Below are 72,089 nucleotides of genomic sequence, written 5' to 3' on the forward strand. Positions count from 1 at the left end.
TATACAGTAACGCAAACACATACAACATACATTAAGATCGAAATTGATTTGTACAAAGATAATTTTTAATACTTTTCAAAGCTATTTCTGAATCTTTGTATAGCAAACTATAGAACTTCAGCACTCTAGAAAGGTGCACATAAGAAGAATGAAGTCTGTTTTAAATAATAAAAAAACAAATCCTCAAAGGCATTTTATTACTGTGCATCACAGCATGAAATAATCAGTCATACAATCATTACTGAGAAGGAGTCACATCCCCTGTCAAATCATTTTTGTTTTAAACAAGGATAAAATGACTGTTAAAAATCGCTCACCATTTCTCCAAAGCCATTAACCTACACATATTATGTAGGCTTTAGTGTAGTTATGTAGTGTATCCTGAAACGTGTTGAGGGGCCAATCAGTACACATAAACACTTACTGACTCACAATGGCTGAGTGAGTGAATCCATACTGTTAGAAGACACAGGGGTCACAGCACACCATGCAGCAGTAGGCACAAGCTAGGTCTGCAAGTTACAGAAGTAAACAGCCATAAATAACTTGTTCTACTGTAAATATACTGACTCCGATGCTGTGAGCATGGGAGCACAAAAAGATGTGAGAACTGTGTGCACAAAAAAAACAGTTTATCGAACACAGACGACAACACAAACAAGTAATACGAATAGAATCAGGACAAAGTGAGACAGCAAACCGACAAACAAAGGAGCCATAATGGAGCGTTTATATACACACTATCACTGTTAATATGAAGCAGGTGAAACAAGCAATAAGGTAACAAGGAGCATAGTTACAAACAAGGGAAACAAGATCACATGGGTAAGTGTCACAAGGCAACAACAACAACAACAACACAGCCATGTGGCGGGCCATACCACCTGGTCAACAACAACAACACAGCCACGTAACGGGCCATGCCACCCAGTCAACAACAACAACAACAATAACAACAACAACACAGCATGTGGCGGGCCATACCACCTGGTCCAACAACAACAACAACACAGCCATGTGGCAGGCCCATACCACCTGGTCAACAACAACACAGCCACGTGACGGGCCATACCACCCGTCAACAAACAACAACAACAACAACAATAACAACAACAACACAGCCTGTGGCGAGCCATACCACCTGGTCAACAACAACAACAAACAACAAACAACAACACAGACAACATGACGGGCCATAACCACCTGGTCAACAACAACAACAAACACAGCCACGTGGCAGGCCATATCACCTGGTCAACAACAACAACAACAACACAGCCATGTGACAGGCCATATCACCTGGTCGTCAACAACAACAACACAACACAGCCACCTGGCAGGCCATACCGCCTGGTTTAGGGGGTGGGGAAGCATGCAGTTACAGATGCTATATGTCTCTTAGAGTAGCTAACTAGTTGTTAGTAGTTGATTGTTGTGATATCATCCAAATGCTGGCTGTTGCCAATCTCTTCAAAGAAATTATTTAAATACTTGCTCAACTAATCTGCAGGATAGAAAACAAATTAGGAATTACATCTAGCTAGTTAAATATATAAACTTACCTATAGTATAAGATCTTAATGGTTAATATCTGTGAGGTGAATGTTAATGACAATTGTTTAAACTCTAGCAATCAGCTCTTTAAAACTGATCTAAAATAGTCAACCACTCTCTGCACACAATTTCTCAAACAAAACAAACTTCTCTCTGGCAAATTTCATGTAGATTTGGCTGTTTTTTTTTTTTGCGTGTTTCTACACTTCGGTTGATAGGCTTCTGGCACCAATTCAAAAGCTTTCAAAATGGTAGATTTTCCAAGTCATAATCTGCTCCACATTCAAATAGGAGAATATTTACTGTGCTTTACCTGTAAGTTTGCACTGTAAAAGCAAATACCAAATGCTAGGTGGCCAGTTGAGTGTGGTAGCGATCAAAGATAAGGAAATACTTCATACTCCCTAAACACTGGCACAAACCTGATATGCCCACTTGCATCAAACACTGTATTTTCTAGAACAGGACTAGCTGGGTGGGTCACTGCACTGGAGGAGCGAGGCTTAGGAACAGGAGCTCTGGCATGAGTGGCAGTGACTGACACTGAAGAGACACTGGACAGACTTCTTGAGGAAGAGACACAGGCTTTTCCAAGCCAATGCTCATACTCATTAAAGCAACCTCTTTATCGGCCTCCACCTGAAACCCTCACACTCAGAGCAGTTCTTCCTCATGCTCCTTCCTGTCTTTTGATTTCCAGCTTAAGTACTTTTAATCTTATTGCGAACATAGGACCCCTCCCAGGAGTCCAATATCTATCAGGATCCATGCCTGACCTTCCTGCAGAGCCAGTCACAGCCTCTACTGTTTCCGTGCTTCGGGCCGAGTCAACAGTGAGACAAACAGTAATCTCTGCAAAGTCAAAAATAGACATGGTCTACAATCACAGAACCACAAGGTGCACCCCCCCCCCCCCCCAAAAAAAAAAAACCCAACCAGGAATTGGCAAATGCTAAGTAATTTCCCTGCAGAAAATCTCCAAAGAAATCATCACCTAGAACAGTAGGGGCAATTTGGAAATCATTAAGAGAAATGGCTGGTTTTTTTTTTAGCAAGCCCAGTCCCTTGGATGAGAAGCAACTCCAAATATGAATGGTCTCAAGATGCCTCACTTTTGGCATGACACAGGACTCATGATAGCGCTCACTTTTTCTTCTATGTCTGACGGCGGTTTCATCAGAGAAAATCCCTATTTTTCCTGCAGAATATCAGTTTGTCCTTGTTTTTCTGGGAGAAAAGTGGCCCTTCTCGACACCAAGCCATCCTACAAAAGCATTCACCTCACTGTGCGTACATATGCACTCACACCTGCCTTCTGCCATTCCTGAGCAATCTCTCATCCAAAGGAGGTTTGCTCAAAAGTTTGCCTAAGGACACTGCTATGAATAAGGAATAGTATCAAAACATCCTCCAAGAACAAATTCTCCCAACAATCCAGGAGCAAGTTGGAGATAAAAAATGCATTTTCCAGCATGACGGAGAACCATGCCATTTTTGGTGCATAGCCAGGAGACCCCCCAGATCTCAATCCCATTTGGCAATCACTAAAACAAGGAAATACCTGTTTTTAAAATATGTGCTCCTAAATTCTACAGGTATTCAAGAGATGTATTGAGGAAACTGAGGAAATGTTTGGCTGATGGTGTAAGAAGGAAAATTTGGTAAATGTATTTTGATTCACTGTTATTGTTATGTCACATGACCAACACAGATGCGTGATTGAGTAGAAAGGCGTTCCTGCTACAGGACAGTGGTACTATAAATGAGAGCAGCTCTCTGATCTGTGCTGAACTGTCCTGGTGTGCAGACAGAGGTAAGGATGGACATGAATTCAAGCTATGTTTTTTTAGCTGTTGTTAATGAAAAGTTAGGAACAGTATTTAATAATTTTGAAATTTGAGTTTGATAATATATTATTACATAATGATCTTAACAGTAAATTCTTGATGTTATGTTTACCCACAGATGAAAGAAAATGCATAATGGACATCAGCCTACGGACAAACACTGGATGAGAGGAAACTTTCTCTTTGTTATGAACATCATTCTAACTCTTGCCAGAAGAAGATAAATCTATCCCCTGGTTATGAGAGTTGGGATGTATTTTCTCATGGTTTCATTACATTTTTTACATTATTTGGAAACCTGCTGGTTATCATAGCAGTTTGTTCATTTCAAAGCAGCTCCACACTCCAACCAACTACTTCACTCTCTCTCTAGCTGTAGCTGATCTGCTTGTAGGAGGGGTTGTGATGCCTCCCAGGATGATAGACACTGTGGAGACCTGCTGGTATTTTGGAAACTGTGTTCTGTAAAATATTAACAGTCTTATTGTTATGTTATGTACTGTCTCTGTTTTAAATCTTGCTTTCATCTCTATTGAACGATATGTTGCAGTATGTCACCCTCTGCTGTACCACAGAACTATGACACCTCATGTTACATTAATCATGATTGCTGTTTGTTGGAGCTATTCTGCTGCACTGGGAATCATATTCCTGAAGCGTAATATGCTCCGTGTTGAACACAATAGTGAGGTTTTATGTAAGGGGGTATGTGTTGCAATAATAGAGCCAATGGCAGCTTTAATAGTTTCTCTGTTCTCTTTGTACATCCCCTCTGTTATCATGGTGAGCGTATATGTGAAAATATATGTTGTTGCCCAGAGACAGTCACGTTCTGTCCACAACAATCTCTCTCAACTAAACACACCCAGAGGGCAGCCCACTGTTAATAAGGCAGAGAGAAAAGCCACTAAAACACTGGCTGTTGTTATGGGAGTGTTTTTAACATTTTGGACACCACCTTCTATCTACACCACATATGTAGCATTTTCTGGTTATAATGGTCCACCACAAGTGTTACATGTGATTTCTTGGACTGTTTTTTCCAATTCAGCATGTAATCCTATTGTGTATGCCTTCTTCTACCGCTGGTTTAGAAAGACCATCAAAACTATTTTATTAGGCAAAATATTTAGGAAAAATTCCTCGAGAATTAATCTGTTCTGAGTAGAATAGTGCATCATCTGCTAAAATCAACTGCACTGACTTTTAATTCACATTTCTAATATAGTATGACATGTATTAAATAGTGGCTTGAAATTGTTTCTTTTACTGATGTGGAATATATACAGGACATGGAAAATTAGGACATTCAAAAAGTCACTTTATTAGAAGCACCTATTTTCAAATGGTTCCATATTAGATGCACTCATGTTATAATTATAATTGTACAATTAGACTACAGATACACATCAGTGCTGATCCTGTGTTAAAAGTGGTCTACCAAGCAACAGCAGGTCTTTGGTTAGATACTAACTAAAGCACTACACGATGGCTTATTATAATTGTTGTCCATGGTAACAGATGGGAAGTAGCCTGTAATCCACCTGTCGAACTATTTCTGAACCATGTCTGTATGTGGACCACTTTCTATCTATTCTTGTTATTGATTAGCTGCACCATGTGGAGAGTCCTGTAGGACATCACAAACTACAGAAGACCATCTCCCTCTGCTCAAGACAATAAAGATCTGGCTGATGACTCAGTATGTAACAGATTTAAAGATGTTTTAAAAAGTGTTAGTTGTAAGAGACAGCAGTCTAGCTTATCACTGGAAATATAATATATATATATATATATATATATATATATATATATATATATATATCATATATATATATATATATATATATATATATATATCACTTCTAGGTTATTATATTATTGTTTTTAAAGAGAAATGACTGATATGTAATAAGGTCATAAAAGATATGATCAAACAGCCCCTGAGATTTTAAAGAAGAAACACATAGGTTTTCTTGCATAGACCAACATATTATAAAGTAAGATTCCGAAACTGCTCAGAGTGACGCCCAAGCCACTGGTTGTTTCACCTCACTAAATCTGTGCAGCAGCTAATGACAGGTGCCCTTGTCAAAAGACAAAACAGTGCTCATGCTACAGGAAGCTCTATTTTAACCTGGTGATAGTGTTTGGGTTCTGTTATGCCCCTGGCCCCAAAAAAGTGCTGTGGAGGGCATGGCTAGGATTCTCTTGGTGCAGTGGCCTCTCTGTGGCTGTAATAATTCAGAAAATCTAACTTAGGTGTGCGTATTTAGCTATTGATTTGTGTGAACAGTATCCATTAGAATCGTGTCTTGGGGATGGATATAAAGGGATGAGGTGTTGCACACATCTCTTTTGTCATGTGGACTAATCAAGCTTCACTGACATGACATGTGCATTTCAAATAGCCTGAGGGCCAGGTTTTGAGGTTGCTCATGGAACTACAGGAATACCCATTTCACCATCAACACCATTTCAACACTGCACTGTACACCTGTACAGTAATTCCCATGAGTAATGATTGTGAGCTTGAGGGCAAACACACATGCGGAGTACAGTCATCTCGTATGACAGAGTATAGAAAGTCAAATTCCGATACATGACTAACATTTTAGCAGGGATGAGGCGAGAGGCAGAACACAAATGCAGAAGGCTATTAAACAGAGACAAGGGGAAAACACTGAGGCAAAGTAACACGAACTAAGTATACAAATAAAACAAGGACGATAACAGCAATAGTGACAACGACTTCACACATGACCTTAGCAAAATAACCGACATGGGAAACCAAACACAAGGCTTAAGTAACCAAGACAATTAAAGACAATTAAAGGTGAACATAAGAACAACGAAAACCAAAACAAGGAATAGAATTAAGGAACAGATTTAGGGGCGGAGAAAACGAAACATACACGACAGGGAAACTATGAAAACAGGGATGCCTGGAGGTAGGCTACTCGTGACAGAACCCCCCACTAAAGTGTGCAACACTGGGGCACGCAAAACAGAACACAGGACTTGGATGAGACACCGACAAGCAGAATGGGCAAGGTGCGGAGCAGAGACAGGACCCAGACAAGACACAACAGACAGAAACAGGAGATTCAACAGGAGCAGACAAGGGAAAATATACAAAAACCCAGGGAACAGGATAAGGACCAGGAACAGATGTAGGAACAGAGGCAGGAGGTCAGGCAAGACAGGGAGTAGGAACAGGAGTACCACATGGAGCAGAGACAGAACCAAAAGGGGGAACTAGTGGACATTGAGGAAGCCAGTCTAGACACAGGAACATGAAGGACACAAGCAGGTACAGAAACAGGACCTGGCTGAGGAGCAGAAACAGATGAGAGGACACATGGAGTAAACAAAGTAGGAACAGGACCAGGGGCAGGACTACAAAGAGGGATTGTGGGAAGACCAGGGGCATGCATGGGACTCAGGGCTAAACCCTGGACAGGTAGCAGAGTTGGGACAGATTGAGGGACAGAAGCCAGATGGGGAAAGAAGTGGTCCTGGAGACATGGTTGGAACAGGAGGTGGGCACAGAGACAAGAGAGGAGAAACATTGGGATTGGGCACAGCTGTGGGAATGGGGACAGGAACAGAAGCAAAAGACAGAGGTACGTATTTTCAGCACAACAGAGACAGGCACAGAAACAAAATACACCACAGGCGTGGGTATGGGTACTGGAACAGGTAATGGAACACTGATGCCACAAAACAAGATAACAGATCTCACTATGGTAACAAAAACAGGCATGGATGTATGGACAGAAACATGAACAAAACCAGGAACAGGAGCAAGCAAAACAGGAACTGAGGAAACAGAAATAGACACGGGGGCAGTAATGAGGGATGGCGCAGCAGCTTCAGGGGGCAGAGGCGTTACAGGAATTGCACAAGGTTTACACATAGGAGCTACATGGGACTGAGGGCTCAACAGGGAGGCCGAAGGAGAGACTGAAAGAGTCCTAAGCCTCTCAGTGGCCTCACCTGCAGCAACTATCGGGCCACAGGGGAGTCTTGAGGAGCAACCATGAGAACAGGCCTGGCATGATGTGCGTGGACATTCAGAGTGGCTTCATCCACTCCTGGAACAAGAACTGACAGCGCAACAATCTGCGTGCCAGTAACAGGGACAGGCTGAGCAGCGTCCGCTACTCCAGGAACAGGATCTGGCTGGGGGTCCAGCAGTGTAAACAGCCGCAGTTGGCAGGTCCTGACCTGCAGCTGTTTGCAAACAATGGGCCAGGAAGGACCAGAGGAGCACATACACAACAGGGAAACTATGAAAAACAGGGATGCCTGGAGGTTGGCCAATCAGACAGAACTGCCCACTAAAGTGTGCAACAATGGGGCATGCAAAACAGAACACAGGACTTGGACGAGACACCGACAAGCAGAATGGGCAAGTTGTAGATCAGGGACAGGACCCAGACAAGACACAAGAACAGACAGATAATATTATCTGTGTAATTTCTATCTATTCTTGTTATTGATAAGCTGCACCATGTGGAGAGTCATGTAAGACATCACAAACTACAGAATACCATCTCTCTCTGCTCAGGACAATAAAGATCTGGCTGACGACCTCAATGTGCATCAGGACATCTATGTGTTTGCATTACTCTGTATTGTTTTCAGTGTTTGCTGTGTCACTTTAAATGCTCTGTCACTTAGATGTAAACACAATCCTTTATAAATGGCTCCAGTTACAAAGCCCTTGTTCCTCCTTATGAATGTGTGTTGCATTGATGCATCTACTAGTGTTGTATGGACACTCACCCTTATATTTCATTTAGACAGTTTGCTGTTTATTCAACTGTGAACAGGTGATACAGCAAATCAGCAAACATTCATGAATGTGTAACAGTCAGTATGTAACAGATTTAAATATGTGTTTTAAAATGTTTTATTGGTAAGGTACAGCAGTTTTGCTTATCAAAGTAAATATAGGAAATAAATATATATAACTTTATCACTTTATGTTTTAAAAGAGATATGACTGATATATAACAAGGTCATAAAATGTGATACTTTCTATTTGCTTTTTTAAAAACATTTTTTAAGAAAGTGGTCCACATACAGACATGGTTTACAACTGGTTTGGCAGGTGGATTACATGCTACTGCCCATCTCTTGCCATAGACAACAATTATAATAAGCCATCGTGTAGTGCTTCAGTTAGTGTCTAACCACAGACCTGCTGTTGCTTGGTAGACCACTTTTAACACAGGATCAGCACTGATGTGTAGAAGCCCCAGCAATCCTGCTATTATTTATACATTCATTACAGGGCAACATCCTCTATCATGCCACTACTAAAATGTTCATGCCAACAATCAGTATTATATTTGTACAATAATAATTATAACATGGGTGCGTCTAATATGGCACCATTTGAATATATGTGCTCCTAATAAAGTCACTGTTGAATGCACTCATTTTCAATCTCCTGCATATATCCCATATTAGTAAAAGAAACAATTTCACGCCATTATTTAAGGTAAGTGCAGTACTATATTGGAAATGTTAATTAAAAAGTAGCTCAGTTTACTCAGAATAGTTTCATTCTTGATGAATGTCTCCTAAATATTTTTCCTAATAAAATAATTTTGATGGCCTTTCTAAACCAGTGGTAGAAGAAGGCATACACAATAGGGTTACATGCTGAATTGGAAAAAGTAGCCCAGGAAATCGCCTGCATCACTTGTGGTGGACCATTATAACCAGAAAATGCTACATATGTGGTGTAGATAGAAGGTGGTGTCCAACATGATAGAAACACTCCCATAATAACAGCCAGTGTTTTAGTGGCTTTTGTCTCTGCCTTACTAACAGTGGGCTGCCCTCTGGATGTTTTTAAGTGAGAGAGAGTGTTGTGGACTGAACGTGATTGTCTCTGGGCAACAACATATATTTTCACATATATGCTCACCATGATAACAGAGGGGATGTACAAAGAGAACAGAGAAACTATCAAAGCTGACACTGGTCCCTATTACTGTAACACATGCACCCTTACATAAAACATTACTATTGTGTTCAAGCTGGAAGAGCATTTAGCTCCATGACTATAATTCCTACTACAGCAGAATAGCTCCAACAAAAAAAAATCATGATTAATGTAACATGAGATGTCATAGTCCTGTGGTACAGCATGGGGTGGCATACTGCAACATATCGTTCAATAGAGATGAAAGCAAGATTTAAAACAGAGACAGTACATAACATAACAATAAGGCTCGATAATGTATTACAGAACACAGCTCCAAAATACCAGCAGGTCTCTACAGTGCGTATCATCCTGGGAGGCATCACAACCCCTCCTACAAGCAGATCAGCTACAGCCAGAGAGAGAGTGAAGTAGTTGGTTGGAGTGTGGAGCTGCTTGAAATGAACGACTGCTATGATAACCAGGAGGTTTCCAATTATTGTAAAAAATATAATAAAACCAATTAGAAAATACATCACAACTTTCATAACCAGGGGAAAGATGATCTTCTGACAAGAGTATGGATGATGTTCATAACAAAGAGAAATGTTTCCTCTCATCCAGTGTTGTCGTAGGCTGATGTCCATTATGCCTTTTCTTTGATCTGTTTATAAATATGACATCAATAATTTGATACCATTAAGACATGAAATAATTTATTATGAATCATTATATGACAGAGCAATTACCAAATCATCAAATACTTCAAATACATCAAATCCTTTTCATTAACAACAGATAAAAACCCCTGGTTTGAAATAGCGTCACTTTTACAGTTTCATGATTGATCATTTTTAAAACATTCTCTTTTATGTCATATCCACGATTTTTTGGAATGAATGATACATAAAGCACACTCTCTGAACCTGCTCCAATTAAGAGAAGTTTTAAAAAAGCATATTATCAATGCCAGTTATTATGCCAGTATGGTGTCAGTCATAATGCCTTTCATATCATATATATAACACAGTCACATACTCAGTATATACAGATGTAAAACAACCAGATTCATAATTCTCTATTGTTCATGTTAGCAAGGTTTCCCCCATAATGCCTTTCATGTCCATTCTTACCTCTGTCTGCACAAGAGGACAGTTCGACACTGAGCAGAGATCTGCTTTTCATTTATAGTACCACAGTCCTGCAGCTGGAACTGCCTTTCTACTAAATCACTCCTCTGTGTTGATCATGTGATAGTCTAACCTACCATAACAGAAGATAAAAATACATTTACTACCATTTACTACTTCATCTTTATTTTCAATTTCCTAAACAATTTCTCACTTTCTTAAGCACAGTACATGTGTACAGTGTGGTTCAAAGCATGGGCATTACTGTATAGTTGCAAAGTGCAGTGTTGAAGAATGGACATTACTGTTTAGGTGTACAGTGCAGTGTTAAAGCATTGGCATAACTGTACAGCAGACCAGTGCAATGTTGAAGCATGGGCATAGCTGTACAGGTGAACAGTGTAGCGTTGGTCATTACTGTGCAGATGTACAATGCGATCTTGAAACATGCACATTACTGTATAGGTGAGCAATGCATTGCTGAAACATGGGCATTACTGAACAGGTCTAGAATGAGGTGTGGAAGCATGGGCATTACTGAACAGGTGTACAGTGTTGTGTTGAAGCCATTACCGCTTCACTAACAAATATCTCAAAAACCTCCTAACCAGTGTTGTAGGTTTAATTTCATCTTGGGGGACACCAGCCACCTAACACTATATGAAAAGGAATTATTTGTTTGAAATATGTCCCCTTATGTCCCTAGGAATTATTCAACACAAGACAGGTATGTGAGGATTCTTGATACAACCTGGATTTAAACAGCATAAAAACTACAGGTGCACTGTGCACTGAACACTCTGTCCTCTGTATACATTTAGAGAATGTGGAGAAGGTAGAGATATTTAATTTCATTGGTGTGCACATTTTACCTGACTTACCTGGACTATACATATCTCTAATAAGGAAGGGAAATCCCAAAAAGGCTTGACTTCCTCAAGAAACTAATGCAGGCTCAGCTCATCTCCTCCTGAATATCTATATCTGTCAGCAAAAGAGAGTCTCCAGACCTACTCTTCCACAGTGTGGTTTGCCTGCTGCACAGGAGGAAAACAGGAACATTATCCCACCTCATAGACATTAATCCTACCTCAGAGACATCCATGTTACATCACAGATACTAACCTTCCACACCGGAGGCAGGGACTAGATCAGGACAGGCGGCATTTCTCACGTTGGGAACAGGAACTTGAACCGATTGGATGGCATCTTCCACACTGGTCACAGGAACAGTGTTGCTTCCCTCATGCTGGGAGCGGGAACTAGCTGGGTGGTTTCCTCCACACCAGAGACAGGAACTGACAAGGTATCTATGATGGTGGTAGGTACCACAGGCTGTTTGGGTGAAGTTGCAGCAAATCATTCAGTTAGCAACTGGAGATAATCCAAATCTTCTTCTAGGAGCATACCATTGCACGAAGGCGGCTGGGCTGACACAGACAGAACAAGTAGCGATTCAGTGAGGCCCTCCTGCTATATTCTCATGTTCTCTATGTTCTCCACAAATGAAGGAGGCTATTTAATGAGTGAGGGTAACAAAAACACAGGAGGCTAATAAACAGGGACAAGTGGAAAACACTGAGGCAAAGTAACACACAACCCAAGTATACAAATAAAACAAAGATGCTATAACAATATAGCATCGGCAATAACAATAACAACTTCACACATGATCAAACTTAAATTGACAAAATAGTTGACAACATGTGAAACCAAACACAGGTCTTAAATAACCAAGACAATTAAAGACTAACCAGACACAGGTGAAAATAAGAACAGCGAAAACCAGAACAAGGAACAGACGAGGGGTGGACAAAACGAAACCAAGAAACGGAACAAGGAAGTAAAGGAAAACAGACACGACAGGGAAACTATGAAAACAGGGATGCCAGGAGGTTGGCCAATTGAGACAATGACCTCTTATTAGTAACTGTTTCCCGCCTTTGGGTCGGTCATTATATCTTGCTGTTCTACTGCTGCTGTTGTCACTAAACTGCCTTTGAGCATTTGACAAGTCCTTTGGCATCTCGTGTTTTCTCCTCTTCGCTGACACAACTAATGTGTAATATGCTGTATATGACATACCAGTGTCAAAAAATTGTCCAGAGTCTAAAGGCCTAAATGCAATTTTCTGAGTTAATACTGCATTAATATCCCTGCAAATCCCCCAAGATCACTAACAGCATGCAAAGATGAACTGGCTGCAAAATAAATAAAATAAATGCAGAGCCAATAATATTGTTAGCAGAGGAGGTATGGCATTGGCAAACGCTAAAAAAAAATGAATTTCCCTGCAGAAAACAATTATCTCCAAAAGAAACGGGGAGGGCACTAAGGAAATCATTAAAAACAGGGAAATACCTAAAAATATGTGCTCATAAATCCCCAGGGTTTTCAAGAACTGTATTGAGGAAACTGAGGAAATGTGTTTGGGTAATGGTATAAGAAGAAAGAAGTGATAAATGTAATTTGATTCGCTGTTATTCTTGAATAGAATATCACATGATCAGCACAGAGGTGTGATTTAGTAGAAAGGCGTTCCTGCTGCAGGCTTGTGGTACTATAAATGAAAGCAGCTCTCTGATCAGTGATGAACTGTCCTGGTGTGCAGATAGAGGTAAGAAGGTATATGACAGACATTATGACTGATTCCATACTGGCATAAAAATAGATTATATGTTTGTTTTAAAAGTGACACTATTTCAAACCAGGGTTTTTTATCTGCTGTTAATGAAAAGTTAGGAATATAATTTAGTTTATTTTTTTGCAATTGCAGTTGTTTCTTTGAGTTTCATAATATATTATTGCATGTCTTAATGGTAACATAAATCCCTGTCATATTTACTAACACAAAAAAGAAAATGCATAATGGACATCAGCCTACGACAACACTGGATGAGAGGAAACATTTCTCTATGTTATGAACATCATTTGTACTCTTGCCAGAAGATCATCTATCCCCTGGTTATGAGAGTTGGGATGTATTTTCTCATTGGTTTCATTATATTTTTTACATTATTTGGAAACCTCCTGGTTATCATAGCAGTCGTTCATTTCAAGCAGCTCCACACTCCAACCAACTACTTCACTCTCTCTCTGGCTGTAGCTGATCTGCTTGTAGGAGGGGTTGTGATGCCTCCCAGGATGATACGCACTGTAGAGACCTGCTGGTATTTTGGAGCTGTATTATGTAAAATACACAGCAGTGTTAATATTGTATTGTGCTCTGTCTCTGTTTTAAATCTTGCTTTCATCTCTATTGAACGATATATTGCAGTATGTCACCCTCTGCTGTACCACAGGACTATGCCACCTCATGTTACATTAATCATGATTGTTTTTTGTTGGAGCTATTCTGCTGTAGTAGGAATCATAGTCATGGAGCGAAATGCTTTCCAGGTTGAACACAATAGTAATGTTTTATGTAAGGGGGCATGTGTTGCACTAATAGGGCCAGTGTCAGCTTTGATAGTTTCTCTGTTCTCTTTGTACATCCCCTCTGTTATCATGGTCTGCATATATGTGAAAATATATGTTGTTGCACAGAGACAGTCACGTACAGTCCAGAACATTCTCTCTCAACTAAACACACTCAGAGGGCAGCCCACTATTAGTAAGGCAGAGAGAAAAGCCACTAAAACACTGGCTGTTGTTATGGGAGTGTTTTTAGCATGTTGGACACCACCTTCTATCTACACCACATACATTGCATTTTATGGTTATAATGGTCCACCACAAGTGATTGAGATGATTGCTTGGACTGTTTATTCCAATTCAATGTGTAATCCTATTGTGTATGCATTTTTCTACAGCTGGTTTAGAAAGGCTATCAAAGCAATTTTATTAGGCAAAATATTTAGGAAAGATTCATCAAGAATGAAATTAACTGAAACATGGCAACAGATAAGCAGTAGTCTGTAATCCACTTGTCAAACCGATTCTGTACCATGTCTGTATGTGGACCACTTACTTTAAAAAAAAAGGAAATAAAAAATATCACATTTTATAAGCTTATTATGTATCAACAATTTCTCTTTTAAATCAATGATATAATAAAATACAAAGAGATAAACTTGTATATATATTTCTTATTTCCTATATTTACTTTGATAAGCAAAACCTCCGTGACTTATATAACCTTATATAACTCATATAAGCATTCTCTTCTCTAAACGACATAGAACGGTGAGTGTCATACAACACTAGTAGATGCATCAATGCAACACACATTCATAAGGAGGAACAAGGGCTTTGTAACTGGAGCCATTTATAAAGGATTGTGTTTACATCTAAGTGACAGAGCATTTAAAGTGACACAGCAAACACTGAAACAATACAGAGTAATGCAAACACATAGATGTCCTGATGCACATTGAGGTCGTCAGCCAGATCTTTATTGTCCTGCGCAGAGGGAGATGGTCTTCTGTAGTTTGTGATGTCTACAGAACTCTAAACATGCTGCAGCTATCAATAACAAGAATAGATGGAAATCACACAGAGAATATTACCAAACAGTCCTTGAGATTTTAAAGAAGTTTGACTTGTTTATGTAACAAATTGACTTGTTTATGTAACTTCATCTTTAACAGTTTTTGGGAGACGGGAGTCAGCGGAGAGAGAAATGAGAAGATGACTGAGTTTTCCTAGTCGGTAAACTGAATTGAGTTGAAATGAATTGATCGTTGTCATTAAATAAAAGATTACACGAAAAACCATTTAGCAGCACGATTGACTGCAAGGACACAATTAGAGAAGAAAGGTAACTGTCACGATTGGCCGGTCCACCAACCAGAGGGAGACGCTCGAATCAAACGAGGACCGTATTGTTCATCTTTCTCATTCCCAATTGCCTGAGTATTGATTGGAGACACCTGCTCCTCATCAATGATTCTCCCTATTTGTACACCCGCAGGTTCCCAGGAACAATGCTGTGCATTAATGATCAAGAGGACTCCATGACGCTTGCTACCGTGAATCACCTAGTCTCTTAGTGGAATAATATAGCTCGTGTATTGATAAGTAATGGAAAATAAAGAGCATGTTAGCTCAACTTTGCCTCTCGCTTCCTCTGTGCCGTCAATGACACAGTAACCAATATACAAGAGGTTGAATATACAAACATAATAATCCAAAATGATATCTATAATGTAAAATGCAAAGTAAAAACATCTCTGTCTTAGGAAAGTGCGAGAGGGGAGGAGAGACTTATGCATATGACTGCCTGTGGAAAGAAACTGTTTTTAGTCTGTTGGTCAAAGTCAAAGTCAACTTATTGTCATTCAGACTATACAAGTAGTGCACAGCTGAACAAGATTGTGTTTGTCCAAACTCCGCAGTGCAAATATACAATATACATAAAGGTAAAAATGCATGAGACAAGACATATTAGTCAAAATAGACAAGGCATAGTATAAATACAACAAGGAGTATATATATATATATATATATATATATATATATATATATATATATATATATATATATATATATATATATATATATATATATATATATATATATATATATTTCACATTCTATAAGAATAGAATACTGCACATTGTATATAGAAACTATTGAAATTGTTCCAGTGATAATTGCAGAATGTAACCAGTATTATAAACTTAGCACTGGAAAATGTTGATAAGGTGCTCACAGAGAGAACATTGAAATTATTGCATAAAAGTAGCTACATATGAAGATGGGGGTGTGAGTTATAAATAGTGATTATAAATAGTTCTATGTTTCTAAGTATAAAATAAAATAAAATACTAAGTTTGGGTATATATGCTTAGACATTGTGTGTGTGTGTGTGTTTGAGTACACAGTCCTGGTGTGCCAAAAAAATGTGGTGTGTATTGTTAAAGGGAGTTGAGTACTCTAATGGCCTGGGGGAAGAAGCTCTTGTTGAGTCTGGCAGTTTTGCACCGCATGCAGCGGTAACGTTTACCAGAGGCAGAAGGCTGAACAGTCTATGCTCAGGACGGGTGGGATCCCTGACCATCTAGGAGGCTCTGCTGAGGCAGCATGACAGGTATAGACCGTGCATGGATGGAAGTGAGGTTCTGATGATTTTCTTTGCTGTCCTCTGGTCTGAGGCAGTGCAGGTGCCATACCAGACTGGGAGGCTGCTGGTCAGAGGAAGTCCAATAACCAGTTGCACAATGGGTGTCAATGCCTAATGGGTGGAGTTTCTTTACCAAGTGTTGGTCTATGACTGTGATGAAGACAGAGCTGAAGTCAGTGAAACGCATCCGCACATAACTGTTCTTATTCTCCAGATGGGTCAGGCTTCGGTGAAGCGCTGCTGATGTGGCATCATCAGTGGAGCGGTTAGGGCGGTATGCGAACTGGAGCGGGTCAAATGTTGCAGGAAGTCTTGACATTATGTGGTCTTTCACCAGTTTTACGAAGCACTTCATCATGATGGGAGTGAGTGCTACGGGGTGGTAGTCGTTGAGCGTTAATGCTGGCGACTTCTTTGGCAGTGGCACAATAGTAGTTGCCTTGAAGCACTGAAGAACAATGGCTTGGCTCAGGGAGGTGTTATAGATGTCTGTGAGGATGTGCACCAGTTGGTCAGCACAATCCCTGAACACATACCCTGGTATGTTGTCAGGACCTGCAGCTTTCCTAGGGTTGACCCTGCATAGGGTCCTCTGGATGTCAACTGAGTCAAGACAGAGTTCTTCATCATTCTTGCTAAGGGGTTCTTTTGTTATTGTCGTAGTGTTTACCTCCTCAAACCAGCTTAAGTAGATGTTGAGTATGTTGTGGAAGTCAGTGTCGTCATCGATGGGTACTGGACATGGTTTATAGTCTGTGATCAATTGGATGCCTTGCCACAAGTACCTGGGGTTTTGTGAGTCAGTGAAGTGACTCTGGATTTTCTGTCCATACACACACTTTGCTGCTCTCACGCTCCGGTTCAAGTTGGATCTAACAGATCTTAGACCATCTTTGTCCCCAGACTTGAAAGCAGCATTATGCACTCCTAGACGTGTATGTACCTCTCTGGTGAGCCAGGGTTTTTGGTTGGCAGGTGTGGTGATATTTTTGATAACGGTCACATCTTCCACACACTTGTATATGAATCCCATCACAGACTCAGCATACTCCCCTAAAAGGATGTGCTGCCATTGGCATTGGCAGCCTCCTTGAACACATTCCAGTCAGTGCATTCAAAACAGTCCTGTAGTGCTGAGACTACAGTCCTGTAGTGCTGAGACTACAGTCCTGTAGTGCTGAGATGGAAGCGTGTCCAAACTCACACTAAGATAACCCTAGCTTTGTGTGATTTGTGTGGTTTTTCACCCTTGGTTTTTTTTTTAGCTTTGTGTGGTTTTTCACCCTAGCTTTGTGCAGTTCTAGTGTTGATTAGAACTGATCTGCATCTCTTTCTTGAGAACAGGAGTAAGAACATATTATGTCCAGGGTGAGTGCAGCCCTTTCAAATACAACTGGTTATCTTTGGACTCAGCCAGTATACATGTCTTTGAGGTGGGGTACATGTCTCTGAGGTGGAGTAGATGTCTTTGAGGTAGTGTAAATGTCAGTGAGGTAGGGTAGGGTCTCTGATGTAGGATAGGTGTCTCTGAGGTGGGGTAGAGATCTCTGAGGTAACGTGCTGTCTCTGACAGACATTGGGGTAATAACACCAAATGAGGGGCCATGCAAGCTGAGATGGCACCTAGAGAAGGTGATTTTCTCAGTTCAGGTGGACCATCAGATTGTTATGGTCCACAGGGACCCACAAACCCATGTATCTCTCCCATGTCCATGAAGGAGACACTTCAGCTACCCAGGGGACTGCGAAAATTTTTAGGGGGCCTGCTGATGAGGGATGTGTACCCCACGGCACGAGAGCTGACCAGGACCTTGGGCAGTGCAATGATTCAGCTGTGTAGAGGCCACAGTGAGGGCACTTAGGGTACTGCATTTGGGTTGCTTGGGTTGGCTGACCTTTGAGGGTGTGGGCTGACCTTTGAGCAGGTGGGGTTATGTGGTATCTTGATATGTGATCTAACGCAGATGAAAAGAGAGTCTGCAGCTGTAATAACTTAAGAACACTCGTATATTCAGCTTTTAGTTTTGTGTATTTGGCTGTTGATTGGTTTGTTGATGTGCCTGACTTATTTGTGTTGTCGTCTTTCTTTTAGTCATTGATTGTATTGAAAGTTAGTTTCAATTGTTACGCCTAATAGAATACCTCTAAAGCGACTTGACTTTCTGGATAATATGCACTTGATAACTTATGTTGAATTTTCAACTCTGACATGACCTGAGAAAAATGTTTTGATGTACACTACCTCTAGATAGTGCCCCAACGTCCAAATTCAAGTATAATATGTTTCATCTGGCAGGCACTGCGCGCAGCCCACCCCAGATTTTTCCCAAACCGGGGGACACATCGGAGGTGCTCTGTGGGTCACCCCGACTCAGTCAGACCTAGCGTGGCACTTCTAGCCCGTCTGTGGGGGGCGCTATAAATCATCAAAAATTTGTTATTTTGTTGCAATTTGACATTTCGACACAGAGTGGCAGATGTCCGACTATACTTGAAATGATATTTTCATCCCATTTGAAGTATATTTGATACACTCACTGAAATATATTTGCATTGGGATTTTCATCCCAAGTGCAGTATATTTGACACACTAAATGACATATATTTGAATTGGGATGTTTACAATAATAACAATCCAACATGCAGTATATCTGACACAACTAAAATATACTTCGATTGGGATCCCTCTTGCAATATATTTGACATTGTTAAAATATACTTGAATCTGACAATTCAGTATTTGAACTGGGATTTTCATCCCATTGGCAATCTATTTGACATTACTGAAATGTATATATTTTTGTCATAATTCAAATATACTTGAATCGGACACCTTCCCAAATATGGTATATTTTTGTCATAATTCAAATATACTTCAATCGGAGATCATCCCACATATGGTATATTTTTTTTTGTCATAATTCAAATATACTTGAATCGGACATCGATTGGTATATATTTGACATAATTCAAATATACTTGAAGTGGGACTGTCAGAAAGTAGAAGTGCACATGTTCGGGGTCGGCCTATGCCCATCTTTTAACCTAGACACTTCAAACTTTAATACTTCATCTCACTTATGTCTAGTATCTAGCTAGTGAGTTTTGGACACCTACATTGTGTTTAGGGCCCTGAAACATTAGTCAATCCTCTCCTATTCAAATGCATTGCCTTTAAGTGCATATGTTACAGGTTGGTGTACATAGACCTTTTAACCTAGACACTTCAAACCTGGGAAAGTTCATCTCACTTAGGTCTAGTATCTAGATAGTGAGTTCCGGACACCTACATTGTACGGCTTGTGTTTAGGGCCCTGAAATGTAGGTTAGGCCTCTCCTATTCATATGCATTGACTATGAGAGCTTATGTTACGATTTGGCGTACGTAAACCTTTCAACCTAGAGACTTCAAACGTGTGATACTTCAACTCACTCAGGTCTAGTATCTAGCTAGCTAGTTTGGGGCTCCTATGTTACACCGCTGGTGTTTAGAGCCCTAAAACACACACATCAAGGTATAGGGTTATCATTTCAGGAACAGGACTACATAGGGTCACGAAATTTCATGGGTGGGATGTAGGAGGTTTCTTGGATGACATATTGGGGCATTGCCCCTCTAGGTGATCAGAAACAACAAAAATCAACTGGTATCCAAAACAAGTATATGACATATGAATGAAAATATGCTTGGAGTGGGATGTTTACAAACAGTGTTTAGGGAGGGGCGCAGACTTTGCTGCATTGAATGTTGGCTCAGCTGGGTGCCCCGAATAACATATCAGACAGCCGGGTTGCTATGCCCTTCCCCAGCCAAGAAAAAAACTAATTTATTTTTGAAAAATGTTTTCAGCCTGCTCCTGTGTGTCTGTGCCCTTTCAAATCTGCACACAATGCACAGAGAAATGTTCTCTGCTGTTGTAATAGAAAACAAAACACTAGGGTGTCCTCCTTTTACACACTTTCTCATGGGTTGTTCCTGGCAAACATAATGAATTTTTGTGTCAATCTGACCTTTCTAAAGGGTGTCCAAAACAAGTATATAACATTTGAATGGAAATATACTTGGGGTGGGATGTTTACAAACAGTGTTACAAACAGGGGCCCAGACTTTGTCGTGTCGACCGATGGCTCCTCTGGGTGCTACTTCCTGTTCCTTAACATCTAGGAGTCAGGCACTTCCATTTTTGTCCTCAGGGGCTGCCACTGAGTGAATGGACATGCTTTGGGGCCAATCGGGCATTCCTTGCCCTTTCCGGACCTTTTTTGACTGGTGTCCATTTGATGCTTATTCATATATACTCAGAGTGGGATCCATTAGACAGACAGAAATACTTGGACAGGACAGCTGGACGAACCTCTCCTTACAGGTGGGATGGGATGTAGTGGACCAATGAATGGACCATCCCACTCCAAGTATATATGACACCATTCAATATGCTTGATTTAGGATTATAGCTTTCTCTGTGCTCAGACTGCTTTCAGGGTGTTCAATCTGTATGTGGAAGTAGGGTCTAGGGTGGGCTGAGGGGCAGGAAAGTGCAAGAGCGCCCATAGTGAGTCCCAAAAACTGTATATTCACTGTGGTAATCGGGTCAGGAAAGGGCAGTAAACACTGTCCGGACGATCACTTAACCTAGTGCATATTGGGATCCAAAATGAGCTCGCAATAACCTTTGCGCATATATGTGTCTAATGGCAGTATATAAGAATGGAGCCCAATCCCAAAAGGTTTACACCGGTACTAACTCCCTGACAATAAACAGACAATAACTCCTATCCCAAACAGGCACCACTACCTATAATCAGTAACTATGTACACACTAGAACATGTATTTCTAACACAGGGATCACAATTATAGACAGAACACAGGAGTACAACATGAGTGAAACCCAGTGTAGGCTTACATACAGATGTACATAATACACAAAATTGCTAACTATGGATATCAAGAAGGAAGGTACACACAGGCAAGACCACAAAACAAAACAAATTGCATGCTAAGGCAAAACTAAACAAAGCTAGGATGATCTTAGTGTGAGTTTGGACAAGATTCCATCTTCTCCCAGCAGGGTCCTTATATAGGCCACAGAAATAACTTAAGGCAAGGCTGAGTCAGTAACGAAGTAGATAGCAAGACTCAAATCCTGAACTGGGCCAGGAGCGCACTGCTGCACTTTGGAAGAGTAACACAATACAGTTACAGCCCTTATGTGTTATGTGCCTTTATTAGTCACTGTTCACCTCCTTTGTGACAGTTTTATTCTCTTGCTTTTAAGTTGTTGTTCTTCTCATTAACTGCCTTTGATAATTAAACTGTCACCGTTGGCCAGTCCACCACCGAGAGGGACATGCCCAAATCAGAAAGGGGCCATACCGATTGTCTACTCCATTCTCAATCACCTGATTACTGATTGGAGACACCTACTCCTCATCATTGTGTACCCTATTTATGCACCCGCGGGTCCTGAAGAACAACGCTGCACATTAGTGGTCAAGGACACTACGGAGTTACCATGGTACATTGCAACTCGGCATTCGTAGCATCCCTATGCATTACTTTACCATTTACATTGTTTGTCATGGATAATAAAGCGCATGTTAGCTCAACTTCACCTCTCGCTTCTTCTGTGCAGCAAGCGTCAAATTGACAAGTAAGTTTTGCTTATTCACTGATGCCACACTATTTCTTCTACTGTGTGATGTGTTGCCTATGACATATCAGTATCAAAATATTTACCAGAGTTTAACGGCCTACATACACCATTCTATATGATTGCATTAATATCCCTGCATATAATTCATGTAGAGATGAGAAGACAAATGAAAGACATGTCAATATCTGAAAACTGAGGCTGTGCATAAGGACTAACGTGTGGATAGCTCACAAGATGATTTACTTTGCAGATTTTCATACAACAGCATTCAAATAAGAAGTGGTTGTAAAAAAAAGTAAAATAACATCAGTGCAGAGATTTTAATTAATTAATTGTTACCAGATGAGTAATAACATTGGAAAATGCCATGTAATGCATTTACCTGCAGAAAATCTCCAAAAGAAATCATCACCTAGAACAATGAGGAAAATTTGGCAATCACTATATACAGTGCTATATATGTGCTCCTAAATCTACAGGGTTTTCAAGAGATGTATTGAGGAAACTGAGGAAATGTATTTGGCTGATGGTGTAAGAAGGAAAACGCGGTAAATGTATTTTGGTTCACTGTTGTTATGTCACATGACCAACACAGAGGAGTGATTTAGTAGAAAGGCGTTCTCGCTGCAGAACTGTGGTACTATAAATGAAAGCAGCTCTCTGATCAGTGCTGAACTGTCTTAGTGTGCAGATAGAGGTAAGGATGGACATGAATTCAAGTTACGTTTTTTAGCTGTTGTTAATGAAAAGTTAGGAACTGTATTTAATAATTTTGAATAATTTTGAGTTTCATAATATGTTTATGGTAAATTCTGGATGTCATATTTATAAACAGATAAATGAAAAAGCCTAATGGACATCAGCCTACGACAACACTGGACAAGAGGAAACATTTCTCTTTGTTATGAGCATCATCCATACTCTTGCCAGAAGATCATCTTTCCCCTGGTTATGAGAGTTGGAATGTATTTTCTCATTGGAATTATTATATTTGCTACAATAGTTGGAAATCTCCTGGTTATCATAGCAGTCATTCACTTTAAGCAGCTCCACACTCCAACTAATTACTTCACTCTCTCTCTGGCTGTAGTTGATCTGCTTCTAGGAGGGGTTGTGATGCCTCCCAAGATGATACACACTATAGAGACCTGCTGGTATTTTGGAACTGTATTCTGTAAAATATTAACCAGTCTTATTGTTATGTTATGCTCAGTCTCTGTTTTAAATCTTGCTTTTATCTCTGTTGAACGATATATTGCAGTATGTAACCCCCTGCTGTACCACAGAACTATGAAACCTCATGTTACCTTAATCATGATTGCTGTTTGTTGGAGCTATTCTGCTGCCCTGGGAATCATATTTCTGAAGCAAAATACTCTTCGTGTTGAACACAATAGTGAGGTTTTATGTAAGGGGGCATGTGTTCTAGAAATAGGGCCAATGGCAGCTTTAATAGTTTCTCTGTTCTCTTTGTACATCCCCTCTGTAATCATTGTGTGCATGTATGTGAAAATATATATTGTTGCCCAGAGACATTCGCGTTCAATCCACAACACTCTCTCTCACCTGAAGACATCCAGAGGGCAGCCCACTGTTAGTAAGGCAGAGAGAAAAGCCACTAAAACACTGGCTGTTGTTATGGGAGTGTTTTTATCATTTTGGACACCACCTTCTATCTACACCACATATGTAGCATTTTATGGTTATAATGGTCCACCACAAGTGATGCAGGCGATTTCTTGGACTGTTTTTTCCAATTCAGCCTGTAACCCTATTGTGTATGCTTTCTTCTACTGCTGGTTTAGAAAGGCTATCAAAGCTATTTTATTAGGAAAAGTATTTAGGACAAATTCCTCTAGAATGAAATTGTTCTGATTAGAATAGGGGATCATCTACATAAATGAACTTACTAATGTAAGGTAGTGTCTCTGAGGTGGGGGTAGATGTGTCTGAGCTAGGTAGTGCCTCTGTTTTTTTGTGTGTTAGTTTTTCCTCTGAGTGATCTGTATCTCTTTCTGGAGGGCAGGGGTGAAAATAGATTAAGTTCAGGGTGAGTGGGGCCCTTTCTAAAAAAATATTTTCTCTTGTGCTTAGCTGGAGTTTATGTCTCTGAGGTGGGTAGATGTCTTTGAGGTGGAGTAGATGTGTCTGAGGTGGGGTAGCTGTCTTTGACATGAGGTATATGTCTTTGAGGTGGGGTAGATTTCTTTAAGGTGGGGTAGTGTCATACTGATGTATTCTCTCCACCTTCTGCAGGGCCTTCCTGTTTTCTTCTATGCAGTGGACAAAACACACCATGCCACAGTAGGTCTGCTAAGTGATAAAAGTCAGTCGATGAGTGTACCTTAGCTTGCTGAGGAAGTTCAGTCTTTGTTAAGTCATCTGATGGAAAATATGTGTCCAGGGTCAGTCTGATGAAATATCCACGCCAAGGGGATTAAAACTACCCTCTTCACCCTGCCCAAAAAGGAACCTTTTTTTTTTTGTAAACAAGATTGAAGCGGCCATTGTGCTTTCATTCTAATGCGTTCATGAACAACAAATCAGGCCTGCCACATATTTTCTTTTATGGTTCTGTTTTTATTCGTATGTTTATGTAAGATTATCTCGAGTGTAATTTTGCTACATTCATTATCTCTGTTCTTTATTCAGTTGGTATATAGTATTGTGTGTGTAAAAAGGTAACATTTAATAAATTTTAACCTATTTATGTGCAAATGTTATGTAATTCAAGTAGTCTTTAATTTCATCTATAGTGGCTTTAAGTCATTTTAATGAAACCTGGTCACAAACTACTATACAGGTCACCTAGAAAGGCTCATGTGTAACAACAGGGGGTAGTTAGAGAAGAAATGATTATTTATTAGTTGACTGAAGTCCAAACCTGGTCCCCCTCCCTTTTAGAATTGTATCTTGGAGCTGGATATTAAGTAATTGTGAGCTAAACATCTGTAATGTCTGTATTTTTTCCATGTGAACTCATCAAGCTGCACTCACATGACACTTGCAGTTCAAATAGCCTGAGGGCCAGGTTGTGAGGTTGAACATGGCAATACAGGAATACCCCTTCACTATCAATACCACTTCTACACTGCACTGTACACCTGTACAGTAATGCCCATGATTCAACACTGCACTGAACACCAGTACAGTATTACAGATGCTTCAGATCGCATTGTGCACTTGCATAGTAATGCCCATGTTTTCGCACTGCACTTCTCACCTGTACAGTAATGCCTATGCTTCAGCACCACACTGTACACTTGTACGGTAATGCCCATTGTTCAAAACCACACTGTACACCTGCACAGTAACCCATCCAGCTTGGTTTTTGTCCTGTCTGTAGCCAAAGGCTGTCAAGAGGCTTTGTGTATTTGACTGTTAATTGGTATGTGCCCGACTTATTCGTATTGTGGCATTTCTTTTAGTCACAGGTTGTATTGAGATCTAGTTACCACCCTCATATTATGTGTTGTTATCAGTCACTGTTTCCTTTGAGTCAGTCCTTTTCTTTTGCTGTTCCTCTGTTGCTGTTGTCATTAAACTAACTTGAGCATTTGTAGTGAAGAGTGCACATTATTCCCCCGATGAAACTTTAACCTGGTCAAAGGGAGGCTCTCTCCCAGCCCCAGCCATGGACCAGACCCAGGACCTGCTGGTGCAACAAAGCTATAATCGGCCTAGCTATCAAGATGGCCTGGCTTCTGACCCTCACCCCCCTATCCGTAGTGGATAATGATAATCAACCTGTAATGTAATTCTCCAAATTGTGATGTTTGCTCTTTATTTATTTATAAATATCTGTAGTTGCATTATTCAGTCAGATTACTTCATTTGTATGTTGCTTACCTTCATGCATATTTTTAACAAATTTTATACACTACTAACTGTGTTTACCAGAAATCCTATTTGAACCAGTTTGACAATATATTAAAGTTAGTAGTTTGTAACTTCTAGAAATTAGGAAAGTAATTAAATTCATTATCCAATTGCTCTACCTCTCTCAGGGTCTGATAGCAAATTTCATTCTAAGACCAGGATGTAGAAATGGGTAATAATGTATGATTTTCTTTATTTTTCTTTATTCCTTTATTTCTTTATGATGGATTTTATGCATTCCTATGTACTAGAGAAATTCCTGTCCTCTAATACAGGAACAAATGCTATTGGATATGCATGAACTAGGCATGCCCTGTTCCCCAACAAATACTTGAAATGGCCAGTTAGCTCTCCTCCTCGGCCCTGGTCCCACCTTGCTATAGACTTTGTTACTGGCCTACCTGTTTCAGAAGGCAACACCGTAGTCTTGGTGATTGTGGACAGGTTCTCAAAAATGGTGAGATTCTTGCCACTGAAAGACCTACCATCTGTCTGGGAACTGGCAGAACTGCTCTTCCACCAGGTCTTCCGAGTGTTTGGACTGCTGGAAGACATCGTATCAGACAGGGGACCACAATTCACGTCAAAGGTGTGGAAGGAACTGCTGAGGAAACTGTACATCATAGTCAGCCTGACATCTAGCTACCACCCTCAGGCCAATGGGCAGATAGAAAGGGCAAACCAGGAACTGGGTAAATTTCTGAGGCCTTTTTGTCAAGACCGACCCGAAACCTGGAGTAATTACCTCCCCTGAGCTGAGTATGCCCAGAATTCCCTACGTCATGAAGCGACGGGTTTAATACCTTTTGAGTGTGTCCTAGGTTTCCAGCCTCTACTCTATTCGTAGAATCCGCCCACATCAGATCAGCCAGCGGTGGAAGCGTGGTGTCGACGCAGTGAGCGGGTGTGGGAAGGGGTGCATCAAAAGCTGCACAAGGCCATCGCCGCCTATAAGAGGAAGGCGGATAGGAGGCATGGGGAAACGCCCCTGAATGAACCTGGGCAGAAAGTGTGGGTCTTGATGGCAGATGGCCATGCGGGATCCTGCAGTAAGCTGGCCGCGAGATACGAGAGTCTGTACACTGTCACACGACGCATTAACGAGGTCACCTACCATGTGGGCCTCCCTGGAACCAGCCATGTGTCGGCACTGAAGCCGGTGGTAGAAGGTCCTCTTTCGGAGGAGTCCAATCCTTTGGGTGCCATTTGGTATCAGTAGTAACTTGATAGAATTACTGTCTTTCTCTCCTGATCCTCCTATTATACTGTAGACACACTTTCAAAAGGAGTTTACTGATTAATAAGTTTCCTTTGTTGATCATGTTGATTGAAAAGTAGATGACCTGCATGGTTACCCTGATGGGTTGCTTAAAACAATCTATATCCTTTTGTTTCTTCTCTCTTTTCTTTATTATCTTAAGTAGCTACCTGCATCCACCACAAATTGCTTGGGTTAAATTTAGCTTGCATTGTTAGGATTGTTATTCTACTGAACTAGACGCTCTTGATCATTAGTAGAATCTTAGTCAATGATTGTTGTGCATGTTGTTCTTATCTTTGCATATTGTTCTTATCTTTGTTTATTCCATGGACATACCTTAGTTATTACATCTGTGAGCCAAGACATTTACCTTTACGATATTTGGTAGATGCTCTTATGCAGAGAAAATTGCAAAAGTGCTTTGTCATTTATTCAAATTGCCAATTTTCATGAGTTGAGAAAATTATTAGTCATTAATAAATTAATTAAAATGAATAGAATTAATCAGGGTGGTGTAATATGTTGCCTATGACATATCAATGTCAAAATATTTTCCAGATATTTTCTGCCTACATGCATATAATGTACAGAGTAGACAAATCAGAGGCCATAATAATATCTGAACACTGAGACTATAAGGACTACCCTGTGAGTAGCTCACCAGACTGTTTACTCTGTAGATACTCAAAATCACCAATAGCATGTAAATAAGAACTGATTGCAAAATAAAAGAAATAAATGCAGACCTATTGTTATTAATATTGTTAGCAGAGGAGTTATGGTGTTGATAATGCTAAGTAAGTTAATGCTAAGAAAGGGATTTACTCCTAAATCTACAGGGTTTTCAAGAAACATATTGCAAAAACTGAGGAAAATTGTTTAGGTAACTGTGTAAGAAAGAAGTTGTAGTAAATGTTTTCACTGATTCAATGTTATTGTTGGATAGAGTATCACATGATCAGCACAGATGAATGATTTTATAGAAAGGTGTTCCTCCTGCAGGACTGTGGTACTATAAATGAAAGCAGCTCTCTGATCAGTCATGGACTGTCCTGGTGTGCAGACAGAGGTAAGGATGGACATGAGATGGACATGGACAAGCCACGTTTTTTAGCTGTGGTGAAAAATTGAAAAAGGAGCAGTCTTTAATAATTCTTTAACTTTGTTCCCTTAAATACTGAGTTTCATGGTATATTATTACATGTCTTACTGGTAACATATATTCCTAATCTACTATTTACAAACATATAAAAGAATAATGGACATCAGCCTACGACAACAATCGATGAGAGGAAACATTTCTCTGTGTTATGAACATGATGCTAACTCCTGCCAGAAGATCATCTTTCCCCAGGTTATGAGAGTTGGGATGTATTTTCTCATTGGATTCATTATATTTTTTACATTAGTTGGAAACCTGCTGGTTATCATAGCAGTCGTTCATTTCAAGCAGCTCCACACTCCAACCAACTACTTCACTCTCTCTCTGGCTGTAGCTGATCTGCTTGTAGGAGGGGTTGTGATGCCTCCCAGGATGATACACTCTGTGGAGACCTGCTGGTATTTTGGAACTGTATTCTGTAAAACATTATCCAGCCTTATTGTTATGTTGTGTACTGTCTCTGTTTTAAATCTTGCTTTCATCTCTATTGAACGATATGTTGCAGTATGTCACCCTCTGCTGTACCACAGAATTATGACACCTCATGTTACATTAATCATGATTGCTTTTTGTTGGAGCTATTCTGCTGCAATGGGTATCATATTCCTGAAGCGTAGTACTCTTCGTTTTGAATACAATAGTGAGTTTTTATGTAAAGGGGCATGTGTTCCAGTAATAGGCCCAGTGTCAGCTTTGATAAATTCTCTGTTCTCGTTGTACATCCCCTCTGTTATCATGGTAAGCGTGTATGTGAAAATATATGTTGTTGCCCAGAGACAGTCACGTTCTGTCCACAACACTCACTGTCAGCTAAACACATCCAGAGGGCAGCCCACTATTAGTAAGACAGAGAGAAAAGCCACTAAAACACTGGCTGTTGTTATGGGAGTGTTTTTATCATTTTGGACACCACCTACAATGTACACCACATACATTGCATTTTCTGGTCTTAATGGTCCACCACAAGTGATGCAGGTGATTTCTTGGGCTGTTTATTCCAGTTCAACATGTAATCCTATTGTGTATGCCTTCTTCTACCACTGGTTTAGAAAGGCCATCAAAATTATTTTATTAGGAAAAATAATTAGGAAAAATTCCTCAAGAATTAATCTGTTCTGAGTAGAATAGTGTATCATCTGCTAAAATCAACTGAACTGACTTTTGATTTCCATTTTCAATACAGTTCTACATGGCTTAAATTGTGGCTTGAAATTGTTTTTTTTACTAATGTGGAATATATACAGGACATGGAAAATTGGAACATTCTACACTCATTTATTCAAAACACATATTCTCAAATGGTGTGATATTAGGTGCACCCATGTTATAATTATAACTGTACAAATTGAAGCCCATCTGTTAGCTTGGACATTTTAGTCAACCTCATTCCCATTCATCATTGGTCAGTTTACATCCACAAGATCACTGCTGACCAGATACTGGGGGACAAAATTAACACTGACAGTAGTGGCATGATAGAGGATGTTGCCCAGTAATGAATGTATCAATAACTGCAGGATTGCTGGGATTTCTACACATCAGTGCTGATTCTGTGTTAAAAATGGTCTACCAAGCAGGTCTGTGGTTAGACACTAACTGAAGCACTACACGATGGCTTACTATAATTGTTGTCCATGGCCACAGATGGGCAGTAGCCTGTAATCCACCTGTCAAACCAGATCTGAACCTTGTGGGTATGTAGACAAGTTTATTTAAAAAAAAGAAAATCAAATAGAAAGTATCATGTTTTATGCACTTATTATATGGCAATAATTTCTCTTTAAAAATAATACTATAATAACCTAGAAAGCGATAAAACTGTATATATATTTCTTATATCTTATATATCCTTTGATAAGCAAAACTGCTGTCCCTTACAACTAAGACTTTTTATAATACATCTTTAAATCTGTTACCTTCTCACTGTTACACATTCATTAAAGTTTTGCTGATTTGCTGTATCACCTGTCACAGCTGAATAAACAGCAGACTGTCTAAATGAAATATAAGGGTGAGTGTCATACAACACTAGTAGATGCATCAATGCAACACACATTCATAAGGAGGAACAAGGGCTTTGTAACTGGAGCCATTTATAAAGGATTGTGTTTACATCTAAGTGACAGAGCATTTAAATTGAGACAGCAAACACTGAAACAATACAGAGTAATGCAAACACATAGATGTCCTGATGTGCATTGAGGTAATCAGCCAGATCTTTATTTGCCTGAGATGGTCTTCTGTTGTTTGGGATGTCTACAGGACTCTCCACATGGTGCAGCTAATCAATAACAAGAATAGATACAAATCACACAGAGAATATTATCAAACCGCTCCTGAGATTTTAAAGAAGAACGACATAGATTGGTGGTTTTCTTGCATATGAATTCAATATATTATAAAATAAGATTCTGCTCTGTTCAGAGTGACACCAAGCCACTGGTGGGTCACTTCACTAGATACACATCGAGTGTATCGGGGAATAACTCACTGCAGTGTTGCCTTTCTTTTGTTCCCCGGGACGATGCCATACTCCTGCCACTACCAGCTGCATAGGCTCCTCTGGCGGGTCGGTCTGTCCGGCTGTTCGCTCCCTTTGTGGGGAGCCCCGACTGAGGTACCGATGCCGCTCTTGCAGGAGGCGGTCATAGGTGATTGTGAGATGCATCGTTCAACGAGGCAGCTTCCTGCTTTCAGGCCAGCTCTGTCTGCAACTCTGCCCTTAGCCTTCCAAGGAATGCATCGATCAGCACGGGTTCATTCCATCTCGTTCCGGGAGCCAGGGTCTGGAACTCCATGTCGTAGTCTGCAGCTGGTCTGAGACCCTGCCTTAGGCGCAACAGGGCTTGTCCACAGAGCCTCCCCTGATGGGGGTGGTTAAACACTGCCCTTAGTTCCTGAACGAACTCGGAGTAGTCACTTATCAGGGGCTACGCGTTAGTGACCAGCACCGCACCCCAAGTGCGAGCTTTACCCATGAGCCTGGAGATCACAAAGGATACTTTCGCGTTCAAGTTCAAAGTTCAAAGTTCAAAAGGCTTTTATTGTCATTTCAGCTATATAAAAGTACAGAGCAAAATGAAACAATGTTCCTCCAGGACCATGGTGCAAAACAAAACAAGTGCAACAGACAACACACTACACGAGTGCAAACAGTACAATACAGTGCAATAATACCATACAATAAATACAATAAATACAAGAAAGGACCAATCCACAATGAACAGGCAGTGCATTCTTTTGACCAGTGCAGTACTGAGAATATGTAAAGTAGGTTTGTGCATAGGAGTCAGTGACATTCTATATTGAACATAGCAGCCACTGGTTGCAGCCAGAAACAGTTCAGAATACAGTATTGATATAGTACAGTATTCTAGCAGCAAGTAGAAAGAATGTGCAAGAGAGCAAAAGGAGTGTGTATTATGTGTGTGTGAAGTTTGACTTCAGCAATTTGTCTGATATAAAAACAATGTATGTGTGTGTGTGTATGTATGTATGTATGTATGTACATATGTATGTGTGTGTATGATTGTATATACTTGTGTGTTTGTGTGTGTGTGTGTGTGTGTGTGTGTGTCTGCATGAATGTGTATAAGCATGTGTCTATGTATAGATGTGTCCATTTTTTTGTAATCAGAATTAGCCAGAGCTCAGGAGTCTGATGGCTTCTGGGAAGAAGCTGTTGCACAGTCTAGAGGTGAGGGACTGAATGCTGTGGTACCTTTTTCCAGATGGCAAGAGGGTGAATAGTTTGTGTGAGGTGTGTGTGGGGTCTTCCACAATGCTGGTGGCTTTGCAGATGCAAAGTGTTCTGTTAACTGATCCTGGTACCCAAGGAACAGATCACACTGGACAATGAACCCCTCACAAGTTGGTCTCCTTCATAAGCCTCAGTCACTGGTGGACTGACGGGGGGGTCACCCGTTGCTCTGGACTCGTGGCCAGGCGGTGCATGTACTGCCCCTAGTACCTGCACCATCGAGCAAACCTCCCCGATCTCCTGCTTCTGCTGGTCCAGAGCTGCCATCTGGACCATTCGCAGGAGAGCCCAGTCAGGGATGCTTGCTTGGCTTCCAGGTGGCTGCGCATTCTGTGACGCTGGGTGCACAGAAGAAGGGAGAAGCGAAGTTGAGCTAACGTGCTCTTTATTATCTGTGACAAACAATGTAAATGGTAAAGCAATCCGCATGGTTGCTACGAATGCCGAGTTGCAATGCACCGAGGGAACTCTGTAGTATCCTTGACCACTAATGTGCAGCGTTGTTCTTTGGGACTTGAGGGTGCATAAATAGTGAGACACAATGATGAGGAGTAGGTGTCTCCAGTCAGTAATCAGGTGATTGAGAGTGGGGTAGACAAACATTAAGGCCCCCTTCTGACGTGGGCATGTCCCTCTCAGTGGTGGAACGGCCGCCCATGACAGAACCCTCCCCAAAGGCCACGCTAGCTGCCTGGAGCATGGCCTGCCACAGGTGGTGGGGCCTCCATGGGTACAGCCTGTGGAAGGAGGCGTTGAGGCTGGGGTCTAAAACCTGGGAGGCCGGGACTCATCTACGTTCCTCAGGGCTGTACCCTACCCAGTCCTTGAGGTATTGCAACCCCTTGCCTCTCCTCCACCTGCCAATCAGGTGATTGAGAATGGGGTAGACAAACGGTATGGACCCTGTCTGACATGGGCGTGTCTCTCTCAGTGGTGGACCGGCCAACGGTGACAGTCAAATTATCAAAGGCAGTTAATGTGAAGAACAACAAATTAAAAGCAAGAAAAAAAGACTGACACAAAGAAGGTGTTCAGTGACTAATAAAGGCACATAATACATAAGGGCAGTAACTGTATTGTGTTATTCTCCTGGAGTGCAGCAGTGCGCTCCTGCTCCAGTTCAGGATTTGAGTCTTGCTATCTACTTCGTTACTGACTCAGCCTTGCCTTAAATTATTTCTGTGGCCTATATAAGGACCCTGCTGGGAGAAGATGGAATCTTGTCCAAACTCACACTAAGATCACCCTAGATTTGTTTGGTTTTGCCTTAGCATGCAATTTGTTTTGTTTTGTGGTCTTGCCTGTGTGTACCTTGCTTCTTGATATCCATAGTTAGCAATTTTGTGTATTATGTACATCTGTATGTAAGCCTACACTGGGTTTCACTCATGTTGTATTCCTGTGTTCTGTCTATAATTGTGATCCCTGTGTTAGAAATACATGTTCTAGTGTGTACATAGATACTGATTATAGGCAGTGGTGCCTGTTTGGGATAGGAGTTATTGTCTGTTTATTGATGGGGAGGTAGTGTTTTCAAGTTCTCAAGTTTGGTTTATTTGTCACATACATAGTCATACACAGTATAGCTCGCAGTGAAATGGTGGAGAGTGCTCTGTCCAAACTGAGGAAAAAGAAAAACAGGGGTGCATAGAGAAATATATATCTATATATATACAAAATATATTAACAATGTATGTACAATATATGTATATTATGTTTATATACACAATGTACAATGTATATATGGATATGTATATATGTATGTACACAATGTACAGTTCCATCTTGTAATTGAACATATTTACAGTTAGTGTTAGTGTACATAAAAACATTTTTCTCAGGTCATTTTAGAGTTGAAAATTCAACATAAGTTATCAAGTGCATATTATCCAGAAAGTCAAGGAGCTTTAGAGCAATTCTATGACGTGTAACAATTGAAACTAACTTTCAATACAATAAATGACTAAAAGAAACATGACAACACAAATAAGTCAGGCACACACCAATCAACAGCCAAATACACAAAACTAAAAGTTGAACATCTGCGTGTTCTTAAGTAATTACAGCTGCAGAGTCTCTTTTCATCTGAGCTAGGTCAAATATGAAGATACCACCTAACCCCACCCGCTCAAAGGTCAGCCCACACCCTCAAAGGTCAGGACTTCCTCTCAGACAGACCACAGACAGTACAAGTTGGAGTAAACACCTCTGAAACCATTATCATGAACATGGGAGTTCCCCAGGGCTGTGTGCTAAACCCTCTGTTGTTCACCATAATGACTTAAGATTGTTGTGCCAAGTACAACTCGAATCATATCATCAAGTTTGCAGATGATACCACGGTAGTGGGCCTCATCAGAAATGATGATAACTTGGCATACAGAGAGGAAGCGAACCAAATCGTCATCTGGTGCAACAATAACAACCTGTCACTGAATGTGAACAAGACAAAGGAAATCATTGTTGACTTCAAGAGGAAGCACACGGTACATACTCCACTCACAATCCATAGTACTGCCGTAGAGTTAGTGAGAAGCATCAAGTTTCTAGGGGTGCACATTTCAGATGATCTGACATGGATTACACACATCACCTCCCTCATCAAAAATGCACAGCAGTGCCTTCACTTCCTGCGAAGGATGAGGAGAGCAAATCTTCCCTCTCCTATCCTCACTATGTTCTATAGAGGCACAATAGAGAGCTTTCTGACCAGCAGCCTCCCAGTCTGGTATGGCTTTGCACCACCTCAGACCAGAAATCTCTCCAGAGAGTGGTGAGGACAGCAGAGAAAATCATCAGAACCTCACTTCCATCCATACATGGTCTATACCGGTCAAGCTACCTCAGCAGAGCCTTCAACATGGTCAGGGAGCCCACCTATTCTGACCATGGACTTTTCAGCCTTCTGCCCTCTGGTAAATGCTACTGCTGCATATGGTGCAACACTGCCAGACTCAACAAGAGCTTCTTCCCACAGGCCATTAGATTACTCAACTACCTTTAACAATACACACCATATTTTTTGGCACACCAGAACTTTGAACTTGAACATACACACAGAATGTCTAAGCATATATACCCAAACTCAGTATTTTATTTTATTTTACTTTATATTTAGAAATATAGAACTATTTTTGATCACTATTTATAACTCACACCCCTATTTTTATATGTGTCACAATCAGTCCCTTCCAGGTTCCATGTTCCGTGTTTCCCTGTCTTGTGCATTTTTGTTCCATGCCTTAGTTTCATTTTCTCCTCCCCTCATTTGATTGCTTGCACCTGTCCCTTGTTTCTACCTTTGGTTCTTGTATTTAAAACCTATCTTGATGCCTGTGTTTTTGCTGTTCACTGTTAGGCTTCATTGTGTTTATGTTTGGTTGTTTTGATGTTTTTGCAAAGCCTGTAATTTTGTACTCTGTGCCTTTGTGTTATCTTAGCCTCCGTGTTCCCTAGTCTTTGTAATAACCTGCTTCCTGTTTGCCTTCATGTACTTTTGCTTTGTGTTTCCTAGCTTTTCTGAATCCTAGCCCTCGTCTTGTTATTCCTGTATCCGCTAGCTCTCTGTATTGGTTCTATGACCCTGGACGACTCTGATTCTGGATTTGCCCCTATTAAGTCTCACTCTTTTTAGCACATGCATCTGTCTCCTTACCGCTCACTGTTACTATATGTAGCTACTTTTGTGCAATCATTTCAATGTTCTCTCTGTGAACACCTTACATTTTCAAGTGTGAAGTTTACCGGTTACACTGTGCAATAATTACTGGAACAATGTCAAAAGTTTCTATATGCAATGTGCAGTATTCAATTCTTAGAAAATGTGCAATATAAATAAATATATATACATATATATTCCTTGTTGTATTTATACTATGTCTTATCTATTTTGACTAGTATGTCTTGTCTCATGCATTTTTACCTTTATGTATATTGTATATTTGCACTGCGGAGTTTGGACAAACACAATCTTGTTCAGCTGTGCACTACTTGTATAGTCTGAATGACAATAAAGTTGACTTTGACTTTGACCAACAGACTAAAAACAGTTTCTTTCCACAGGCAGTCATATGCATAAGTCTCTCCTCCCCTCTCGCACTTTCCTAAGACAGAGATGTTTTTACTTTGCATTTTACATTATAGATATCATTTTGGATTATTATGTTTGTATATTCAACCTCTTGTATATTGGTTACTGTGTCATTGACGGCACAGAGGAAGCGAGAGGCAAAGTTGAGCTAACATGCTCTTTATTTTCCATTACTTATCAATACACGAGCTATATTATTCCACTAAGAGACTAGGTGATTCACGGTAGCAAGCGTCATGGAGTCCTCTTGGTCATTAATGCACAGCATTGTTCCTGGGAACCTGCGGGTGTACAAATAGGGAGAATCATTGATGAGGAGCAGGTGTCTCCAATCAATACTCAGGCAATTGGGAACGAGAAAGATGAACAATGCGATCCTCGTTTGATTCGAGTGTCTCCCTCTGGTTGGTGGACCGGCCAATCGTGACAGTTACCTTTCTTCTCTAATTGTGTCCTTGCAGTCAATCGTGCTGCTAAATGATTTTTCATGTAATCTTTTATTTAATGACAATGATCAATTCATTTCAACTCAATTCAGTTTACCGACTAGGAAAACTCAGTCATCTTCTCATTTCTCTCTCTGCTGACTCCCTCTCCCAAAAAACTGTTAAAGATGAAGTTACATAAACAAGTCAATTTGTTCTTCTTTAAAATCTCAAGGACTGTTTGGTAATATTCTCTGTGTGATTTCCATCTATTCTTGTTATTGATAAGCTGCACCATGTGGAGAGTCATGTAAGACATCACAAACTACAGAAGACCATCTCCCTCTGCTCAGCAAAATAAAGATCTGGCTGATGACCTCAATGCGCATCAGGACATCTATGTGTTTGCATTACTCTGTATTGTTTCAGTGTTTGCTGTGTCACTTTAAATGCTCTGTCACTTAGATGTAAACACAATCCTTTATAAATGGCTCCAGTTACAAGGTTCTTGTTCCTCCTTATGAATGTGTGTTGCATTGATGCATCTACTAGTGTTGTATGACACTCACCCTTATATTTCATTTAGACAGTCTGCTGTTTATTCAACTGTGACAGGTGATACAGCAAATCAGCAAACATTCATGAATGTGTAACAGTCAGTATGTAACAGATTTAAATATGTGTTTTAAAAAGTTTTATTGGTAAGGGACAGCAGTTTTGCTTATCAAAGTAAATATATATAATTTTTTCACTTTATGTTTTAAAAGAGATATGACTGATATATAGCAAGGTCATAAAATGTGATACTTTCTATTTGCTTTTTTAAAAACATTTTTTAAAGAAACTTGTCTACATATCCACAAGGTTCAGATCTGGTTTGACAGGTGGATTACAGGCTACTGCCCATCTGTTGCCATGGACAACAATTATAAGCCATCGTGTAGTGCTTCAGTTAGTGTCTAACCACAGACCTGCTGTTGCTTGGTAGACCACTTTTAACACAGGATCAGCACTGATGTGTAGAAGCCCCAGCAATCCTGCTGTTATTGATCCATTCATTATAGGGCAACATCCTCTATCATGCCACTACTGTCGGTGTTTTAGTTTGTCCCACAAATAGTATCTGGTCAGCAGTGATCCTGTGGTTGTAAACTGACCAATGATGAATGGGAAGGCCATTGACTAAAATGTTCGTGCCAACAATCAGTATTATATTTGTACAGTAATAATTATAACATGGGTGCATCTAATAAGGCACCATTTGAATATATGTGCTCCTAATAAAGTCATTGTTGAATGTACTCATTTTCAATCTCCTGTATAGATCCCATATTAGTAAAAGAAACAATTTCACGCCATTATTTAAGGTAAGTGCAGTACTATATTGGAAATGTTAATTAAAAGTTAGCTCAGTTTACTCAGAACAGTTTCATACTTGAGGAATGTGTCCTAAATATTTTTCCTAATAAAATAGCTGAATTGGAAAAAGCAGCCCAGGAAATCACCTGCATCACTTGTGGTGGACCATTAAGACCAGAAAATACTACATATGTGGTGTAGATAGAAGGTGGTGTCCAACATGATAAAAACACTCCGATAACAACAGCCAGTGTTTTAGCAGCTTTTCTCTCTGTCTTACTAATAGTGGGCTGCCCTCTGGATGTCTTTAGCTGAGAGTGAGTGTTGTGGACTGAATGTGACTGTCTCTGGGCAACAACATATATTTTCACATACATGCTCACCATGATAACAGAGGGGATGTACAAAGAGAACAGAGAAATTATCAAAGCTGACACCGGGCCTATTACTGGAAAACATCCCCTTTACTATATATAAAACCTTACTATTTTGTTCAACATGGAGAGTATTGTGCTCCATGAATATGATTCCCAGTCTCGCCATCTCCTATGACTGCCTCTTGCAAGAGCGGCATTGGTACATCAGCTGGGGCTCACCACAAAGGGAGCAAACCTTAACAGCCGGACAGACCGACCCGCCAGAGGAGCCTATGCAGCTGGGCATGGCAGGAGTATGGCACCATCCCAGGGAACAAAAGAAAGGCAACACTGCAGTGAGTTATTCCTTGATACACTCAATGTGTGGAATACCGATCAAGGTGTCATAGAAAAACCACCTGCTCTCTGCTCTAGCCTTAGTACACTCGGGGGCAGCCGGTAACATTATGGACTGGGGTCTTGCAAAAAGGTTGGGGAAAAGAGCCAATGCCCTCTCTTCCCCGTTGAGCATGCAGGCCCTGGACAGAGGCCCTGTAGGTCCAGGGTACATTACCCACATCACCCACTGTGTTCTCCTTGTGACCAACGTCGAGCATACAGAACACATCGCCTTTTACCTCCTGTCCTCCCTCTCTCATCCTATCACGCTAAGTCTGCCATGGTTACGAGCACACAACCCACACGTGACATGGTCCAACAACTGCATTCTACAGTGGGCACCCACTTGCTATAAAAGATGCCTCTCCATCTAGGTAAAGCCCCTCCTTGCGACCTCCATAGAGAACCCCGGAGCAGACAAGCAGGTCACCTTTCCACAGGAGTACAAGGACCTGGCACAGGTATTTAGCCCCACGAAGGTGACACTGCTCCCCCCTCATTTGGAGGGGGATTGTTCCATTACCCTCAAGGAGGGCACAGTGCCCCCCAGGCACCGGATTTATCCCCTCTCCCAAGAGGAAGAACAAGCAATGGAACAAAACAACTTGGAGGTGCTGGAGCAAGGGTATATCTGCCCCTCTACCTCTCCGGTGTTGGCTGGGGTCTTTTTCGTTAATAAGAAGGACTGGGGCCTAAGACTGTGCGTAGATTACTGAGGGGTACACCATCTGTTGGTTCAGTACCCTTATCCCCTCCCGCTGGTTCCAGCAGCACTTGAACAGCTGAGGGGGGCTAAATATTTCACCAAACTGGACTTACATAGCGCGTATAGCTTAATACGGGTCAAGGAGGGGGACGAGTGGAAAACTGCTTTCAGCATGTCCACTGGCCACTATGAATACCTGGTCTTGTCATATGACCTGGCCATGGCTCCATCCATCTTTCAGGCCTACATCAATGAGGTTATAAGGGAGTACTTGGGAAGATCTGTGGTCGCTTACATCGATGACATCCCGATCTATTCCTTCATTCCTGGAACCAACATATGCTGGACATGCAGGCTGTGCTCCAGACCCTATTAAGGAACCACCTATACTGCAAGGTGGAGAAGTGTGAGTTCCACAGTAGGGAGGTAGACTTCCTGGGGTATGTGATCCAGGAGGGCTGGCAAACTTCTACAGAAGGTTCATCGTGAAAAATAGTTTAATTGCAAAACCCCTCACAGACCAAATCCAGGGACCGGCTTAGTGGGTCAGGTGCACCTCCAAGGTGGAGAGGTCTCTTGAAGGGCTCAAGGTCGCTTGCACCACCGCACCAGTACTACAGCAACCTGACCCGGAGAGGCCCTTCATGGTGGAGGCGGACACAGGAGTGGGCAGCGTGTTGTCCCAACACACGGGTGAGAGAGGGGGATTTAAACCCATTACCTACTTTTCCAGGAGGCTAAGGCCTGTAGAACAGAAATATGGTGTTTATGGGACTGAGTTGTTAGCCATGAAATTGGCCTTAGAGGAGTGGAGGCACTGGCTTGTGGGAGCACGACACCCCTTACAGACCACAAAAATACTGAATGCTGGGCAAGACTGGTGGTCTATTTCCTTCTGCAGGTTCAAGTTCCACGTAAACTAAGAAAAACAAAGGGCAGATGCGCTGTCCTGGCAACACCATGCAGAAGCCCTACCGATGAGTGCGGAGCCTGTTCTTCCCCTCCTGTGCTTCTTGGCGTCCCTGCAGTAGGACCTTGCCAACAAAAAAAGGCCACGAATTCACATCCGGAATGCCCATCCAACCACCTCTACGTACCGCCGAAACATTGGGGGTGCTGTGATCATGGACACATACCTCCATGGGAACAAGGCACCCTGGTGCCACACATACGACACAATTAATAGGCACTCAGTACTGGTGGCCCACTATACACAAGGACCTGGTGAAATATGTGTTTTCTTGCACGGACTGTGCCCGCAGCAAGACCCCACACGGTCCCCCCATTGGTAAGTTGCTCCACCTGCCTACTCCTCTGAGACCCTGGTCGCACCTTGCTATGGACTTCATCACTGACCTACCTGCCCGTGAAGGCAATACGGTAGTTCTAACAGTTATTGACAGGTTCTCAAAGATGGTCCGGTTTATCCCTTTGGCTGTCCTGCCCACTGTGCTGGAAATGGCCGACCTGCTGTTCCGCCAAGTATTCCACCAATTCGGTCTGCCAGAGGACATCGTGTCTGACTCAGCCCTCAGTTCATGTCTCGAGTGTGGAGAGAACTGCTGGGCAAGCTCAACATCATGGTCAGCCTGATGTCCGGCTATCACCCACAATCGAACGGAAAAGCAGAGAGGGCTAACCAAGAACTGGGTAAGTTCTTCTGGCTATATTGTCAACACCATCCTGAGACGTGGAGTGTGTAACTTCCCTGGGTGGAATATGAGCAGAATTCTCTACATCACGCGGGTACTGGCCTAACTCCCTTTGATTGCGTTCTAGGGTATCAACCACCGCTCTACCCTTGGAACACCCCTGCTTTGGGCCAGCCGGCAGTTGAAACCTGGTGCAAAGAGAGCGAACGGATTTGGGAGAAGACACATCAGCGACTGCGCAAGGCAATCGCCGCATTGAAGAGGAAGGCGGACAGGTGAAGAGGAGAGACCCCACAATACGCACTGGGACAGGAGGTGTGGGTCTCAACCAGAGACGGCCACGTGGGCACCACGGGCAAACTGGCTGCAAAATACGAAGGCCCATATACAGTCAAGGAGAGGATCAATGAGGTAACTTACCAGAATAGTCTGGCAGGGTGTAGTCAGGCTTCCTGGGCCTTCCACATTTCGGCACAGAAGCCCGTGATGCAGGGTCCCCTCACTGTGGAGGACAGTCCCTCAAGCAACCCGCCTCCACCCCTGGAGACGGAAGGGGGCCTGGCATACAAGGTGAGAACCCTGATCGATTCCTGGAGGAGAGGCAAGGGGTTGCAATACTTCAAGCACTGGGTAGGGTACAGCCCTGAGGAATGTAGATGAGTCCCGGCCTCCCAGGTTTTAGACCCCGGCCTCAACACCTCCTTCCACAGGCTGTACCCATGGAGGCCCCACCACCTGTGGCAGGCCACGCTCCAGGCAGCTAGCGTGGCCTTTGGGGAGGGTTTTGTCATGGGCGGCCGTTCCACCACTGAGAGTGACATGCCCACGTCAGAAGGGGGCCTTAATGTTTGTCTACCCCACTCTCAATCACCTGATTACTGACTGGAGACACCTACTCCTCATCATTGTGTCTAAACATTTATGCACCCGCAGTTCCTGACGAACAACGCTGCGCATTAGTGGTCAAGGATACTACAGAGTTCCCTTGGTGCATTGCAACTCGGCATTCATAGCATCCCTGCGGATTACTTTACAGTTTACATTGTTTGTCATGGATAATAAAGAACACGTTAGCTCAACTTCGCCTCTCGCTTCTTCTGTGCAGCCAGTGTCAAATTGACAAGTACGTTTTTCTTATTAACTGATGCCACACTATTTCGTCTACTGTGCGATGTGTTGCCTATGACATATCAGAATCAAAATATTTACCAGAGTTTAACAGCCTACATACACCATTCTATATGACTGCATTAATATCCCTGCATATAATACATGTAGAGATGAGAAGACAAATGAAAGACATGTCAATATCTGAACACCGAGGCTGTGTGTAAGGACTAATGTGTGGATAGCTCACAAGATTATTTACTTCTGCAGATTTTCATACAACAGCATTCAAATAAGAAGTGGTTGTAAAAAAAGTAAAATAACATCAGTGCAGATTTTAATTAATTAATTGTTAGCAGATGAGTTATAACATTGGAAAATGCCAAGTAACGCATTTACCTGCAGAAAATCTCCAAAAGAAATCATCACCTAGAACAGGGAAATTTGGCAATCACTATAAACAGGGAAATACCTGTTTAAAAATATGTGCTCCTAAATCTACAGGGTTTTCAAGAGATGTATTGAGGAAACTGAGGAAATGTGTTTGGCTGATGATGTAAGAAGGAAAACGTGGTAAATATATTTTGATTCACTGTTGTTATGTCACATGACCAACACAGAGGAGTGATTTAGTAGAAAGGTGTTCCCGCTGCAGGACTGTGGTACTATAAATGAAAGCAACTCTCTGAACAGTGCTGAACTGTCCTAGTGTGCAGACAGAGGTAAGGATGGACATGAATTCAATCTATGGATTTTTAGCTGTTATTAATGAAAAGTTAGGAACAGTATTTAATAATTTTGAATAATTCTGAGTTTCATAATATGTTTATGGTAAATTCTTGATGTCATATTTATAAACAGATACAAGAAAAAGCCTAATGGACATCAGCCTACGACAACACTGGACAAGAGGAAACATTTCTCTTTGTTATGAACATCATTCTAACTCTTGCCAGAAGATCATCTATCCCCTGGTTATGAGAGTTGGGATGTATTTTCTCATTGGATTCATTATATTTTTTACATTACTTGGAAACCTGCTGGTTATCATAGCAGTCGTTCATTTCAAGCAGCTACACATGCCAACCAACTATTTCACTCTCTCTCTGGCTGTAGCTGATCTGCTTGTAGGAGGGGTTGTGATGCCTCCCAGGATGATACGCACTGTAGAGACCTGCTGGTATTTTGGAACTGTATTCTGTAAAATGTTATCCAGCCTTATTGTTATGTTGTGTACTGTCTCTGTTTTAAATCTTGCTTTCATCTCTATTGAGCGATATGTTGCAGTATGTCACCCTCTGCTGTACCACAGGACTATGACACCTCATGTTACATTACTCATGATTGCTATTTGTTGGAGCTATTCTGCTGCCCTGGGAATCATATTCATGGAGCGTAATACTCTCCATATTGAACACAATAGTGAGGTTTTATGTAAGGGGGCATGTGTTACAGTAATAGGGCCAGTGACATCTTTGATATTGTCTCTGTTCTCTTTGTACATCCCCTCTGTTATCATGGTGAGCATATATGTGAAAATATATGTTGTTGCCCAGAGACAGTCACGTTCTGTCCACAATACTCTCTCTCAACTAAGCACATTCAGAGGGCAGCCCACTATTAGTAAAGCAGAGAGAAAAGCCACTAAAACACTGGCTGTTATTATGGGAGTGTTTTTATCATGTTGGACACCACCTTCTATCTATACCACATATGTAGCATTTTATGGTTATAATGGTCCACCACAAGTGATGCAGGCAATTTCATGGATTGTATTTTCCAATTCAGCCTGTAACCCTATTGTGTATGCTTTCTTCTACCGCTGGTTTAGAAAGGCCCTCAAAGCTATTTTATTAGGAAAAATATTGAGGAAAAATTCCTCAAGAATTAATCTGTTCTGAGTAGAATAGTGCATCATCTACTAAAATCAACTGAACTGACTTTTAATTCACATTTTCAATATAGTTCTACATGGCTTAAATTGTAGCTTGAAGCTGTTTCTTTGACTAATGTTGAATATATACAGGACATGGAAAATTAGTCCATTCAACACTTACTTTATTAGAAACACATATTCTCAAATGGTGTGATATTAGGTGCACCCATGTTATAATTATAACTGTACAAAATGTAGCCCATCTGTTAGCTTGAACATTTTAATCTCATTCGTCAGTTTACATCCACAGGATCGCTGCTGACCTTGGGGATACTGGGGGACAAATACTGGGAGACAAATTTAACACACTGGCAGTAGTGGCATGATAGAGGATGTTGCCCAGTAATGAATGTATCAATAACAGCAGGATTGCTGGGGCTTCTACACATCAGTGCTGATTCTGTGTTAAAAGTGGTCTACCAAGCAACAGCAGGTCTGTGGTTAGACACTAACTGAAGCACTACACGATGGCTTATAATTGTTGTCCATGGCAAGAGATGGGCAGTAGCCTGTAATCCACCTGTCAAACCAGATCTGATCCTTGTGGACAAGTTTCTTAAAAAAAAATTAATAAATCATGTTTTATGCCCTTATTATATGTCAATAATTTCTCTTTAAAAACAATACTATAATAACCTAGAAAGTGATAAAACTGTATATATATTTCTTATATCCTATATATCCTTTGATAAGCAAAACTGCTGTCCATTAGAACTAAGACTTTCTAAAATACATCTTTACAATACTGACTGTTACACATTCATGAATGTTTTGCTGATTTGCTGTATCACCTTTCACATATGAATAAATAGCAGAATGTCTAAATAAAATAAAATAAAATCTTGAGTGTCATACAACACTAGTAGATGCATCAATGCAACACACATTCATAAGGAGGAACAAGGGCCTTGTAACTGGAGCCATTTATAAAGGATTGTGTTTACATCTAAGTGACAGAGCATTTAAAGTGAGACAGCAAACACTGAAACAATACAGAGTAATGCAAACACATAGATGTCCTGATGCACATTGAGGTCATCAGCCAGATCTTTATTGTCCTGAGCAGAGGGAGATGGTCTTCTGTAGTTTATGATGTCTTACACGGCTCTGAAGAAATCAGATATTATCAAACAGCCTCTGAGATTTTAAAGAAGAAAGACATAGTTTGGTGGTTTTGTTACATATAATATGACTTCAACATGTTATAAAGTAAGCTTCCGACCTGCTAAGGGTGACACCAAGCCACTGGTGATTCACCTCACTAGATCGGTGTAGCAGCTAATGACAGGTGCCCTTGGCAAAAGACAAAATGGTGTTCATGCTGCAGGAAGCACTATGGAAATCATGGTGATAGTGTTCGGATCTGTAATGTTCCTGGCCCAAAGAGAAAAAGAGTCATGGAGGTCACGGCTAAATTTCCCTGGGTGCAGTGTCCCTCTCAGTGCAGCTGTTATTAGTTAAGAAAATGTTATTTTAAAGTGTGTGTGTGTGTGCGTTGCGTTGTTGATTTGTATGCATGAATCATTTTTGTTGCATTTAGTTAAGGATTGTATTGAGTTGTAATTACTGACCTTGATCCACTTCCGCTCTTACATCTGTAGCCCAGTTGTATATGTTTAGTAGTAAAATGATCTATTGTGTATGTGACAGTGGAATCTAGGAAGGAGAAGTGACAAGTTTATGTAACTGCGCCTTTCCCGGTTTTCGGGAGAGGGAGTCAGCGGAGAGAGAAATGGGAAGATGACTGTTTTCCTAGTCTGTAAACTGAATTGAGTTGAACTGATCTTTGTCATTGCATAAAACAACGCAAAGCCCTTTAGTAACTCTAGAGTTGAAAGCATGGACGTAAACTGAGAAGAAAGATAACCAATAAACAATAAGGTAGTATATACAGACATAATAGTGCAAAATTATATATATAGTGTGAAATGCAAAGTGAAAACATCGGTTAGAGTACAGGGAGAGAGAGAAGGAGAGATGCATGCATTTTGCTACCTCTGGAAAGAAGGTCTACTTGTTTTGCCTGTGTCTAATCCAGGGTGTCCAGGGTGAGTGAGGTTCTTTGCAAATATAGCTGGTGTGGTGGAAAAATGAGAGCACATCAAACACAGACAGCCTTATGCATTGAGTAGTAAAAGGTTTATGAGTTCCGTCCCCTGTAAAACAGAGAAAGAGAACTGCCCCGCAGTACAGTCCCCCTCCCTTTATACACAGAACAGAAGAAAGAGAAAAAAAGAAAAATGACTCCTGCAGAGTATCGGCTAATTCATGTTTTGGTTAGCCTGAGCGCTGAAGGCTCCTTAGAACAGTATGTGAGCAGCTGGTGTCCCTGACTCACATGCTTATCTGCAGACTGTTATGCTGTGACTATAGAAACATAAAGCAAAGTAAAATAAAGCAAAGTAAATTTCTACAAAATGAAGCAAAGTAAATTTCCACAACAACTGGCTTTCATGCGTTCCTCAGAAGTACATCGGACAGTGTAGCTCTCTCTGGGTTGGAGTAGATGTCTCTAAGGTTGTGGTAGGTGTCTCTGAGGTAAGGTAGATGTCTCTAAGGTGGGGTACTGCCTTTGAAGTAGTGCAGATATCCACGAGGTAGAGTAGTGTCTATGAGGTAGGGTAGTGTCTCTGAGGTGGTTAGATGTCTCTGAGGTAGGATAAAGATCTCTGAGGTAGGGGAGACGTCTGTGCACTGTACACCTGTACAGTAATGTCCATGCTTCAACACCACACTGTACACGTGTACAGTAATGTCCATGTTCAACACCACACTGTACACATGTACAGTAATTCCCATGCTTCCCATGATTTTAACTGCCTACATGCAATTTTTTATATGACTGCATTAATGTCTCTGCATATTCTTCAATACCTGTACAGTTTGTCCTATCAGGTAACATGGAGAGGATCCACATCCAATCCATGTACATTTTCCACTGGTGTGCCCCAGGACTCAGTATGAGGCCCTCATCACTTCTCTTTGTGTACTTGTTCTCTTGGTGATCTTCTCATGGCTTCTCTTACCACTGCTATGCTGATGACACCCAATTATTTCTTGTAGGATCTTTCCCACCCTCTAATACGCAAGCCTCCAGATGTATCTCTGCATGCTTGAGTGACGTTGCGTCATAGATGACAGCCCACCACTTGCAGCTCAACTCCAAGAACCTCCTGCCCTTACCATGACCTCACAGTTTCCTTCGCAAACTCCCTGGTATCACCATCTGAAGCTGCTTGTAGCCTCAGCATACATTTGAATAACCAGTTGATGTTCTCAACTCATGTTTCAAACATGAGCCACACTTAAATATTTCTCCTTTGTAATATATGACAGATTCCATCCTTTCTCTCACAGGAAGCTGCCCAGGAACTTATGCAGTCTCTTGTAATCTCAAAGCTAGACTACTGCAACTTGCTACTTGCTGGTCTTCCTCTAAGACCAATCAGACCACTACAACTTGTCCAGAATGCAGCAGCATGACTGGTCTTCAATCTTCTGAAGTTCACACATTACTCCACTGCTCCACTCCCTTCACTGGCTCCCTGTAGCTGCATTTATCAGATTTAAAACCTTGATGCTTGCCTACAAAGCCAAAAATGGACCAGCCCCTCCATACATGATGTGAATGGTTAAAATCTGATCTATACCTCGAAGCTCAAGTATGTCATGGCTTGAAATACCTTGCTTCAAGTCTCATGGAAGCTAAGCATTGAGACTATTCTCTGTCCTGGCTCCTAGATGGTGGAATGAACTTCCACTTGCTGTCTGGACAGCAGAGTCCCTTGCAGTCTTCAAACGCAGATTGAAGACCCATCTATCTGTGGAATATTTAAATGACTACTGACACTGCTCCTATGTTGAATAACTAAAAACTTCTAGGCATCATCATTGATCGCTGTATTTCAACAGCATTCTAGTTAATTGGTATCTTGGACTCTAACTTACTGTAATGGCTAGGATGTATTTTATGATTAAATGATAAAGCACTTTTCTAAGTCATTCTGGATAAGAAGGTCTGCCAAATGCTGTAAATGTATATGCAAATGTAAGATCTATAACAAAATGCAAATAAGAACTAATTGCAAAAATAAATGAAGAGCCATTAATATTGTTAGCAGAGGAGTTATGGCATTGGCAAATGATAAATAATGGTGTGACCTGCAGAAAACCAATATCTCAAAAGAAAGTGCAAGTGCACTAGAAGAGTGAGGGCACTAGAACAGTGGGAGCATTTTAGCAAGCACTAAAAACAAAGGGAAATACTTGTACTGCTAAACTTGTACTCCTAAATCTATAGGGTTTCTAAGAAGTGTATTGAGGTAAATGTAATTTGATTCGCTGTTATGGTTGAGAAGAGTGTCACATGATCAGCACAGAGGTGTGATTAAGTAGAAAGGCATTCCTGCTGCAGGACTCTGGTACTATAAATGAAAGCAGCTCGCTGATCAGTGATGAACTGTTCTGGTGTGCAGACAGAGGTAAGAATGGACATGAAAGGCATTATTGGGGAATCCTTACTGTTAAAGCTGTATAAACAATAGAGAATAAATGTAATAAGTTCTGCTTTACATGGCCGTTTGTATTATGGGAAACACATTACTTCTTAATTTTCATTCAACTTTACAGATAAAGGATAAAAGCACGATGGACTCAAGGCTACAACAATATAGGAGCACAGGAAACATTTCACTTTGTTATGAGTTTCATCCTAACTCATGTCAGAAGATTGTTTATCCTCTGGCTGTGAAAGTTGTGATATATTTTTTTATTGGAGCTGTTATTATTCTTACAATATTTGGAAGCCTTCTGGTCATCATTGCCATCATTCATTTCAAGCAGCTCCACACACCAACTAACTATCTCACTCTCTCTCTGGCTGTAACTGACCTGCTTATAGGAGGACTTGTGATGCCTCCCAGTATGATACGATCTATAGAGACCTGCTGGTATTTGGGAACATTATTCTGTAAATTACACAGCAGCTTTGATGCTGTATTGTGCACAGCCTCTGTATTAAATTTGACCTTTATTTCTATTGAGCGATATTATGCAGTATGTCATCCCCTGCTGTACCACAGTAAAATGACTCCTCTTACTTCTCTGTTCATGATTGCTCTTTGTTGGAGCTATTCTTTTGCAGTGGGAATTTCAGTCATGGAGTTAAACACTTTGGGCATTGAACACTACAGTGATGTTAAATGTGAGGGTGAATGTTCAGTACTTCTGGGTCCAATTACATCATTAATAGCTTCTTTCTTCTCTTGCTATATCCCTTCTATTGTAATGGTGAGCATATATTTCAAAATATATCTTGTTGCACACAGACAACTACGTTCTGTACAAAATAGTCTCTCTCAGCGAAAGATATCCAGAGGGCAGCCCACTATTAGTAAGGCAGAGAGAAAAGCCACTAAAACACTTGCTGTTGTTATGGGAGTGTATTTATCATTTTGGACACCATTTTTTATCTACAGTCTAATGGTGACATATTTTGGTTATATTGGTCCCCAACAACTGTATGAAGTGTTTAGTTGGATTGCTTATTCAAATTCAGCATGCAATCCTATTGTGTATGCTTTCTTCTACACTTGGTTTAGAAAGGCTCTTAAAGTTATTTTATCTGGCAAAATATTTGAGAAAAAATCCTCTAGATTATATCTGTGTTCATAGTAGAATAAAGCAACAAAATAAACTGAACAGCCTTCTATGAACATTTAGTCATTAATACAAGCATTGTTTATATTCTAATTTGAAAGAACATTTAATTTGAAAAAAATTGTAGATTAGTAGATGTATTATGATGTCATCAGCGTTCTTTGTTCTCTACACTAACATGGCAGTAACATGGTAGTGTGTATGAGGCCCAGCACTGCAGTGGTTGTGTTTATAATAAAATGACACCAGCCCTTAATGAATTAGGTTCCCTTCCCCTGGGCTTGAAGGAACAGGAACAACATTTTAGGAAATGTAACAAACTGAATACGGTCTCTAACCGTACACATACAAGTTGTTTGTAATATTGTTTCTCATCATGTGGTTTATCAGTCTGTATCCCCTTCTACCTTTGAATATCAGCTGTTTTTTCTATGTACTTTTTTGCAATCAAGTAAATTTAGATATATTTAGATCCAGTGGTAATGCTATTATTGCAAGACCTTTATTTTGAAGGACCTTAATAAATCTAAATAATTTTAATTCTCCTCAAAAAAAGAACCTTTAAAACTTTTGGACATTAATACACATTTATAAGGATTGTAATATCTGTGTTTTACCATATTACTATTTGCCCAAATCTTAGACTACTAAATTACCATAATAACGCTGTATGAACTTTGGCAATGAAAGTGAAGTGAAGTGAAGTTCTATTGATTCACAGTATTAATCCCACTGTGGGATTTATCCAATTTATTAACAGCTAATTAATGTTACAAGCACCCAGTAGGTGGGACATGCCCACTCACACACACACATACACACGCACACACACACAAACACAAAATATTAAATACATTTCAAAAAATTATGTATAGGTTCCTTCAAAATAAAGGACTCGCAATAATTGTAGAAGCTGAGAGATGTTTTGCTTGGGTTCAGGGCAAGCTCCTGCAATACAGTTAGTGACTGCACAGCCACTTCCAGCTCCACCATCATTGTCAAGTTTGCTGGCAACACCGTCGTCATGGGCCTGATCTCGGACAACAATGAGAGGGCCTACTTTGAGGAGATTAAACACCTGGAAAACTGGTGCCAGGAAAATAATCTCCTCCTAAACGTCAGTAAGATAAAGGGGCTGATCGTGGATTGCAGCAAAAAGCAGGAGCAGCACTACCAACCTGTGAGGATCAGTGGAACCACGTTGGAGAGAGTAGATAGTTTCAGTTACCTTGGTGTTCACATCTCGCAGGACATGTCCTGGGCCCGCCATACCAACTCCATGGCAAAGAAGGCTCGTCAGCGTCTTTACCACCTCAGACGCCTAAGAGACTTCAGACTGCCCTCCAAGGTACTGGGGAACTTCTACACCTGCACTATCTAGAGCATCCTAATGGGGAACATCACAGTCTGGTTTGGGAACAGCACCAAGCAAGACAAACAAGCACTCCAGAGGGTGATGCGTTCAGCAGAGTGCATCACTCATATTGAACTTCCTGACCTGCAGACCATCTATTACAAGCAGTGCCAGACCAAGCCCAGGAGGATTGTGAAGGACCCCACCCATCCCAGCAATAGGCTCTTCACTCTGTTGAGGTCAGGGAAGCACTTTCGCTCCCTGAAGACAAAGACAGAGAGACTGAAGAGGAGCTTCTTCCCACAGGCCACTCGGGCCCTGAATCAGGGAAACTGATAAATTGATAAACTATGTGGACCACCACCACCATGTAACATGTAACTGTAAAGATGTTCAATTGCAAGATGGAATTGTACATTGTGTACAGACATATATACATATCCATATATACATTGTACATTGTGTATATAAACATAATATACATATATTCTACATACATTGTTAATATATTTTTGTATATATATATATATATATATATATATATATATATATATATATATATATATATTTCTCTATGCACCCCTGTTTTTGTTTTTTTTTCGTCAGTTTGGACAGAGCACTCTCAAACCATTTCACTGCGAGTTATACTGTGTATAACTATGTATGTAACAAATAAACAGAACTTGAACTTGACTCTGATACATCTAATTTCCAAGGGCTCTGGGAAACTTGCTGGCTATTGGTGGGAAAGGACCCTGGCACAATAACGCTTTCTTACATAGCAGATTGGCAGATTCTCCAGACGGACACCCAAGTAAGCTGGTCAATAAATGCTAAATTATTCTCGGTTTGATGCTCCTGGCCCAGTTGATATTGTTGCAACAGGACGTTGACAGCTCTCAGCCGTCTACAGTATCTACAGATCAGGTCAAGACTTCTGTAATGACAATGACATGAATGGTAATACCAGATGTTTAATAACAATATTATTATTATTATTATTATTATTAATAATAATAATAATAATAATAATAATAATAATAATGACAAAAAACATTTGGATGAGGTGGAAAGGTTGGGAAGTCGATGAAGGTAAATCCAAAATCAGGATGATTTTCATGAATAAATGCTAATGTATGGGGCCAGAAATTATACTGGGACTGGAGAAGGAGCAGGAGACAGGGTCAGGACTAGAGGCAGAGCAGGTGCTGGGATTGGGACAGACAAGTGCAGGAGGCCACAGTGCATCAAGTCCATGAAGGTGGCCTGTGAGGTAGAAGACTGTTGGGTAGCATGACGGTGAAGACAGCAGGTGGATCCAGGATGGGATTGATGTTTTACACAGGCAGGCAGGACCATTCCAAGCCCTAAAGCTGAAATTGATTTTGTGGAGAAGAACCAGCTGGGCCATTTGACAGTATAGGATGTGTGATGTTGACAGGGCTACACCATTTCTACCATTACTTCTATAGAATCCCATTTGTCCTGATTATGCTTTGCTGACTTGGTTTATGCAGTTGAAAGAGCCTGAGGGCCAGGATTTGAGGTGGATCACAGCAATAAAGGAAAACTGTTTCAACTTCCACCATGGTGGATGTCTTCATGGAGCCTTTTCTTGCTGTCCGTGAAGAGTGCCGGCACTGCCCACAGGGAGAGAGTGAGATGATAAAGAGACTTCCTCTGCACCCAGGATGTGGATTTAGTGCTTTTTTTGGTACTTGGCTAGTTCCAAGTGGGCCCACAGCTAAAGCAGATCTTGCTGGCTGGGAAAAACGGCTGCACAATATGTGAGAGGAGTTGATTCTCTGGCAGCAAGTATGTGGGAGGAACCAGTTCCCAGGCAGCATGTATGGCAGTTGCTGGTGCCATGCCTGCTGAGGAAAAATTCTGTTCTTCAAACGATTTGCTTGAGTCGAGTATAGAAAATAAAGATTCTCTTGACTTTGAATTGCTTCTTGCAGCCTTATTTCTGCCAGTCACAATAAATTATTATAAAATAAATTAAAAATATTAAAAATGAAAATATAATCTACAAAACAAATATAAAATATAATTTTGTATAAAATATAATATAAAATAGATTGTTAGATAGATATATTTTTATATTATATATCTATATCTATATCTATATATCTATACCTATATCTATTTACACAGACACACAAACACTCCCAGACCCATTGGTCACGTGGTATGGCCCACCATGAGATGTGGGAGTTTGTCTTTTCGTTTGTAGCCACGCCCATGGTGCACACCTGCACCGGCTTCTGTGTCTAATGTCTGTATGTATTTAAACCACTGCAGGAGTGTAAGGGTTGGCACAAGGCTGAGCCCCCCCCCCCCCTCTGACCACCAGTGTAAGATTTGTTTTGTCAGAATTGCAAGTTGATTTGGAAAAAGTGTCAGCTAAATGCTTTAACTGTAATTATAAATCTACTGGCTGTGAGAGTTGACATATTTTGTCACTTGAGTTCCTGTTTGTTCATTTTCAGATTATCACATGATCAGCACAGAGGAGTTATTTAGTAGAAAGGCATTTCTGCTGCAGGACTGTGGTATTATAAATGAAAGCAGTGCTGATCAGTGCTGAACTGTCCTGGTGTGCAGACAAAGGTAAGGATGTACATGAAAGTCATTATGGGGCAACCCTTGCTGACATGAACAATAGACAATAAATCTGATTTTTATATATCTGTACATACTGAGCATGTAATTGTATTATATGTGACATGTTCTTTATTTCAGCATGTATTCACAGATATTTTCTTTGTATACTGTTCATGCCTAACATATGTTTTCAAAGGTTGTTTGTAAAGATTTCTTAGAAACAAGTTCTGCTTTACATGGCCATTTTTATTATGGAAAACACATTATTTCTTCATTTTAAATCAACTTTACAGATAAAGGATAAAAGCAGGATGCACACAAGGCTACAACAATATAGGAGCACAGGAAACATTTCACTTTGTTATGAGTTTCATCCTAACTCGTGTCAGAAGATTGTTTATCCTCTGGCTGTAAAGATTGTGATATATTTTGTCATTGGAGCTATTATTATTCTTACAATATTTGGAAGCCTTCTGGTCATCACTGCCATCATTAATTTCAAGCAGCTCCACACACCAACTAACTTTCTCACTCTCTCTCTGGCTGTAACTGACCTGCTTGTAGGAGGACTTGTGATGCCTCCCAGTATGATACGCTCTGTAGAGACCTGCTGGTATCTGGGAATATTATTCTGTAAATTACACAGCAGCCTTGATGTTGTATTGTGCACAGCCTCTGTATTAAATCTGACTTTTATCTCTATTGAGCGATATTACGCAGTATGTCATCCCCTGCTGTACCACCGTAAAATGACTCCTCTTACTTCTCTGTTCATGATTGCTCTTTGTTGGGGCTATTCCTCCGCTCTGGGAGTTTTAGTCATGGAGTTAAACACTTTGGGCATTGAACACTACAGTGATGTTAAATGTGAGGGTGAATGTTCAGCACTTCTAGGGCCAATTACTTCATTAATAGTTGCCTTCTTCTCTTGTTATATCCCTTCTATTGTAATGGTGAGCATATATTTCAAAATATATCTTGTTGCACACAGACAACTACGTTCTGTACAAAATAGTCTCTCTCAGCGAAAGACATCCAGAGGGCAGCCCACTATTAGTAAGGCAGAGAGAAAAGCCACTAAAACACTTGCTGTTGTTATGGGAGTGTATTTATCATTTTGGACACCATTTTTTATCTACAGTCTAATGGTGACATATTTTGGTTATATTGGTCCCCAACAACTGTATGAAGTGTTTAGTTGGATTGCTTATTCAAATTCAGCATGTAATCCTATTGTGTATGCTTTCTTCTACAGTTGGTTTAGAAAGGCTCTTAAAGTTATTTTATCGGGAAAAATATTTGAGAAAAATTCACCTAGATTAAATCTGTGTTCATAGTAGAATAAAGCAACAAACTCAACTGAACAGTCTTTTATGAACATTTAATCATTAATACAAACATTGTTTATAATCTTAATTGAAAGAACATTTAATTTGAACAAAATTGTAGATTAGTAGATGTATTATGATGTCATCAGCGTTCTATGTTCTCTACACTAACATGGCAGTAACATGGTAGTGGGTATGAGGCCCAGCACTGCAGTGGTTGTGTTTATAATAAAATGACACCAGCCCTTAATGAATTAGGTTCCCTTCCCTGGGCTTGTTGTTTGTAAAAAAAATAAAAAAATAAAAAAAATAAAATTATTTATATATATATATATATAAAATAAATACAACTTGTGATCATGTGGTCTGTCAGTTTGTATCCCCTTCTACCTTTGAATATTAGCTGTTTTTTCATATGTATTTTAATTTTAATTTAATTTAATTTTTTTATTAAATTTTTTTTTTTTTGCAGTCATGTAAATTTAGATGTATTTAGATCCAGTCGTAATGCCATTATTGCAAGACCTTTATTTTGAAGGACTTTAATATATCTAAATAATGTTAATTCTACTAATAAACAGAACCGTTAAATCCTTTTGTACATTATTATTATGACTATTTTGATGCACTATAATGTAACATGTAACATATGTTATGAGACATAAGCATTGTAGTCTGTGTTTTACCATATTACTATTTGCCCAAAGCTTAGACAATTAAATTACCATAATAACGTTGTGCATGCACTTTGCAAAGGACAGTGAAGATTTGTTCTATTGATCCTGTGTTGATCCCATTTCTGTAACAGCTAATTAATGTTACAAGCACCCAGCAGGAGGGACATGCCCACTCACACACACACACACTCACACTCAAACACACACACACACACACTCAAACACACACACACACACACACACACACACACACACACACACACACTCACACTCCTGTTCATTGTTTGCTCTCTTTAGTTCTCCCTATTATTTAAGCCCACAGGTTCCTACTGTCTGTACTGCACATTGTCAATCATCCTGCACCTAAAGGCATCACCTGTTCTTTAAACATTTTGTCGACTATAGAAAATAAAGATTCTCTTGACTTTGACTCAACACACTTGCTGCCACAGTCACAATAAATTAATACATATCAAAAATATTAAATGTGTGTGTGTGTGTGTGTATATATATATATATATATATATATATTTCTAAGGGTGCTATTGACAAGAAATTCTCACCAGATGTCAGTAACCCATCCAGTCCACATATGCAAAGAAATCAAACCACAGATGTCCATAAATTACGTTATGTGTAATAATGAGAAATGACACAGGGAAAGAATATTGAACGCACTTACTGAAATTTATTTAATACTTTGTACAAAAGCTTTTGTTGCTGATGACAGCTTCAAGACGCCTCCTGTATGAAGAAACTAGTCGCATGCATTGTTCAAGGGTGATTTTGGCCCATTCTTCCACACAAACACTCTTCAAATCCTGTAGGTTCTTTGGGCTCCCTCCATGAACTCTGAACTTTAGTTCCTTCCATAGAATTTCAATTGGATTCAGGTGAGGTGATTTGCTGGGCCATTCTAGCAGCTTTATTTTCTTTCTCTGAAACCAATTGAGAGATTCCTTGGCTGTGTGTTTGGGATCATTGTCTTGCTGAAATGTCGGCCCTCATTTCATCTTTATCATCCTTGTAAATGGCAGCAGATTTTTATTAAGAATGTCTCGGTACATTTGTCCATTCATTCTTCCTTCAATCATATGAAGCATGCCAGTGCCGTATGCTGAAAAACAGCCCCACAGGATGTTGTTCCCACCTCCGGACTTCACTGTCGGTATGGTGTTTTTGGGGTGATATGCAGTGCCTTTTGACCTTCAAACATGGTGTGTATTATGGTATCCAAAGAGTTCAATTTTGGTCTCACCTGACCAGATTATATTCTCCCAGTATTTCACAAGCTTGTCTAAATGTTGTTGAGCAAACTTTAAAAGTACTTCAATCTGCTTTTCTTCAGCAATGGAGTCTTGCATGGTGAGCGTGCATACAGACCATGGAGGTGGAATGCATTACTTATTTTTTTCTTTGAAACAATTGTACCTGCTAATTCCAGATCTTTCTGTAGCTCTCCAGAGGTGGTCCTTGGCTCTTGGACAACTCTTCTGATAATTCATTTCACTGAAATCTTGCAGGGAGCACCTGGTCGTGGCCTGTTTATGGCGAAATGATGTTCTTTCCACTTCCGGATTCTGGCCCCAACAGTGCTCACTGGAACCTTCAGTAGTTTAGAAATTCTTCTGTAACCAATGCCATCAGTATGTTTTGCAACAATAAGGTTGGGAAGGTATTGAGAGAGCTCACTGGTTTTACCAATCATGACATGTTTCTTGTGTGGCACCTTGGTAAAGAGAAACCTTTTTATAGGCCATCAGTTGAACCAGCTGATATTAATTTGCACTAAGTGGCAGGATTGCTTTCTAATTACTGATAGATTTCAGCTGGTGTCATGACTTTCCATGGCTTTTTGCACCTCTCATTATTACACATAACTTAATTTATGGATATCTATGGTATAACTTCTTTCCATGTGTGGATTGGATGGGTTGTTACAGACAATTTCATGTCAGTAGCACCTTTAGAAATATATTTACGTATTCAGTACTTATTTCATCTGCTGTATATAAGGTCATTCAAAATAATTGTAGAATGTATTAATCAGAACCCAGAGGTGTTGGCTTTGTTTAGTGGCGATTACACACTTACCATAAGCTGAGAGATGTTTTGCTTGGGTTCAGGGCAAGCTCCTGCAAGACAATTACAGTCTGATATGTCTAAGTTCTAAGGGCTCTGGGAAACTTGCTGGCTATTGGTGGGAAGGGACTCTGGCACAATAACGCTTTCTTACACAGCAGATTGGCAGATTGTCCAAGTGGACACCCAAGTAGGCTGGACTAGGGAGCAGAGAGTCATTATTACATTTGTTCAGTCATTCTATCTGGAATATGATATCAGGGTAGCAAATCCATTTCCTAATTTAACTTTTTTGAGCTAATAGAGAATTGACTCTCTACTCTTCAATGGATGATCAAATATAGAGTGATAGAGTGCAATAAATGAGTCTAGGTGTGATCCTGCGGGTCCAGTTGCTATTGTCGCAGCAGGATGTTGGCAGTTCTCTGCCATCTGCAGTATCTATAGATCAGGTCAAGGCTTCTATGATGACAATCACATGAATGTGAATGGTAATACCAAATGTTTAATAACACCACCACCACCAACAACAACAACAACTACAATAATAATAATAATAATAATAATAATAATAATAATGGCAAAAAACATTTGGATGAGGTGGAAAGGTTGGGACGTGTCACGGGATGCTCCTCCCCCTACGAGTCACGTGGTACAGCCTGCTGCGTGCAGGGGGTTCGTTTGTTTGTAGCCACACCCTCCGTGAGGGCGTACACCTGTATAGGGTTTTGACGTTAAGTGTTTGTATGTCTATTTAAACCGGTATCAGTGTGCACCACGTCGTTGGTCATTGTCAATATCAATGTTAAGGTAGCGTGCGTATGTAAGTCAGTCGTCATCTTTGTTTAGATAGTCTGGGTTAAATGTTCACTTCGTGTAATACTGTTCAGTCGTGTTTATGTTCAATGTTTTATTTTGTGTGAGTGCCCAGTTCAATGTTATTAAATGTCTAACAAACTTGAGGGAGTCTGCGAGTCCTGCTCTACGTACTTCGGTACTTGGGCAGCACGTTACAGGAAGTCGATGAAGGTAAATCCAAAACCAGGATGATTTTCATGAATAAATGCTGATGTATGGGGTCGGAAATTATACTATACAACATTTACAAAACATTTGATTGGAAACAAAGTTATAAGACATTAAACATTGTTTCATAATGAATGTGAAACAAGATGTATATGCTAGTAATGTGAGAGGTAGAACACAGAAGACACACCATTTTGGGCAGACTGGTGACATATTGTAATTTCTGATATGGCCATGGGTTTTTGCATTCCAATTAGGCAAAAGCACAAAAGATACTAATTAATGATTTAAAGAATGAAACCAATTTATTAAAAGTGAAAACAGGCTGATTGGAAAATATATTCATATATATATATATGAATAATTTACACACCCAAACACTCCCAGTCCCACTGGTCATGTGCTACGGCCTGCCGCATGATGTGGGAGTTTGTCTTTTCGTTTGTAACCACGCCCATGGTTGCACACCTGCACCGGCTTCTGTGTCTAATGTCTGTATGTATTTAAACCATTGCAGGAGTGTAAGGGTTGGCACTGGGGACCGGGATGAGGGTGGATTGTTTGAAACAGGATGGGACGATACCGAGCGTCAGGGAGAGGTTAAAGATGTCAGTGAATACCAGGGCTAGCTGGTCTGGAAAGGCTTTGAGGACTCGACCACAAATGCTATCTGGGCCCACCACCCACCACCTTCCTGGTATTCACATTTTTGAACACTCTCCTCACGTCACTCTCCGTGATGATGAGAGGGCGCTGGCCTATGGCGGTCCCTGCGCATGCACTGTTGGCAGAGACTCATCTGCGCTCATCAGTCTGAACGGTGGGCTCTTGTAATCTGTGATCATCTGTATTTCCTGCTACAGGGATCTAGAGCCACTCTGCTGGATCTGTGACTCTAGTTTCTTCCCGTAGTGCCGCTTCGCCTCTCTCACAACCCTGCACACTCCGTATGCCATAGCTTTGTACTCATCCATGTTCCCACTGAATATTTTAGGCAGCATTGTAGGCAGGAGTGCAAGAGTTCAGAGCCTCATGGATGGTTTTGTCCACCCAGTGTTTCTGGTTGGGAAACATCTTGATGGTGGCTCTTAGGATTGTGTCATCCACCAGTTTCCCAATAAACGCTACTGCTGCTTCTGTAAACTCGTTGACATCAGTGCTGCACCGGAATATGTACCGGTCTGTGTCATCCAGAACGTCCTGCAGAGTGGCCACTGATTGATCTGTCCAACACACGACCACCCTCTGAATCTGAGTTTCCTGTTTCAGCTTTTGTTTATAATTTGGTATGAGGAAGATGGCAGTGTGGTCAAACAGTGGATGAGCTAGTGCCATGTAACTGTCCTTGTATGGTGTGTAGCTTGGTGTAATGTCCTCTTTCCCCTGGTGGGGAAGGTTACATGCTGGTAAAGGTTGGGCACCTCACACTTGAGGTTAGCGCTGTTGAAATCCCCAAACACGATAAGGTCCCAGTGTTGTACCTGAAACTGTGTGAGAGCCTCATGAAGTTCGCACAGTGTCCGTGTTGGCCTGAGGTGGAATGCACACGGTGTTGTCCATCACCAAGGTGAACTCACGAGGAAGTTAGAGAGGACGAAACTTGAGGGCGAGCAGCTCCGGGTTGGGTGAGCAGCAGCGGGCGAGAGTAACAACATTGGCATTGTTGCACCAGCTGTTGTTTACCATCACAGACACTCCACCGCTTCTTGCGTTCCTCGAATCTGCCATCCTGTCCATGCGGTGAACCGAGAAGCAGAGTAGGTTGCCCAAATGTCCCTTTGGATCTTTATCCTGTCCTGTAGGTTGCCGAGCTTGCTATCCAGAGACTGGACATTGGCTAGCAAGATGCTAGGTAAGGTAGCTCGGTGTGCCCAAGCCCTCAGCTTGTTCCTCAGTTTCCTTGAGGCTGTTTCCTCGCGTCACGTCCTTTGTTCTCTCTCAGGATCTCACTCAGCCAGCTTGGGTCTGGGTTTAGAGACAGCTTGAAGTGATTGTTATGTAGACCAAAAGAAATAAGAGCATCTCTGCTGTATGTGATGTGCATCATGGTGCAGTGAGAAGGGTTTTAAAGGTAGAAGAGATGGTGAAAATAGCACAAAGAGTGAAAAAGAGCAAAAAAAGTGCAGCGTGGACGGAACAGTCATGACAGCAGCCGACCTCACTGGCACCATCTGGCATCTATTCAGATTCAGAATTCAGCTACAGGAATGCTGGAAGCTGACCCTGCATTAAAATATTTAATATTATTTATATTGTTATATTAGTTACATATAATATAAGTAATATTGTTCATTATCTGTTATCATTTCATTACCTGTTACTATTAATATCCATCTCTTATCACCATGCAGTACACATGACATATGCAGTACAAAGGGGCAGGCAATGGAGTGTATTACAGCGCTACATGAATACTGCTGCACCCTACAACACTGCGCCGCATGTCTGCATGTGAACGCTGATGCCCTGTCTTGCTGTATGTGAAGGCAGTGTTTATGTGTGAAGACTCGATTCCCAGGCAGCATGTATGTGGGTGGAGCCAATTCCCGGGAAGTGTGTGTGGCATTTGCTGGTGACATGCAACCCGAAAAAAGTCCGCTGGGCCCAGCACAGTGGCCCAATTGCATGTGAAATTTCATCTTGAGAAAATCACTGAAGCAGTGATTATATAGGCAGGGCTCTTGCAGTGATGGACAGCTTTACATGCACAGTCAAGAAGGTGCTGAGGCAGCATCACATGCATAGTTTCAGTCCTTCTGCTCCAGTAAGCCCTTAGACAGGGCCACCCTGGATGTCCCGGGCCCATACAGAGGGCCACCCTGGACGTATTGCGCAAATAGACAGGGTCGTCCTGGACATCCTGGCCCATAGTCAGGGCTGTCCTGGACTTCCTGGACCCATAAAGAGTGGCGTCCTGGACAACCACCGATGCTGGGAACTGCTATGTCCCCATGACTATAAAGCTCTTCATGAATCGACTCAGACATCTGCAACCAGCTGTGTGAGACTCAAGCCTAGGTACCCGTTGAACTAAAATGAATGAGCTTTCCTTTTGAGGAGAAATTATGTTTTGTGGTTCTCTTACCTGCTGACAAAGCAGTGTATGAGTATAGTTTCAATAATTTATTACAATGTCACATATACTTAGGGATTATTTATTTATGTTTAATTGTAAGAATTTGTTTGGATCTTTAAAATCATCATAAGCATACAGGTAAGCATTGTTTGCTCATTTATTGTCATCCTTACACAAGCCATTTAGATTTGGTCCTCTTATATACATCAGCAAAGGAATCTTTAGAATTATATTACATTTATTTTCACCCCATATGAGTATCTCCACTCATGGCTTGAGAACTACCTTTGCAAAGGTAATACATTTTATTTCTCACAAGATTTAATTAGGTGTTGGGGTATTTCTCTAAAATGTATGAATTACAGTAACGCTCTTGATGATATATCCATAGCAGTATATTAATACCACTACCATATCACTAATCTGTGAGTTGCGCTGTTGTGTTGAGAATGGTCCACCACCCAAATATCTGCTCTTGTGGTCAGAAACTGAAATGCTAATAAAAATGTAAGTATTTAGTACAGGTACTACATGCATGTAGTACAGGTACTACATGCAGTGATCTCTAATAGTAAAAGTGAGAAGCATTCTTCACTTATCACTATCTCTCTTCAGGAGCATATCTACAGTGGTATCTCAGTGGTTAAGGAACTTATCTGGTAATCAGAAGGTTGTCAGTTAAAAGCCCACCACTGCCAAGTTGCCACTGTTGGGCTCCTCAGCAAGACCTTGAATCCTCAATTGCTCAAGATGTGTTTTGTCAGAATTGCAAGTTGATTTGGAAAAAGTGTCAGCTAAATGCTTTAACTGTGATTATACATCTACTGGCTGTAAGAGCTGACATATTTTATCACTTGAGTTCCTGTTTGTACATTTTCAGATTATCACATGATCAACACAGAGGAGTGATTTAGTAGAAAGGCGTTTCTGCTGCAGGCTTGTGGTACTATAAATGAAAGCAGCTCTCTGATCAGTGCTGAACTGTCCTGGTGTGCAGACAGAGGTAAGGATGTACATGAAAGGCATTATGGGGGAATCCTTGCTCATATGAACAATAGAGAATAAATCTGATTGTTATACATCTGTACATACTGAGTATGTGATTGTTTTATATGTGACATGTTCTTTATTTCAGCATGTATTCACAGATATTTTCTTTGTGTACTGTTCATGCTTAACAAATGTTATGTTTTCATATGCTGTTTGTAAAGAATTCTTAGAAATTCTTAAAGATTTCTTAGAAGGTCTGCTTTACATGACCATTTGTATTATGGAAAACACAATATTTCTTAATTTTAAATCAATTTCCAGATAAAGGATAAAAGCCTGATGGAGTCAAGGCTACAACAATATAGGAGCACAGGAAACATTTCGCAGTGTTATGAGTTTCATCCTAACTCGTGTCAGAAGATTGTTTATCCTCTGGCTGTGAAAGTTGTGATATATTTTGTCATTGGAGCTGTTATTATTCTTACAATATTTGGAAGCCTTCTGGTCGTTACTGCCATCATTCATTTCAAGCAGCTCCACACACCAACTAACTATCTCACTCTCTCTCTGGCTGTAACTGACATGCTTGTAGGAGGACTTGTGATGCCTCCCAGTATGATACGCTTTGTAGAGACCTGCTGGTACTTTGGAACATTATTCTGTAAATTATACAGCAGCCTTGATGTTGTATTTTGCACAGCCTCTGTATTAAATCTGACTTTTATTTCTATTGAGCGATATTATGCAGTATGTCATCCCCTGCTGTACCACAGTAAAATGACTCCTCTTACTTCTTTGTTCATGATTGCTCTTTGTTGGAGCTATTCTTCTGCTCTGGGAGTTTTAGTCATGGTGCTAAACACTTTGGGCATTGAACACTACAGTGATGTTAAATGTGAGGGTGAATGTTCAGCCCTTCTGGGGCCAATTACTTCATTGATAGTTGCCTTCTTCTCTTGCTATATCCCTTCTATTGTAATGGTGAGCATATATTTCAAAATATATCTTGTTGCACACAGACAACTACGTTCTGTACGAAATAGTCTCTCTCAGCGAAAGACATCCAGAGGGCAGCCCACTATTAGTAAGGCAGAAAGAAAAGCCACTAAAACACTTGCTGTTGTTATGGGAGTGTATTTATCATTTTGGACACCATTTTTTATCTACAGTGTAATGGTGACATATTTTGGTTATGTTGGTCCACAACAACTGTATGAAGTGTTTGCTTGGATTGCTTATTCAAATTCAGCATGTAATCCTATTTTGTATGCTTTCTTCTACAGTTGGTTTAGAAAGGCTCTCAAAGTTATTTTATCAGGAAAAATATTTGAGAAAAATTCAACTAGATTAAATCTGTGTTCATAGTAAAATAAAGCAACAAACTCAACTGAACAGTCTTTTATGAACATTTAGTCATTAATACAAGCATTGTTTATAATCCTAATTGAAAGAACATTTAATTTGTACAAAATTGTAGATTAGTAGCTGTATTGTGATGTCATCAGCGTTCTATGTTCTCTACACTAACATGGCAGTAACATGGTAGTGCATATGAGGCCCAGCACTGCAGTGGATGTGTTTATAATAAAATGACACCAGCCCTTAATGAATTAGGTTCCCTTCCCCTGGGCTGGAAGGAACAGGGACAACAATTTGGAAAATGTAACAAACTGAATACAGTCTCTAACTGTACACATACAAGTTGTGTGTAATATTGTTTTTCTCATCATATTGTTTATCAGTTTGTATCTCCTTCTACCTTTGAATATGAACTGTTTTTTTCTATGTCCTTTTTTTCAATCAAGTAAATTTAAATGTATTTAGATCAAGTGGTAATGCTATTATTGCAAGACCTTTATTTTGAAGGACCTTAATAAATCTAAATAACTTTAATTCGTATAAAAAGAACCTTTAAAACTTTAGCACATTAATTAAAAGTTTAAAATTAAGAGTCTGTCATACTGTGGAGACATATGTTATGCCATACTATTTAACATATGTTATGAGACATTTATAAGGATTGTAATGTCTGTGTTTTACCATATTACTATTTGCCCAAAGCTTAGACAATTAAATTACCATAATAACGTTGTGCATGCACTTTGGCTATGAAAGTGAAGATTTGTTCTATTGATCCACAGTGTTGATCCCATTTCTTTATCAGCTAATTCATGTTACAAGTACCCAGCAGGAGGGACATGCCCACTCACACACACACACACACACACACACACACACACACACACACACACACACACTCTCTCTCACACACACACACACACACACACACACTCACACACACACACACACACACACACACACACACACACTCACACACACACACACACACACACACACACACACACACACACACACACACACTCTCTCTCACACACACACACACACACACACACACACACACACACACACACACACACACACACTCTCTCACACACACACACACACACACACACACACACACACACACACACACACACACACTCCTGTTCCTTGTTTGCTCTCTTTTGCTCTCCCTGTTATTTAAGTCCACAGGTTCCTACAGTCTGTAATGCACATTGTCAATCATCCTGCGCGTAAAGGCATCACCTGTTCTTCAAACATTTTGCTTGAGTCGACTATAGAAAATAAAGATCCTCTTGACTTTGACTCACCTCACTTGCTGCCACAGTCACAATAAATGAATAAAAACTACAAAATATTAAATACATTTCAAAAAATTATATATAGGTTCCTTCAAAATAAAGGACTCGCAATAATTGTAGAATGTATTAATCAGAACCCAGAGATGTTGGCTTTGTTTAGTGGCGCTTACACACTCACCAGAAGCTGAGAGATGTTTTGCTTGGGTTCAGGGCAAGCTCCTGCAATACAGTTAGTGTCACTGTACACCTACGACTGCACAGCCACTTCCAGCTCCACCATCATTGTCATCTCGGACAACAATGAGAGGGCCTACCTGGAGGAGATTAAACACCTGGAAAACTGGTGCCAGGAAAATAATCTCCTCCTAAACGTCAGTAAAACAAAGGGGCTGATCATGGATTGCAGCAAGAAGCAGGAGCAGCACTACCAACCTGTGAGGATCAGTGGAACCACAGTGGAGAGAGTAGATAGTTTCAGGTACCTTGATGTTCACATCTCGCAGGACATGTCCTGGTCCCGCCATACCAACTCCATGGCAAAGAAGGCTCGTCAGCGTCTTTACCACCTCAGACGCCTAAGAGACTTCAGACTGCCCTCCAAGGTACTGCGGAACTTCTACACCTGCACTATCTAGAGCATCCTAATGGGGAACATCACAGTCTGGTTTGGGAACAGCACCAAACAGGACAGACAAGCACTCCAGAGGGTGGTGCGTTCAGCAGAGCGCATCACTCATATGGAACTTCCTGACCTGCAGACCATCTATTACAAGCAGTGCCAGACCAAGGCCAGGAGGATTGTGAAGGACCCCACCCATCCCAGCAATAGGCTCTTCACTCTGTTGAGGTCAGGGAAGCACTTTCGCTCCCTGAAGACAAAAACAGAGAGTCTGAAGAGGAGCTTCTTCCCACAGGCCACTCGGGCCCTGAATCAGGGAAACTGATAAACTGATAAACTGTGTGGACCACCACCACCATGTAACATGTAACTGTAAAGATGTTCAATTGCAAGATGGAATTGTACATTGTGTACATACATATATACATATCCATATATACATTGTATATTGTGTATATAAACATAATATACATATATTCTACATACATTGTTAATATATTTTTGTATATATATATATATATATTTCTCTATGCACCCCTGTTTTTTTTTTTTTTTTATCAGTTTGGACAGAGCACTCTCAAACCATTTTACTGCGAGTTATACTGTGTATAACTATGTATGTGACAAATAAACAGAACTTGAACTTGACTCTGATACATCTAATTTCCAAGGGCTCTGGGAAACTTGCTGGCTATTGGTGGGAAAGGACCCTGGCACAATAACGCTTTCCTACATAGCAGATTGGCAGATTCTCCAGACGGACACCCAAGTAAGCTGGTCAATAAATGCTAAATGATTCTTGGTTTGATGCTCCTGGCCCAGTTGATATTGTCGCAACAGGACGTTGACAGCTCTCAGCCGTCTACAGTATCTATAGATCAGGTCAAGACTTCTGTAATGACAATGACATGAATGGTAATACCAGATGTTTAATAACAATATTATTATTATTATTATTATTATTATTATTAATAATAATAATAATAATAATAATAATAATAATAATGACAAAAAACATTTGGATGAGGTGGAAAGGTTGGGAAGTCGATGAAGGTAAATCCAAAATCAGGATGATTTTCATGAATAAATGCTAATGTATGGGGCCAGAAATTATACTGGGACTGGAGAAGGAGCAGGAGACAGGGTCAGGACTAGAGGCAGAGCAGGTGCTGGGATTGGGACAGACAGGTGCAGGAGGCCACAGTGCATCAAGTCCATGAAGGTGGCCTGTGAGGTAGAAGACTGTTGGGTAGCATGACGGTGAAGACAGCAGGTGGATCCAGGATGGGATTGGTGTTTTACACAGGCAGGCAGGACCATTCCAAGCCCTAAAGCTGAAATTTATTTTGTGGAGAAGAACCAGCTTGGCCATTTGACAGTATAGGATGTGTGCTGTTGACAGGGCTACACCATTTCTACCCTTACTTCTATAGAATCCCATTCATCCTGATTATGCTTTGCTGACTTGGTTTATGCAGTTGAAAGAGCCTGAGGGCCAGGATTTGAGGTGGATCACAGCACTAAAGGAAAACTGTTTCAACTTCCACCATGGTGGATGTCTTCATGGAGCCTTTTCTTGCTGTCCGTGAAGAGTGCCGGCACTGCCCACAGGGAGAGAGTGAGGTGATAAAGAGACTTCCTCTGCACCAAGGATGTAGATTTAGTAGTTTTTTTTGGTACTTGGCTACTCCAGGTACTCCAGGTAATCTCCTCCAGGTAGGCCCTCTCGTCATTGTCCGAGATCAGGCCCATGACGACAGTATCATCAGCAAACTTGACGATGATGGTAGAGCTGGAAATGGCCAGGCAGTCATAGTTGTACAGTGAGTAGAGCAGGGGGCTTAGGACACAAACCTGGGGAGCTCTAGTGCTGAGGGTGAGGGTGGATGAGACACAGTTGCCCACCTGTACTGATTGTGGTCTGTCTGTTAGGAAATTGGCAATCCAGTCACACTTGGATGATGCAGTCCTAGATCCTCCAACTTGGTAGTGTGTCTAGAGGGGATGATAGTGTTAAATGCTGAACTGTAGTCAACAAACAGCATTTTAACATAATTACCCCTCCCCTTGTCCAGGTGGGTCAGTGTGGTGTGGAGCAGAATTGCAATTGCATCATCAGTGGTGCAGTTGTGGCAGCATGCAAACTACAGTGGGTCGATGGAGGCTGGCAGTGAAGAGGCAGGAAGGCCAAGGTTTCTTTGGGACCGGGACGATGGTGGATTGTTTGAAACAGGATGGGACGATACCGAGTATCAGGGAGAGGTTAAAGATGTCAGTGAATACCAGGGCTAGCTGGTCTGGAAAGGCTTTGAGGACTCGACCACAAATGCTATCTGGGCCCACCACCCACCACCTTCATGGTATTCACATTTTTGAACACTCTCCTCACGTCACTCTCCGTGATGATGAGAGGGCGCTGGCCTATGGCGGTCCCTGCGCATGCACTGTTGGCAGAGACTCATCTGCGCTCATCAGTCTGAACGGTGGGCTCTTGTAATCTGTGATCATCTGTATTTCCTGCTACAGGGATCTAGAGCCACTCTGCTGGATCTGTGACTCTAGTTTCTTCCCGTAGTGCCGCTTCGCCTCTCTCACAACCCTGCACACTCCGTATGCCATAGCTTTGTACTCATCCATGTTCCCACTGAATATTTTAGGCAGCATTGTAGGCAGCAGTGCAAGAGTTCAGAGCCTCACGGATGGTTTTGTCCACCCAGTGTTTCTGGTTGGGAAACATCTTGATGGTGGCTCTTGGGATCATATCATCCACCAGTTTCCCAATAAACCCTACTGCTGCTTCTGTAAACTTGTTGACATCAATGCTGCACCGGAACATGTACCAGTCTGCGTCATCCAGAACATCCTGCAAAGCGGCCACTGATTGGTCTGTCCAACACTCGACCACCCTCTGAATCTGAGTTTCCTGTTTCAGCTTTTGTTTATAATTTGGTATGAGGAAGATAGCAGTGTGGTCAAACAGTGGATGAGCTAGTGCCATGTAATTGTCCTTGTATGGTGTGTAGCAGTGGTCTAATGTCTTCTTTCCCCTGGTGGGGAAGGTTACATGCTTGTAAAGATTGGGCACCTCACACTTGAGGTTAGCGCTGTTGAAATCCCCAAACACGAGAAGGTCCCAGTGTTGTACCTGAAACTGTGTGAGAGCCTCATGAAGTTCGCACAGTGTCCGTGTTGGCCTGAGGTGGAATGCACACGGTGTTGTCCATGACCGAGGTGAACTCACGAGGAAGTTAGAGAGGTAGAAACTTGAGGGCGAGCAGCTCCGGGTTGGGTGAGCAGCAGTGGGCGAGAGTAACAACTTTAGCATTGCACCAGCTGTTGTTTACCATCACACACACTCCACCGCCTCTTGCCTTCCTCGAATCTGCCATCCTGTCCATGCGGTGAACCGAGAAGCAGAGTAGGTTGCCCAAATGTCCCTTTGGATCTTTATCCTGTCCTGTAGGTTGCCGAGCTTGTTATCCAGAGACTGGACATTGGCTAGCAAGATGCTAGGTAAGGCAGCTCGGTGTGCCTGAGCCCTCAGCTTGTTCCTCAGCTTGTTCCTCAGTTTTCCTCGAGGCTGTGTCCTCCCGTCACGTCCTTTGTTCTCCCTCAGGATCTCACTCAGCCAGCTTGGGTCTGGGTTTAGAGACCGCTTGAAGTGAGTGTTATGTAGACCTTGAGAAACATGAGTATCTCTGCTGTATGTGATGTGCATCATGGTGCAGTGAGAATGGTTTTAAAGGGAGAAGAGATGGCGAAAATAGCACAAAGAGTGAAAAAGAGCGAAAAAAGTGCAGCATGGACGGAGCAGTCGTGACGGCAGCCGACCTCATTGGCACCATCTGGCATCTATTCAGATTCAGAATTCAGCTACAGGAGTGCTGGAAGCTGACCCTGCATTTCCGTCCACATCGGCCATTAATGACCAGAGGTTTATTACATTATACTTAGCATAGATGTAGTGTTATAATTAAAATATTTAATATTATTTATATTGTTATATTAGTTACATATAAGTAATATTGTTCATTATCTGTTATCATTTCATTACCTGTTACTATTAATATCCATCTCTTATCACCATGCAGTACACATGACGTATGCAGTACAAAGGGGCAGGCAATGGAGTGTATTACAGCGCTACATGAATACTGCTGCACCCTACAACACTGCGCCGCATGTCTGCATTTGAACGCTGATGCCCTGTCTTAACATACGTGAAGGCAGTGTTTATGTGTGAAGAGTCGATTCCCAGGCAGCATGTATGTGGGTGGAACCAGTTCCCAGGAAGTGTGTGTGGCATTTGCTGGTGACATGCAACCCGAAAAAAGTCCGCTGGGCGCAGCACAGTGGCCCAATTGCATGTGAAATTTCAGCTTGAGAAAATCACTGAAGCAGTAATTATATAGGCAGGGCTCTTGCAGTGATGGACAGCTTTACATGCACAGTCAAGAAGGTGCTGAAGCAGCATCACATGCACAGCTTCAGTCCTTCTGCTCCAGTAAGCCCTTAGACAGGGTCACCCTGGATGTCCCGGGCCCATACAGAGGGCCACCCTGGACGTATTGCGCGAATAGGCAGGGTCGTCCTGGACATCCTGGCCCATAGTCAGGGCCGTCCTGGACTTCCTGGACCCATAAAGAGTGCCGTCCTGGACGACCACTGATGCTGGGAACTGCTATGTCCCCATGACTATAAAGTACTTCATGAATAATCTCAGACATCTGCAACCAGCTGTGTGAGACTCAAGGCTAGGTACCTGTTGAACTAAAAAAGCCTTTAAAATGAATGAGCATTCCTTTGGAGGAGAAATGATGTTTTGTGGTTCTCTTAGCTGCTGACAATGCAGTGTATGTTTATGGCTTCAATCATTTATTACAATGTCTCATATACTTAAGGATTATTAATTTATGTTTAATAGTAAGAATTTGTTTGGATCTGTATTTCTCCAGTGTGCATTAGTTAAACTTTAAAATCATCATAAGCATAAAGGTAAGCATTGTTTGCTCATTTATTGTCATCCTTACACAAGCCATTTAGATTTGGTCCCCTTATACACATCAGTATAGGAGACTTTAGAATTATATTAGATTTATATTCACCCCATATGAGTATCTCCACTCATGGCTTGAGAACTACCTTTGCAAAGGTAATACATTTTACTTCTCACAAGATTTAATTAGGTGTTGGGGTATTTCTCTAAAATGTATGAATTACAGTAACGCTCTTGATGATATATCCATACCAGTATATTCATACCACTACCATATCACTAATCGGTGAGTTGCGCTGTAATGTTGAGAATGGTCCACCCCCGAAATATCTGCTCTTGTGGTCAGAAACTGAAATGCTGATAAAAATGTAAGTATTTAGTACAGGTACTACATGCATTATTATAAATCACTCTAATAGTAAAAGTGAGAAGCATTCTTCCCTTATCACCATCTCTCTTCAGGAGCATAACTACAGTGGTATCTCAGTGGTTAAGGAACTTATCTGGTAATCAGAAGGTTGTCAGTTAAAGCCCCACCACTGCCAAGTTGCCACTGTTGGGCCCCTCAGCAAGATCTTGAATCCTCAATTGGTCAAGATGTATTCTGTCAGAATTGCAAGTTGATTTGGAAAAAGTGTTAGCTAAATGCTTTAACTGTAATCATAAATCTACTGGCTGTGAGAGTTGACATATTTTGTCACTTAAGTTCCTGTTTGTACATTTTCAGATT

The 72,089-nt window shown here is 41.0% G+C and overlaps 7 protein-coding genes and 2 pseudogenes across 7 annotated transcripts; 8 read left to right on the forward strand and 1 right to left on the reverse strand.

Moving 5' to 3' along the window:
* The first annotated feature begins 1,185 nt into the window (after positions 1-1,185).
* Positions 1,186-4,565, forward strand: LOC113587386 (annotated as a pseudogene).
* Positions 4,566-8,964: 4,399 nt separating this feature from the next.
* On the reverse strand, positions 8,965-9,989 carry LOC113587389 (annotated as a pseudogene).
* Positions 9,990-13,340: 3,351 nt separating this feature from the next.
* LOC113587388 (trace amine-associated receptor 1-like) lies at positions 13,341-14,393 on the forward strand. The gene has a single exon (XM_035529124.1). It carries the CDS (start codon positions 13,341-13,343, stop codon positions 14,391-14,393), a length of 1,053 nt encoding a protein of 350 aa, XP_035385017.1.
* An 8,650-nt stretch (positions 14,394-23,043) lies between these two features.
* Positions 23,044-24,066, forward strand: LOC118241811 (trace amine-associated receptor 1-like). The gene has a single exon (XM_035529035.1). The coding sequence runs from the start codon at positions 23,044-23,046 to the stop codon at positions 24,064-24,066; it is 1,023 nt and encodes a 340-aa protein (XP_035384928.1).
* A 4,523-nt stretch (positions 24,067-28,589) lies between these two features.
* On the forward strand, positions 28,590-29,612 carry LOC118241828 (trace amine-associated receptor 1-like). Its single transcript, XM_035529125.1, has one exon. It carries the CDS (start codon positions 28,590-28,592, stop codon positions 29,610-29,612), a length of 1,023 nt encoding a protein of 340 aa, XP_035385018.1.
* A 13,613-nt stretch (positions 29,613-43,225) lies between these two features.
* LOC118241829 (trace amine-associated receptor 1-like) lies at positions 43,226-44,248 on the forward strand. Its single transcript, XM_035529128.1, has one exon. It carries the CDS (start codon positions 43,226-43,228, stop codon positions 44,246-44,248), a length of 1,023 nt encoding a protein of 340 aa, XP_035385021.1.
* Positions 44,249-48,930: 4,682 nt separating this feature from the next.
* On the forward strand, positions 48,931-49,956 carry LOC113587391 (trace amine-associated receptor 1-like). The gene is made up of 2 exons (XM_027026031.2): positions 48,931-49,253; positions 49,326-49,956. Exons 1-2 carry the CDS (start codon positions 48,931-48,933, stop codon positions 49,954-49,956), a joined length of 954 nt encoding a protein of 317 aa, XP_026881832.2.
* Positions 49,957-54,213: 4,257 nt separating this feature from the next.
* On the forward strand, positions 54,214-55,239 carry LOC118241830 (trace amine-associated receptor 1-like). Its single transcript, XM_035529129.1, has 2 exons — positions 54,214-54,536; positions 54,609-55,239. The coding sequence occupies exons 1-2, from the start codon at positions 54,214-54,216 to the stop codon at positions 55,237-55,239; spliced, it is 954 nt and encodes a 317-aa protein (XP_035385022.1).
* Positions 55,240-61,806: 6,567 nt separating this feature from the next.
* On the forward strand, positions 61,807-64,446 carry LOC113587392 (trace amine-associated receptor 1-like). The gene is made up of 3 exons (XM_035529130.1): positions 61,807-62,016; positions 63,403-63,743; positions 63,816-64,446. The coding sequence occupies exons 1-3, from the start codon at positions 61,807-61,809 to the stop codon at positions 64,444-64,446; spliced, it is 1,182 nt and encodes a 393-aa protein (XP_035385023.1).
* Positions 64,447-72,089: the final 7,643 nt, after the last annotated feature.

The sequence above is a fragment of the Electrophorus electricus genome, chromosome 8 (assembly GCF_013358815.1).
Source record: "Electrophorus electricus isolate fEleEle1 chromosome 8, fEleEle1.pri, whole genome shotgun sequence".
In the NCBI taxonomy this organism is placed as follows: Eukaryota; Metazoa; Chordata; class Actinopteri; order Gymnotiformes; family Gymnotidae; genus Electrophorus; species Electrophorus electricus.

Excerpts from the sequence above, each read along its gene's own strand:
- LOC113587388 (XM_035529124.1), top strand. The coding sequence starts at position 13,341 with ATGGACATCAGCCTACGACAACACTGGATGAGAGGAAACATTTCTCTA.
- LOC118241811 (XM_035529035.1), top strand. The coding sequence starts at position 23,044 with ATGGACATCAGCCTACGACAACACTGGACAAGAGGAAACATTTCTCTT.
- LOC118241828 (XM_035529125.1), top strand. The coding sequence starts at position 28,590 with ATGGACATCAGCCTACGACAACAATCGATGAGAGGAAACATTTCTCTG.
- LOC118241829 (XM_035529128.1), top strand. The coding sequence starts at position 43,226 with ATGGACATCAGCCTACGACAACACTGGACAAGAGGAAACATTTCTCTT.
- LOC113587391 (XM_027026031.2), top strand. The coding sequence starts at position 48,931 with ATGGACTCAAGGCTACAACAATATAGGAGCACAGGAAACATTTCACTT. Across the intron at positions 49,254-49,325 it reads TATTTGGGAACATTATTCTG|GCGATATTATGCAGTATGTC; the intron begins TAAATTACACAG and ends TATTTCTATTGA.
- LOC118241830 (XM_035529129.1), top strand. The coding sequence starts at position 54,214 with ATGCACACAAGGCTACAACAATATAGGAGCACAGGAAACATTTCACTT. Across the intron at positions 54,537-54,608 it reads TATCTGGGAATATTATTCTG|GCGATATTACGCAGTATGTC; the intron begins TAAATTACACAG and ends TATCTCTATTGA.
- LOC113587392 (XM_035529130.1), top strand. The coding sequence starts at position 61,807 with ATGTCCCGGGCCCATACAGAGGGCCACCCTGGACGTATTGCGCAAATA. Across the intron at positions 62,017-63,402 it reads AGACATCTGCAACCAGCTGT|ATAAAGGATAAAAGCCTGAT; the intron begins GTGAGACTCAAG and ends ATCAATTTCCAG. Across the intron at positions 63,744-63,815 it reads TACTTTGGAACATTATTCTG|GCGATATTATGCAGTATGTC; the intron begins TAAATTATACAG and ends TATTTCTATTGA.